The sequence below is a fragment of the Emys orbicularis genome, chromosome 17 (assembly GCF_028017835.1).
Source record: "Emys orbicularis isolate rEmyOrb1 chromosome 17, rEmyOrb1.hap1, whole genome shotgun sequence".
Classification (NCBI taxonomy): Eukaryota; Metazoa; Chordata; order Testudines; family Emydidae; genus Emys; species Emys orbicularis.
In genome coordinates, this window is record NC_088699.1 from 10,418,800 (window position 1) to 10,475,867 (window position 57,068).

Here is a 57,068-nt window from a genome sequence, read left to right on the forward strand (position 1 = left end):
AATGGCACTTATTCTCCTGAGTCCCTTAGATTCCTTTGGGAATCCATAATAGTGTGCATGTGCGCACAGAGGATTTCTGACCTTCTACCGGCTTCAAAGGCAACCTGCTAAATCCTGTGCTGCGTTGCTGGCTTAATTTGTTGAGCTGAGTACTAAAGATCGAGCCAATACTTTTTTTTTTTCCTAACCAAGCTATGAAAATGTTTTGAAGTCTTTAAAATAGAGTGTAGTGCAAATATAGTACGTTCTCCTCCTCTTCAGTTGTATGGAATCTTCCTTAAGGGAAGGCACTGCACATGGGTTGACTTCAGCAAAACGAGTAGCCCTTTAAATTGTGAGTTGTCCCAGCAGGAAACCCAGCCTACTGAGAGTGCAGCCAATGGGAGCAAGAGAAAGATGGCATGTTGCTGTCTGTTGCTTACAAGCTGATTTCCTGCTGCCTCTGCACTGCACCAGGGAAGGTATGGCTGCTGTTACAGGCTTACTGGAGTGGGTTTTTGCCCTGTACTTCCTCACTCATATTCCCATCACTTTAATCATAGACCTGCAACCGCTTGTGCATGGAGCTGGCATCTACCCTCAGAGTGTAAGTAGCTGCCAGGAGTCTCTCGGTGACATTGTGATTTGTGTGTGTTTGCAGCTCTGTGCAAAATCTGTAGGGACTGTCCGATAGAAGGGTTTGAATAGCAATGACTTTGTGCCCAGCCTTTAGCTTGAAAAACTTGATCTTGCTGCATCTTTGAGAAAAGTCTCAGCTCTCGTTCTGCAGTGTTAATAATGAGTCATTGTTCACTAGATGGCTATTAATTTACAGTCCTAAAATGAGTCCGTTTTTTACAATACCACTTAGCTTTTATGTAGGCTCTCTGAGCTCTGGTTAAGTATAAATATAGATAGTATATCTTGGGCCAAGCTCATTAGTTTGGGGTCACTAGGATAAATTTCACTTTGATTAGTTCACGAGGGCACAAATCAACTGGCTTCCAAAATGGTTCAAAGAATCAAATGAAATCTGTGCAAGCTTCCTCTGCCAATTAAAACTAAACAAGTCAGAGCAAGAAACCTCCTTGCTAAAATCTCTCCTACTTTTATCTTCCTAGCATGCTAAGCTATTGCAGAAGTCTAACCTAACCAGCCTAGAAATACCCTAATATCTGGTTGACAGTAGATTTCTTCTGCATATGGAAAGCACTAGGTGTTACTTCTTGTCTTTAAAAAGTTAATCCAGTCTGAGAGAGAGACTGGAAGAGTTCAGAGCAAGTACTGTTGTTCATTGAGTGACTTCTGTAACACTGGCCTCATGATTCAGTACATTTGTTTTCTGTGCAAAACCTCACCATGAATGTGAAAGAGGCAGAGATAACTGGTTCCCAAAATATGACCAATCAAGGTACAATAAGAGTTAATTATAAGAATTCATTCTTTTGTCACCAGGGTTTGATCAGTATGATAGAAAACTATAAATATAATCTATATCCAACAACTTTAGACCGGGACATGAGGTCATTAAGCTCAAGCGGTTTAACTTTTGATTGTTACCTGAATGAGATCAGGAGTGGCTATACAGCAGCTTACTTTTAGTGAATTTGATTTCTGCCTTCTCTTGGTCAATCAGGAGGCTTCTATTTTAGAAGCCATATTTAAATTAAAAATTAACTTGCAAATCTCAATGGACTTTCAACCAAAGGCCTCCTAACAAAACCACATTTAAATTGATTTTTCTGTCATTCAGACTCGTTTAACATTTAGCTCATTGCACTGTGAGCTGGGACAAAAACCTCTTTATAGGACTGTTTAAACCCCATGGGCCAGCTGTATAAAGGTATTTAGATGTCTAAAGATGCAGATAGGGGCCTAGGGGGAATTCAAAAAGCACCTACGTGAATTAGGCGTTGAACTCCTGTTTATGTATTATCACAGTGCCTAGGAACCCAGCGGTGGACTAGGACACTGAGCTAGGCGCTGTACAAACATATTCACTTTTGTGAATTCCACGAGGCACCTGTCTGCCTCTTGGAGTGCCTAAATACCTTTGTAAATCTGGCCCCACCTGTCCTTCCAGTGGCAGGGCCAAGAAGAGTGGAATTCAAGGATATTTCCTCTCTCCACGAAACCTGGCTTGCGCCCTACGTGGAAAAAGGGATCAGGGTGGTCTGTGGCCATTCACGTCTGAAGCAGCAGGTTCTATGTAAGGTTGTGATAACCCTGAGAACGTGGGGAACAAAACACTGCAGAATGGAATGTATGCTTACGGAGCGCTTTCACCACTTTGAGAGGCTTTCGCAGCGTAATTCCCATTAACTCTAATAGTTGCATAGCTGAAGTCTTGCGTACCAAGATGAGACTGTGTCTTTTAAAAGGTTTCTCTCGCTGTAATGATGGCTCCATCTAATGGGTCATGTAAACTGCCTTGTTGTTTCTCATTGCAGCTAATGTTAAGTGTGTTAATCTGTTGTGTTTTTTTTCTTAAGCTGGCGGAGTTGTTAAAATGGTATGCGGTGACCTTCAAAGATCCCATGATGCTGGAGCCCCCTCCATGGTTTAAGTCGTTTATATGTTGTGAAGCCGCCTTACAACTGCCTTTCTTTCCCTTTGCAGCCTATGCATTCTTAAAAGGTTGGTACAGAAGGAATGAAAGAACAATATTGTGCATGCGGTCTTCTTGCAGATATTCATTTTAGGTGGTACAGAAAGCTTGTTCTGTACACTTAAGCCATTACAAATACATCAAGTGGGGGGGGGTCCTGTTTTTTCACTAGGAATTTTGCCCCAGTAAGGAGTGTAGAATAGAGCCTATAGGAAAATAATTAAAATAAAAACAGGAAAAATTATTCTTTCGCTGATGCTTGTCAAGCCTGGCACAATACACTTCATTCCCACAACAGAGACCTTTATCTTAAACCAAAAATCCTAGGTTTCTAGGTAATAGGGCCCAGTGGGGAGAGAACAGCCCTGTTAGGACATGGGGCGTTTATTCCAGGTTCTGCCACAGACTTCTTATATGACCTTGGACGAATCACTTAACCCCTGTAAAATGGGTATAATGATACTCGGCATCTACACGATACCTGGTGGTCGACCTAAGAATATAATTCTTGAATTAAGTCTGTGTGTCTATTTTTTTTGAGGATGAAAATATTTGATCAGCTTGCTTTGAAGAGAGGTCCCAGGAATCCTATCTGCATCCTGTCTTTCTAAGCTTCCAGTTGGCACGCCTTGTGTTGCCACTCTTCCACCTAATAAAAACAGATTCGTTTTCCTGCTCCCATATACTCCTTGCAATTGAAGCTGGTGCAGTCTGGGTTAATTTTCTGCTAATACCTAACTCTCTTATAGCAGTTTAGATCTAAATATGCGTTCACCCTCTTTAATGTATTTATCCTAAGGCTATTGAATGCTGCCCTCTTATTTCAAACAAATGTTATACTTTTCTGCCTCGAATACAGGTGGCTGCAAATGGATACGGACTCCAGCAATTATCTACTCCAGTCACGTAGCTACAACTGTATTTCCTATCCTTGCACACATCCTGTTTCACGATTTCTCAGCGTCCAAGCATCAGGGTCCCGAGACGCAGCAGGAACGCCTTACTCTGTTATTCTTCTATGCGCCATATTTGCTGATTCCCATTCTGCTCCTGTTTACCATGTTGTACAGCCCCCAATACAACCAGGTGGAGAAAAGGAAAAAGAAATAATGGTGAATGGAAACAGCCTAAATATCTAGCCCCATCTGTTCTCTGAATCTACTCCGTCCAGGTCCTGGGGGATAAGTGCCCGTCTAGCGCAGTCTGCTGCCCCAATTCACACTAGTATGAGTCCCAAATGGAAGACTTGAATTGGCTGGAAGTCACTGCTCTTCTCAAAACAAGTAGCAATTCCCCCTGCTGTACCTGCTGCTGTGGCTAGAGGGACCTAACTTCTCTGGTGCTGGCAAACTGGTGTTTTTCATCAGTGTGAACAAAACAAACATGTAAAGCCTTTGATGTACAAAACTGAAAATAGAGCATTGCACTTACGTTCTGCCTCCCTTTCAGCTGCTCTCCTTCCAAAAAGACCATGGTAAATATACCTGTGTGAGAAACCATGGATCCCCCGTCTGTTTAAAAATAAGACATGCTGGAGGCTGCATAATTGCACAGTGTTATGACTTAATTAACTACAAGCAGCTGGGGAGTAGAGAGGCTGTGAGGGAGGAAGTGTTATTCTGTATCATTTTTATTAGAAGTAAAAACAGGGTCTGGTTCTGGCCCCAGATACATATGCACAATCCTTTGGCTTAGGTATTGCTGGGGGCAGAACCTGGCCTATTAAAGTTAAGAGTCTTACTGAATATTTGCTAATACAGCCAAGTCACGTAGTTGTGTAAGTCTTAAGATTTCATAACTCTGAACTTGTGGGCCAAAACTCTAGCCATTTAATTATATATTTTTGATCTTGTGCCTGGACACGCCTGCCAGGCTGCATCCAAGCCCCTGCATCCACCCCCTTATATACCATTGCCTAACCATCTGGAAGTACAGTATGATTCTTTTTTAAAGATTCTGCTTGTCCCAGCTCCATTTTTGATTATGAAGTGGAATTACGGGCTAGAGTATATTTCAAGACCTGCCTCTGAAGTGGATTTCTGAATGCTAAAATGTAACCTACTTTGATATGTCTGCTTTTTGTATAGCACCTTTCTTCCCAACGGGTCCTAAAGTCTTTTCCTAATTGTGTATGAGCAGGGATCTTTTCACCCATTTCTGACCTGCAGCATCCCTCCCAGCAGTCCTGGGTTTCATGGGGCTATCCTACTTTGACCCTAAGCCCGTCTCAGTTGAAGTGAACATTTCCCACATTCAGGACTGCCTCGGGAGAGTGAGTTTGCCCTGGGTCCCCTGTTTGAGAGGGCCCCCAAACCTAGTGGTGGTGTGACCTGGTGCATGGCATTGCAGCACAACTTAGGTTTGCCTGCCCACCCCTTCATTTCCAGCTACAGAGGGGCAGATGGGCCAAACCTGAGTGGCGCTACGTCCTCCTTCTAGCCACTTGAAATGTTGAGAGAAGCTGCAGCCGCACCTGGGATGAAATGTACAAATGCATTCCAGTTAGACCCAGAATGGCAAGCGGTCTGGTCTTCTGTTCCAAATCTCTTCTAAAAGGTTGAGCATTAACCTCTAAATTGCAGTAACATCCGTTGTTTATGATGTCAAGGACTATTCTGTCATTGAAAGTATGTTGGCATCCTTATCCGCGTGCCGTGGTCTAAATTACAAAGGCCAACAGTTTCATGTTGCCTACAGTTAGGTGTACAACTCCACATATAAGCACTTTATAAGCAGCCTGACTTCTATTTCAGGTGCTGATCACCTGCAATTTCTGTTAAACTTAATGGGATTTGTGGGTGCTCAGCTCTTCTGGAAATCAGGCCATTCATACTCAAATATCTAAATGTGGATTTTGGAACCTAACTTTAAACATTCATTGTTTAAATCCGTTTACAGTTAACATCTGCTTATGCCACAAAGACTTCAGGATGGTCTGTCTTATTAATTGGCAGCTTGGGTCACTGTTAAAAATTCCCAAGAAACTGCTGAGAGTCTGAGAGCCTCAGGCATAATCTGTCTTGAATTCTGCTGTATGTTTTCCAATTTTGGATTGTCATTTGTGGGTTCTGTTAGTCACAAACTTGTGTATTTTTTAACTGCGTGGCAATTCTCTTCTGATCAGTCCAAATAAAAACAGGCTGCTGGTGCTTCTTAATAATGTTGTGTTTTGTGTCTGTGTAGACATGAAAAGCTGTATTCGGTAAACTATTAAAGTGACAATCCAGTGAACTAGTTAAATCTAAGGAAAATAGTCTCTTAATTATATAAATAACATGAGCAGCTGATTCTGGCAGGTCAAAAAACTGAAAATAAAGCAACTTCTAAAAACAATAATTTATTTCCTGATTTCCCAAAGTATTGTAAACTTAAAGAAAAAAAAAAGGGTGGGGAGGATCCATGTAATATAACAGTAGTGTCCATTCAAAGATTAAATGAAATCAAACTACGGGGACCATACAGATTTTTTAAAAACAAGAGACAGGTTGGAACTCTTCCTATTTACACATCCCTGGAAAACCCCTCCTTTTTGCCATTTTAATGCAAGTTCACATAGTGTTAAACTGTTTGGGTTTTTTTTGCCTTTACACATACTGCTTTGTTCACTGGTACACAATAGAAAACTGCATATTTTAGAATCATCAGGATACTGGAAAGGTACAAGTTTGCCCAGTCAGCGGATGTTGGTGTTAAATCCTTTATTTCTGAAAAATGAATTGGTCAATGAATTCGTTCTGGTCAGCTTCTATTTTACACAGGGTCTCGTACTCCACTCGGTATCTGGAAGAGAGAGAGAGTGGTTACAACCTGTACTTAGAGTTTAAATACTGGAACTGAATTTCTAGTCCACAAAACCAGTGATATTAATAAAGTTAGTCACGTTTGTTCTGTTACTATCTATTCTTTCAAAATACTAAACCAAACTCCTGGAAAACTATCGTTCTTGGCTTCATGTAACAGCTTAGCTTACCTTTCCAACTGCATTTTCTTCTCAGTTATTAAAGCCTGAAGCTGCTGCTGCTGCGCTTCTCTTTGCTTCGCTATAGACTTTAGCAAGTTTCGGGCACCAATTGCCTATGGAAACAAGACTGGGTTTTAGGAATAGAGCTGTATCATTGTTTACTACTGTCATTTCTAACCAGTCAACTTTCCAAGTAGTTTTAATAATTAGACTTCAAGGAAGATAACATCTTCGGAGAGTTTCCCTTCAAATATTCACTACTCTGACTGACCCAGGTTAGTAACCTGCGCAAGACCAAAGGCAAAGCCAGGTCTAGAAATATTACTTCACCACTGGATGATTGGGGCAAGGAAGGGACAGGTAAGCTCAGAATTGACCATTAGTTCTGAACTTTTTCCAATATAAATAAATTTGTGGGAGTTTTTTTTTAAAACACACTAAATGTCCAAGCTTGTTTCTAGACTGACCTATAAAACACAGATCTTAGTGGCATGTATTTCTACATGTGCATCAACAAGAACATTCACAAAAGTAGCTAGCAAGAGGTGTATAAATAAAAGCTCTTTGTTTTCTAATCAGCCGCTTCCTTCTGCCAGATATATTTGGTGATGGCACTGCCCACTGCGACACATCAAGAGTTGACGCTTAATGTCCCACGCACTCAATTTTGGCCCTATTGAATGAACTGGTGGAAGGAAAATACTGATTAGAAAGAAGGAATCTGCTATTTACATGCAAACATAATTGATAAGCTGTAGGGCTGGGAAAAAACAAGCACCTGGAATGACATGACACTTTAATGAGCTTGCTTGTTTGTGTGCTACTGGCTAGCATTAGTCCTTTAAACCCTTGGTAACGAACAACTATGATGTTAATCCAAAGACGGGTGTTACCGCTCTACCACCTAAAAGATCCCTAAAACAATCTGTATCATACCGATTGAATAAATAGCTAGATTGCTTATACCGTACAGTAGGTAGGGCAGGGGCTGTCTGTGTATTGGACAGGACAGAGTACTTCATGGGCCAATAATTAAATGTATGGTACCTTCATCTTCTCATTTTCAGCTGCTTTTGCTAGTTGATCAACAAGTTCTATTAAGCTACCCACTATTTTCTGAAACTCTGCAATTTCTGCAAAGGAAAAAATGGTGGCGTTTAAGCTAAAAGTATTCATCAAAATGACACACACCTTTTTCTATAGCATTTGAGTGCTTTTTAACCTGGATTTCTTAATGTTTTATATTCTTAACCATTTTGAAATTGATTGTATCAGGCATACGTTTAGTTTAAGATCTTCATTGCTACTAAACTTAAGATGGAGAAGAGGAAAATATAATGAAAGACCATTAAGCACTGATGAGGTTGAGTTCTTGTATCCTAGTAGGACATCTAATCTTAGTTTGACTTCCCTATATTCTTCTTGATTCAGATCTAAATTTAAAAAGAGATGTCCATACAAGGATAGGTGCCCTAACATACCATAAAATCCCAGCAGCAAAAATAATCATTGCAAATAGAAACTCAACCAGCCACCTACCAAGAAACCCTCTTTTCCTGTATCGGAAAAATTATTATAGGTGATGGAGACAGGAATGTGTTACAATAATAGCACATTTCATTATCAAATTCTCTGCCTTCATTAGCCTATTACCAATAAGCACAGGTCAGACACTAAAATTCACAAAAAAGGTTGCTCTAAAACTGTAATAGGTTTTTTCACCCTGTTAATGAGATTGTGTTGGCTGATAGAATACTGTGCAGACACTGTTGCATTGTCGACTCACTGCCTGTACTGACTTGTCGGCTTCAGAAAACGTTTGTAAATTGTGTAAAGGTTGCGTATGGGGGAAAATATCAATATTATTAGGTGTTTCATATATAGGGTTTATTGTGGGAAGCAGCTTGGCAGGCAGAAACTCAGCTCCAGGTCTGGTTTCCTCTACAGGGAACTACTGTTAAAGGGCATTGATAGAATCATAGGTTTGGAAGGGACCTCGAGAGGTCATCTAGTCCAGGCGTCTGATGTTACGGCTGTGACTGATGTGAAAAGCCAGAAGGAACAAGTTAACCTAAGCTACAGCTTAACGCTATCAATTAACAAAAAGACTTCTAAAAACAAAAGCAGACCCTAGGCTTAGACTCCGTGAATGCATCCTTTCTTCTTTCCACTGCTCTTACTCTTTATTGGGTGCTCTTTTCAAGCAATCTGATGACAAAACTAATTGAGGCGAGGTAGGGACGGACGTATGGTTTTGTTTCAAAATTCTATCTGTGAATGGTAACTAGTTCCAGTTTTGTCATTAGAGGGACTCCTTTTAAAGATGGTAAAAGGCCACCCAGCAGCAAAAGCAGTATTTAGACCTGATGTTTAGTAAGTATTGCAGAGAGCTTGACCTAGGCAGAACCAATAAAAAGGAAAGAACTTACTGTCCACAAAAGCTCTGCATTCTTCTTTGAGTTCAATTGTTTGCTGTGCAACCTCAGGGTCCAAAATTCGTAGTTTATTCAGCTCATCAAAGTGAAGACTTGCATCTCCTAGAATGCCTTTGGCCATCTCTGTTTCGCTTCAGGATACAACGTAGAATAAGCTGGTTGCACTAAATGTATAAAGGGGGAAAAACGTGAACAGCATGCAAAGAAGAGCATTAAATTCACAGCAGCTACCCATGGAAACGATTCATGGGATTGGGGCAAGAGAGGTAAGTGAGGACAAACATCTATTATATGATTCAAGATATCCCTTAGAACTACCCAAACAAGTGCAGCAGGTACTAGTCCCGGCCCGGCCCCGCCTTGGACTGGCTGAACCACAACTTATTATTTGTAACACTTAACAAGGGTCTTTTTTTTTTTTTAAGTTACTTTCAGTCCTAAGATTCTCAGCCACTTTCAACTGATACTCAGAAACCCCAGCGTGAGACCGAACCTTAAAAACACAAAATTGTATAGGTCCATCCCAATGCCCAGGAAGAATGACAGTAAGATACTCTTCACTTGAGCCCTAGGAGCTGGTTGTTTACACGGGAACATGGGGAAACTGGACCATGATGTAATGAGAAACATCTGCCTCAGCCCTGGCTCTATAAATTATGCATGCCCAAAGCTGCTGCTCTCCCCAGAGTGGGAGTTTGAGCCAGGCCCACAATCAGCACTTCATCTGTCCTTGTGCCACCTTGTGAAAAGAAGCTGATAGACCAAGGACTGACAGTCTCTAGGATATGTGTGAGATGAATTGATCCCTACATGGCAGAGGTGGTGATGCTGAGCAGAACCTGGTACCTTTAGGAGTAGAGGAGATGTCACAAGTTTACAGAGCAAGACCAAGAAATGTTCCTGAGTGCAAAGCTGTAACTGAGAGCCTGCAAGGGGAGTGTGCCCCAAGGCAGAACTTCACCTCACTTTCTAACTGCCTCCACCTGTCAACTCACCTCTAGGCTTCCTTCTCAGGGGGCAGATCTCCTGCCCCAACATTAGACTTTCCATGGAGGGCTGGGAATCTTGAAGAAAACATCAGAGGCAGCTCTCTGCCCTTCCCTCCACCAATGATTTTCTGCAATTCTCCCACCCTTGTTGGGAGCTCCAGCCGCGGTAGCAATAATGATCAGGCTCGTGTCAATCCTGTGATGGTGTGTTCACCGCATTGCATAGGGTTGAGATGGCTGGGTGGGGGCTGACCGTCCCAGCCCAAGTTTAAGAGCAGCAGTGGGAGAATTGCAGAAAAGCCTTGGGGTAGATGCAGCCTAGGTGGGCCGCCTCCCACCCTGCTCCCCCAACCCCAGCTCCTCAGTGAGCAGAACCAGGGGTCAGGGGGGAAGTGGCCTGGCAAGTAGAGCAGGGCATCAGGACTCCTGGCTTCTATCCCCGGCTCCGCCAATGACTGGCTGCTTGACAGCTGCCACGTCCCTGGAGCTGTGCCTCAGTTTCCCCTCTGTATCTGGGGAGGAAGCTGCTTCCCCACCGACCCGGGGCTGGCTGGGGAGGCCGGGTCAGTGCTGGGGGGGGGGGCAAGACCAGCCTGCCCCCCAACCTAGCTCTGTGTGTTTATGGGGGGGGGGAGGCTGTGGAGCGTCCTAACCCGGTGGAAGTAGAACCCAGGCGTCCGGGAACCAACCCCCCTGTGCCCCGGAGCTGGTATTTACCTGCCAGATTCCTGCGCTCGCGCCGCGCGCCCCCCTCCCGCCACTGCGGGCTCTGGCTGCCACGGCGACGGCCCGGGTATCACCCCCCCGCCCCCATGGAACGTACCATTCGCGGGGGGGGGGGGGCTCGGTGCATTCTGGGAGCTGTAGTCCCAACAGGGGGACAGCACATGGCACGGGGGGGGGGGCCGCGCTGCAGCCGGGAGGTTTGTGGTGCCCAGCCCGGGGGCTCATCCTGCACCAGGCACTGCCCGTCTCGCCCCTGCCCCACCCAGCCCAGCCGCCCGCCGGCCAGCGCTCCGGAGCGAGCCCCGTGCGTCGGGACGTTGTTCCGGGAGCGGTTACACCCCCCGCCCAAAGGGACGGCTCCAGGCAGCCCAGGGATGGGCAAGGAAGAAATGGGAGGCGCCCCTCGGCATGCTGGGAGCTGGGGTCAGTACAGGGGGCTGCCGCTGCTGCTGTATCCTGGGCTGTTAGCAGCCCCCCGAGCCCCTCACCCGGACACGTCCCATCTTCAACGCACTTTGCAACCATTGGCCAAGCCTGGGGAGCGGTGTCCGGGTGGGGCGGGACCACAGGCGCCACCGGACTGGGGGGGGCGTTGCATGCTGGGGTCTGTAAATCATTAAGACATAGTGGCCCAGTTGCATGCTGGGGGCTGTGGTCCTTAGGGGATGGTGGCCCGTTGCATGCTGGGGGCTGTAGTCTTTAAGGGCAGGCGGTCCCGGTGCATGCTGGCGCCCGTAGTCCCAGCTGCAGGGAGCGGTCCCGGGCCGCGGGGACGGGAGGAGCTCGGCCCAGCCCAGGCCGGGGAAGCTGCGGTTGGAGGCTGTCCCCTGAGCAGGGCTGAGATTTGGGCCTGGGGCCTCCTGGAGCGGGGTCTGTGAGGCAGCGTCGCTGGCAGCCCCCGGAGCGCGACGGTCCCACGGCCGGGTAAGTATCCCCCGGGGGGAACCGGGTAAATATCCTGGGGCTGGAGGGGGGGAGCGAGGAGCCGGGTAAATGCCCTGGGGCTGGGGGGGGGGAGCGAGGAGCCGGGTAAATGCCCTGGGGCGGGGGGGGGGGGGGGGAAGCGAGGAGCCGGGTAAATGCCCTGGGGCTGGGGGGGGGGGGGAGGGAGCGAGGAGCCGGGTAAATGCCCTGGGGCTGGGGGGGGGGGGAGGGAGCGAGGAGCCGGGTAAATGCCCTGGGGCTGGGGGGGGGGGGGGGGGGAGGGAGCGAGGAGCCGGGTAAATGCCCTGGGGCTGGGGGGGGGGGGAGCGAGGAGCCGGGTAAATGCCCTGGGGCTGGGGGGGGGGGAGCGAGGAGCCGGGTAAATGCCCTGGGGCGGGGGGGGGGGGGGGAGCGAGGAGCCGGGTAAATGCCCTGGGGCTGGGGGGGGGGGGGGGGAGCGAGGAGCCGGGTAAATGCCCTGGGGCTGGGGGGGGGGGGGGGAGCGAGGAGCCGGGTAAATGCCCTGGGGCTGGGGGGGGGGGGAGAGCGAGGAGCCGGGTAAATGCCCTGGGGCTGGGGGGGGAGAGCGAGGAGCCGGGTAAATGCCCTGGGGCTGGGGGGGGAGAGCGAGGAGCCGGGTAAATGCCCTGGGGCTGAGGGGGCGAGGAGGCGAGGAGCTGGGTAAATGCCCTGGGGCTGGGGGGGGGGCCGAGGAGCCGGGTAAATGCCCTGGGGCTGGGGGGGGAGGAGCGAGGAGCCGGGTAAATGCCCTGGGGCTGGGGGGGGGCGAGGAGCCGGGTAAATACCCTGGGGCTGGGGGAGGGGGGGCATGCACTAACCCCTATCCCCTATGTATGTACCCTCAAGGAATATATGTAACTAACTGAAGCATCCGTCCGCATGATGGTTTTGTAGCCGATATTGCCAGCCCCAAGCACGCCGATATAATTAGTCTGGCCAAAAGGATTAATGAGATTGGCCAAAAATTAATGGGACTTAATATTAAATGTTGGGTTCTTTTTATTTGCTTTCCTATGTTGGAGCCTTTCAGGTTCCCGTTTCCAGCCTTCCCGTTGTAATGGGGGGGGGGAAGGGAGGGGGGGGAAGGGGAGTTGGATGGGCCGAGATTCTTGTGTTGTTTCATTCCCGGAGCCAGGGCTTTAATAAGTACAACGCCGATCTTTTATCCAGCACTTTTCATCAGTAGCACTTTTGGTCTCCAAGTGCTTCACAAAGTGTGTTAAGGAACACGTTTCAGAGTAGCAGCCGTGTTAGTCTGTATCCGCAAAAAGAACAGGAGTACTTGTGGCACCTTAGAGACTAACAAATTTATTAGAGCATAAGCTTTCGCGGGCTACAGCCCACTTCTTCGGATGCATATATGTTCCACTCTATATGCATCCGAAGAAGTGGGCTGTAGCCCACGAAAGCTTATGCTCTAATAAATTTGTTAGTCTCTAAGGTGCCACAAGTACTCCTGTTCTTTTTAAGGAACACGCTAAGTACGGTGAGACTTACGGTAACTTCATGAGAGTTGGCAACTGTTCTCCCCGCTTCCCCTCATTGTTTGTCGTTGTTGTTCATTAGCTGTATTGCAGTAGTGGCTAGGGGTCCCACTCCTGGACCATGGCCCCGTGGTGCTAAGCTGTAAACACCTGGAACAAAAAAGATGGTCCCTTCCCCAAAGAGTTTTACAGTGTTTTCAGGGGATGTGTCCTACCCAACAGTTAGCTCGTTGGGTCTGGGCCATGGTTCTCTCCACCTGTGAAGTGGGGCTAAGAATTTTTCGCGTTCCCTACCCCCAAGGGGTATAGTGAGGGTGACCTAATGTTTGTAAATGTAAAAGCACAGAGGCACCCATAAGCAGAAATATTTTATTCCTCTATAAAGCAGGCCCCCTGCAGTGGGTACTTCTCATGGGGGTTCTGAGGATGCCCTGAAGATGGAAAGTGCTCTCTCTCTTTTTTTATTTAGAGCAGGGAATTCTTAGATTCCTTTTTCACTCTCCCCCACACCTCTTACCTTGCAAATAAATTCCTGATTGTTCAGTCATGATTTTCTCTGCAATCTGTAGCCGAACCTGGGGAAAGGTCTCTCTTTTGCCACCCTACGAATATGCAATAAAGTAGTTCCTGAAACATACTGTTAAATATTGTCAGCAGTACCCAGCAGAACTCTCTCCAACAATGTACTGATTTCATTCTCTGGTCAAACTATTACCGGTAGTACTACCTAGCGCTTATACAGTGCATTTCATCCAGAGATCTCAACATGCTTTACAAAGGAGGTCAGCAGCATTATCCACACTTTACAGATGGGGAAACTGAGGCATGGAGGTGAAAATGACTTGCATAAGGTCAGCCAGTAGGTCTATGGTAGAGCCAGGAATTGAAGGCCAGTCTCCTGAGTTCCAGTCCAGTGCTCTATTGACTGGGCCGCGCTGCCTGCCAATAAGTATTCTTTCCTACAAATAAATTCTTAATACGAATAGGAGATCTGGTTTCAGTTCCTGGCTCTGCCACTGACTTTGGACAAGTTACTTCTCTTTCCTGTGGGTAGTTTTCCCGCTGTGTAAAATGGAGATAACGATACTGATCTCCATCATTGCTTGAAAGCTTGTCTCTTTCACCAGCAGAAATTGGTCCAATTAAAGATATTATCTCCCCCTCTTTTGTAAAGCGCTTTGAGATCTGATGAAAGGCGCTATGTAAGAGCGTAGTGGTGGTTTTTGTTGTCTATTTAGATTGTAAACTCTTTGGTGAAGGTGCTGTCTCTTGTTACGTGTTTGTACAGGGCCTATCACAATGAAGCCCTGATGTCTGCTAGAGCCTCTCTAGGTGCTATTGTAATACAAGTGAAAACTAATACACCGGTTTGTCTCTATCTTCCAGCTCCGTACTGGGCTGGACCAAGAGACGGGGAGTGTCCTTTATAATGCTTAGTTTGCAAATGATGCTGTTTGAATGCTTCTCTTGAGCAGTTTATGATGTGGACTGGGATTTCTTAACTGGGACAATTTCCTGATGTGAGCTATGAAATGTTGTATTATTGTGTGTACAATCTTGCCTCTCTCCTCCCTCACAAGGCAGGAAAGAAGGACAGAATAACAAACTTTTCCTCTTACAGTAAAGACAGTAATTGAGGGTTTCCTTGCTAAGTATGGGTGAAGTCTCCTAGCCTACGTCTCTATTAACATGTTAAATCAATGGTATTTGCTCTTATGTGGCTTGACTGGTTGGCAAAAAGGATTTCCCCATTTTACTCTACTCTCTGCTTCGTTGGGAAAAATAATAGCACTAACTGAGACCCTGATTCTGCAATGAGATGCAGTCAGGAAGACCCAGGTAGGGTTCATGAGACTCTGGGTGTGGAGATCTGCCACTCATTGCAGGATCAGACACTTGAATTCTGGCCTTTTCAAAACCTTTATCATCACTCTGTCTGAAGGTCTTTAAAGGTGTTTTTATTTAAAGGGACACTCCCTTCATTAACTGGGCTTGAAAATTAAATTTTGTAAAAACAAACTTTATGTAAAAACCTAGGAGTACTTTAATTGTTTTAAAAAAAATCCAAATGAAGCCAGTTGATTTTAAATCAGTAGATTTCCCTTCAGCGACTTAAACCTACAAGTGAGAATGCCGGTAAACAAAAATAAACCTGACTTAACTGATTTTTTCCCCCCAAGATAAGAAATACAAAACACTGAAATAATGGAGGATGGATTATATAGCAGCGAAAGCACAGGTCAGGGTATCTGAAATAAGATAGGAGACCTGGGCTTTATTCCCATCCCATTCCTATGACAGACTTCTTAAGTGACCTTGATAAAAGGTCCTAGAGAAATGAAGGGTATTATTTTGTTCAGTGGTCTTGCCGTGTGACAGTACTCGCACAACCAGGTCTTGGTGATCACAGCCTAGAGTGATTAATCGCCTGTAGATCAACAATTGAGATGTGTGATTGCCTGTGATTCATAGTGATCTCTGGGATGCTTGGTTAACGTGATCAGCTAGGAAGCAACTTTGTTGTGTTCAGAGGGAGAAAAGAACTTCTGCTTTGTTTTCTAGGACTGTTCAGCTCAAGGTTAAGAATGTTGACAGCGGATAGGAGTGCCAGTTAGAGCCAGTTATAACCTGACTGACCTGCTTTGGCCTAAAAAATGCTTTGTGGAATTTGCTGTGTCCTTGCAAGCTACAGAGTTTGCTTCCTACTCCCTGTGGATTAATAGAGCCCGCCTGTAGTGATTACTCAGATACAGCAATCAAAATGGGAAATGACGCTATCAGAGCATTCTTCTATGCCTGTAAAGTCAGGAGTTCTTCAAGTCTCTTACCATTAAGATGCCGTCTGTAGCTATCAAGAGGTTTTTCTATACCAGATTGATGCTTAGCTCTTTCATGCTGTCTGTATGGTGGTAAAGAACGGCTCTATTGGATAGCAGGTTATTTGTACAAGGCCACTGATGCTACAGAGAAGGGAGATGACAAGGAGGAGCTTGCAATCCAGAATGGACAGATAAGTAGACTATGGCATAGTGGGAGGGAAGGAAAAAAGATTTCAGCACTGGGAGCAAAGTGAAATTGCTCCTGGGTTCAGCTGAACGCAGTGCAGTCCCCATGAAATCTAGATTCACATTTTTCCAGTTAGAGGATTTTGGATCTGACATGTTAGAATTGGCCCATCTTTGCTTTTATTCTTTTGGTTCTATTTCTTGTTTACCTTGTGTTGGGATGAGAGAGGAGAGAGAGGCAAGGGTGGGGCTCAGACTGGATTAGTGACAGGTTAGCTTAGTTTCTCATCTGCACTCATCAGTAAGGGATGTTCCAGCAAACAGATCCCAAACAGTTTTCTCCATCTTAGAACTCTAATACAGCATCAGCTACCCTACCTGCTAGGATGCCGCAGGAACAACTATGTCTGGGTAAGGATGTACCAAGAAATGGAGTATGGATGGAGAAATGGAATGGCCCAAACTGTGATTACTGGGTTTAATTGTAATCGTTGAAAACGGAGACTGCCACAGCTGCTGTACAGCTTTCCAATTAAAAGAAAAGATCTACAAGCTGTTATTTCAGCTAGCGGAAGTGCAGGAAACTCTCCTATTGTGTAGGATAGGGTCTGAGCAAGACGTGTAATATCCTTCTGGGAAGCTGAGGGAGAGCAGAGTTCCTGCCACTGCACAGATACGTTCAGACTGCAGTATTTCCCAGTGAGTTCAGGTCTGGTTGATGGCTAAGCTTTGCAAAGTCCAGAAAAGCTTTATTTGGCTAAATGGGGTGGAAGCGCCATTATTTTCAATTGATCATTTGAAATAAGCTGCAGAGTTTTGTCTCATATTGAAAAGAGAATCAAAACCAAATTTTTTTGCGCAGGCTCCTTTGTTAAACACTTACCAAACGCCAGGCCTGATTATTTTCTCATGACTTTGTTGTGAGGAAAGAGCTCATTTCCCGACACATTTGTAATTAGGCATGCACTCAAACCTTGACGTTGAAACTCAGAGAATTGTTCTATAGTTTCCCTATTTCAGTCCTTCATTCAGCCTTTCAGTTATGTCTGCTAATAATACCTTGTCTTTCTTATCAAAGTGGTTTATAAACATACATTAAGACCAGCAATGTTCCTGGCTGGCTACTAAAATAAAGTCCAAATTCTGTCTGTTTATCCCCGTCCTCCTTTTTCCCCTTTCTTTTAATCATCTTAGGTGGGATTTTTAAAAGTGCCCTAGCTCTGCTCCCATTGAAGTCAATGGAAGTTATTGTCTTCAGTGAGAACAGTAACAGTGCCAGACCAACACTGAGTGCGGTCAAAAACTGTAGAGCTTGGCTAATAAAAACCGATGCAGATTCCCTCAGAACTCCGTTGCGGAAGCTACCCAGCTTGCTAGGTGTTGGTAACAATCCACCTAGGCTAGCTTTGACGTGGGAACCTCAGGGTGAGAGACTGTATCCTCTTAAGTCCCCTCCCTTCTTTGATGCAAGCTGCATGTTTCATTGCGGACAGTAATTCTAGGCTTCCTCCTTGATCTCATCCTCTTCTTGTTTCTAACTCCACCCAGGACTTGAGCGACTTATGACCATTCCTACCCTGCCCTCCCCATCCGGCAATTCGTGACCCCTCCCCAACCACGGCGGAATCCATCAAGCCAACCCTCTGCAGAGTCGTCATCTACTTGCAGAAGGAGATGTCTGGGGACACGTGCCTGACCACCATCTGCCGATCTTCAGGAGCCAAGCCCAAAACCTGCAGCTTCAAAGAGGGTAGCCTGGGCAACAAGTATGTGCGGCTCAACGTTGGGGGCTCCTTGTACTACACCACAGTGCAGGTGCTGACCAGGCATGACACCATGCTGAAGGCCATGTTCAGTGGCAGGATGGAAGTACTGACTGACAAGGAAGGTAAGGGAGCACCGACTGGAGCCGCATGCGTGTCTGAGACTAGGCCCAGGTCTACACTAGCGGGGGGGTTGACCTAAGATATGCAACTTCAGCTACGCGAATAGCATAGCTGAAGTCAGCGTATCTTAGGTCGACTTACCTGGCCGTGAGGATGGCGGCGAATCGACCGCTGCCACTCCCCTGTCGACTCTGCTTCCGTCTCTCGCGAGCTGGAGTTCCGGAGTCGACGGGGAGCGCGATCGGGGATCAATTTTACACTAGACGCGATAAATCGATCCGGCGGGTAGTGAAGACCTGCCCTAGGACTCAGTCAATGCATGGGATATAGGCGGAGATTTCTTTTCAAAGGCACCAAGGAGAGTAAACTTCCCCCTTCATTACCAACATTAGTTGGAGCAAGGAATCATTCGCTCTACTTCTGTCGCAGCTGGTATGTGGATGGCTTACGCTGCTGTCAGGACTGAACATATGCGTGTGGGTTGGCACTCATATGATCTTGTGTCGAGGCATCAATTGAAATGTGGGAAGGGGGCAGACAAGTGGCAGCACTTTTTATTGTTTTAAGCTCAGACCCGTGTTGCCAAACCGAGGTGCTGTTTTTTGGTCTCCGTGGCATGTGCTACTTGTTGATTCTGATATTCATATAATTGAATTGAGGTAGCATTTAAAGGCCACAGTCAGGGATCAGGGCCACATTGTACTGTGCACATGGATAATAAAAAAGATAGTCGATGCCCCAATGAGTTTACAGTCTAAACGAGTTTAACTCGGCAGCTTTATTTAAATAGGAGAACAAGGAAGAGCATCCGTATGAGCAGTGGCCATGAATGCTTTCACATGCCGCCTAGCAATGGGCTAGGCCAAACTACATGTTTAGGAGCAGAAAAAATGTGGGCTCAGTAGAGTTGTGGAATTATGTTGAGAGACAGAGAGAGAGAGAATGTCCCTGATTGGGGCCCTCTAGATACACTCGCTCAATACAAATATAAGCAAAAGCAGGAAAAAAATCTATTTGCGCATCCCAGGGAAGAATGATCTTGCGTGTTGAGAGTGTGGGCTTGGGAACGTGGGGATTTGGATTCTAGCCCCTGCTGTGCCATGTATTTATTGTGACTTTGGGAAAATCGCTTAATCTCTTGGTATTTCATATTGCTCATTTACACATAGAGGTTGCACTGGTTAAACTAAAGGGGCGATATTGCACCAGGTTTAAACTAACTCAGTTCAACTTTGTGTATGGATATTGTACTTTGGTATGAAGCTGGCATATATCAGTGTAGTGTGCCTGTCAAATACTCAGTTTAACTAAATCGCTGTGATAGCATATCTTTAGTGTGTTAGACCAGATCTGAAAAGGGGAGAGTGATACCACCCTAAGTGTGCAGGGACGCCAATCTGCTAATATTTGTAAAGCTCTGTGAGATCCAGGTATGTAAGACACTGTAGAAATCCAAAGTGGTGGTGGTGGTGTTCATCCCCTGTTAATGTAAGATATTGACTCATTGCAAATTCTTGCCCTCCTTGCATGTTAACTCCACATTAGAACGCCTGTTATGCAAGACAGTTCAGGCGGATGCTTCCTGCTGCTGTTTGCAGCCTACGCGAGCGTTGTTTGATGGCAAGTTCTACATCCTTCTCCACAACGAATGAGGCACCTGTGCTGAGTTTTTTCCTGTTCAGTGGCTTTCCTGCATTTCTCCCTGCATATACAGAATGGCCTTTCCCTCACTGGTTTCACTGGCCTGTTCTATATCTTGGCATCTGTGGAATGCTGCTTTGATTTCTCTCTCAAGAACTGGGAAAGAGGACTGGTGAAACCTCTGCCAAATGCCAGCAGGTGGTGTGCAGAACTTAGACTCAGATCCATTTAGAATTTGCAAACGCTTTTGGCAAGTCGCCTCTAGTTTTTCTGACACTTTCTTAGTACTAAGCGGCCTGGCAATACTGCATCTGCTTCTCTGCATGGCAACGTACATTGGCAGGAGTCTTCCCATCCCTTGTAGAGGGTTAAGGGAAGAGTCATGTATTTTCACTTAGCTTTTATTATTGAATTATGCATATTTGTTGTAAACACTTGAAGAATATTTAATTGCTTTAAAATATTTGTTATTACACCAGTCCAATAGATCTCTCTTATTGCTGAACACCTAGATCTTGATATATATTCATGTTTGAGCGTATCATGTTCTCTAGGCGCAAAGGTTAAAAATCACAAAATCCATTCCAACAACTTAAAAAAAAAAAATCAAATAGGACTCCTGAAAAGGCTTCCCACCCCAAACTCACTCTCATGACTATTATTTTGGAGTTTGGGTTCCAGGGTTCACTGCATTTCACGTGGCTGTACTGTTCTGGCACCATGCAATGTTTCTGTTTGCCCACACAACCTCTAGGCCACAGAAATCACTCAGACATGAAGGCAGTAAGAACCAACTTCTCTGGTATAGTGCTGAGCTTCTTAAAAAAAATTGCCCCACATTTAACAATAAGCATTTTTCTAAGATCTAACTGCCTAAACAGTCAGTTAAACAGAACTACTGTAATAGTGCCAACTGGTAACTTCCTATAATATTTAAATGGATCCATGTCCCCAGTTGATTGGAATCTAATATGGAGAAGACGAGGCACAGAAAACAGTTCTGGGATGAAAGTGTGTGGATTGATCAGTGCACTAGAAAACAATGCACTAGGATTCTTACGGGGTCTTTTTTGTCCCTCTTAGTGAAAGCCTGAGTATTTTCAGATTCTTTCATCTAGGTCTTATTAGGCTTTGGAATCTGCGTGGAATCTTTTTCCTTTTGGGAGGTTGGTGGTTGGACCATTGAGAAGAGCAATTCCTCTGTCAGTTTCTCTTCTGTGGGCCAGATCTAGCTCCCCTGAAGTCAAAAAGACTCCCACTGACTACCTTGGGAATTTGGTCAAGCTCCATTGCAAGAGACACTCGGAAAATGGATTATCCACAGATGAGGCCTGAGAGCTGTTGCTGAGATTCTCTGTTTTGCCTCCTTGCTGAGCTGCTGCTGGCCTCCCTTGGTACGACGCGGCACTCAAATGTTGTGGTGTTTGTCTTTCAGGGTGGATCCTTATAGACCGTTGTGGGAAACACTTTGGTGTGATTTTAAATTACCTCCGAGACGACACTATCGCGCTTCCAAAAAACAGGCAGGAGATCAAAGAGCTGATGGCAGAAGCGAAATATTACCTAATTCAGGGCTTAGTAGACATGTGCCAGGCAGCTCTCCAGGTAAGATGTGGCAGCAGCCTGAGGTTTTTTCACTTCTAAAAATTATTGGGGACCTACCTTCTGTTGTACGTACTTTAAAAATGCTTGTGTTTAAATGAGGTACTGGTGCAACTCCAGGGGATGGCTGATATCAGGTCTGAAATGTCTAAAATCAGTTTTGATCCCCATCTGGGTCTCTTTCCAAGGCAGATAAACTGAGAGACATACCTCTTGCTCTTTTGGATACGAGCTTAAAACCATGTTGTGTCCAGGCAGAGCAGAGAACTAAGTGTTCTGTGATGCTTCTTGTTAGAGAAGGGATTTGGAATGATCACTAGGGCAAAATATCCCCAGCTAATCCCACTATTTGCTCCTGGCTTCCACCCTAGAGGGGGCGGAAGTGTGTACGTGGCTTGTGAAGCACTTTGGGAATAAGGTGCTATTGCAGCCTAAAGAGAGGCAGGATGGTCCAGTGGTTAGAGCCTACGACTTGGGAGACCTGAGTTCAAGTCCTTGCCGCGCCACAAACTCCCTTGTGTGACCTTGGGCAAGTCACAGCTTCTCTGGGCCTCCTTTCTGTAAACTGGAGATAGTGGCATTTCCCTGCCCCCTAGGGGTGTTGAGAGAATTAAAGATTGTGAGATGCTCCAATACTACAGTAAAGGGGCCATGTAAGTAGATAGACAACGGATTTTGATTTTTTTTTAATATATTTTCTACTCAAGAAACCAGTAGTTGGTGCTATAGCTCGTTACATAAGGAAGCTGGAGTTAGCGTCTGCTACAAGCAATAGCTTGTTGCTTGTACAACAAAGGGTTTGGGTCCATTTCAGCGAGGTGCATTTCTCTCCAGCAAATGTGTGATTCATGATGACTGATCTACCGTGGGCAGTTGATAAAACCGGCCCAAGCATTTTCCCCTGCCCCCTTTGTCAAAGGGGCTAGAACATCACAGCCCCTGAACACAAACCCACAGCAGGCTCGGAGTCGTTGCTGTAGGTAGGAATGACATCCATTTGCATCCGAATGTTTCAATTATCATGGCCTTTCGGGGCTAAGGAACATCTCTGCTGTATTTCTGGGTTGCAGATCACGGTAATATGGTGGGGTTACTATAGCAACGTCATGCTCTTTCTCTGCATTGGAGGGCTGGGGAACAGGGCCCACGTTAATTATACCTCTTATTTTATTTGAACCAGGACAAGAAAGACTCGTACGAGCCCGTCTGTAACATCCCCATCATCACGTCTCCAAAGGAAGAAGAGAGGCTCATCGAATCCTCCATGAAAGTAACTGCTTTTCCATCACCACTCGCTGCATTTCTGCCAACCTCTTTACAGTACACCACTCACCTGCCCTGCCTTTGTTCTTTTCTCTCCTCACAGCCTGTTGTCAAGCTGCTTTATAACAGGAGCAACAACAAATATTCCTACACCAGGTATGTCTTGAGTGTTCCACGTGGACGGTAAAAGTTCCTCGTAAGCTACTGGGGCTGGGTGTGCAAGGGCCTGATTCTCCTCTTCCAGGAGTGTTTCTCCATGCACCTGAGTGCAGTTTCTCTTGATTGACAGAGGATGATCAGGCTCCTTGGGGTGCAGGGGGAATGCAGCCTGTTAGAGCTCCGCGTGTGGGTAGTGGAGGTGGAGGTGGCTGTCTCTCAAAGTGCTCAGAGAAGCATGACTACTATTAACACTGGCTGAAGCCAGGTAGAGTAAGGCAATGCAGGGTAAACTTCCACCCCCATGCTGCAATGCTAATGCAGTTGTGACCTGTACCTTCCTCTGCCGTTCAATTCCTGAGCTCCTGTGCAGCCCTGCTAACCCACCTCGGTCCTGACCTACAGCACCCCTAGTTATTCCAGCCCCACCCCTTTTGAAATCAATTAATTACATAGTCGTAAAGGAGATGTAAAAGGCAGAGATGTAAAACATATCAGAGCAGGAACTGCCCCTGTACGGCTCTAGCATTAAGGATAGTTGCTCTTTTTGTGTGTCACTGAGGGAAGAAACAGAGTGTGGTTTGGGTTCTGTGGTGTAACTCTTGTGACACCCCCCGCCCTCAGTGCCACACCGCTGCCAAAGTGGCTCCTGATTTTCCCAGATCAGGAGCTTGAAGCAACACAGCCAGCCCTGGGGGGGGAGAGGGGGGGGGGCACAGAATTTTAGCCATTTGCCTGTTCGTTCTGAGACACCGTCATGGAGGTTTTGTCAACCTCCTTGAGTCTCTAGACATGTGTGCTGTTTGTCTGCCAGAGAGATGGATTCTAAAAACGTGTAACTGCAGGTGGCCACTAGGGAATGCTAGAGAGTGGCACATTCATCATCCAGCTGGGGTCTGTTTTTTCCGTGGTGCTCCTGGCCATGTTTCCCTTTATTACCCAGCGACGATGCTGCGCTAAGGACAAAATAGCATATTAGTGAGAAGGGGTCTGAAGTCGGAGAGGCACTGATGAGAGCGACAGAAGCCTGGAGCTGTACGCAAGGACGGCTCAGTTAACTTGAGCTTCTAATTACTCCTTTTGCTTGGCTTTTTATGCCTTGATGGCAGCTGTATGAGGCATCTCTTTATAGACACTATATCTTACCAGGATAAAAAATATTCTCCCCCGCCCTGCCAATTCTTCCCAATCCTCATCAGTGAAGACCGCTTGCTCGCTTACTGTATCAGTAAGGAGACAATGTGACAGAATGTTTTAGGAGTCAGGACTCCTGGGTTCTTTTCCCAGCTCTGCCACTTGCTCTGTTACCTTGGCAAAACACTTAAAGCCTCTATTTCCCCACCTATAAAATGGTGACAATTACCCATCATCATGAAAAATACCTACAGAAGAATCTCCAAGGTGCTGCATAAGCACAAAGTATGATTTTTCTAGGGTTTTAAGGGTTGTCCATTTTACTATGTTGCTTCTACAGCTCTTTTTCTCGCCTGGCGACCTCTCCCTCCCCCTCCAGGTTTGGAGGCCTCTGAAGTTTGCCCAAGTTAGTTTGGCCCGGGATGATGCAGTGGCTTGGTTTTGCCACAGTACGTCTGAAGACCATTAGCTGAATGCCAGACCAAATCATTCAGCCAATACTAAACGCTGAACTTCGACACTTCTAGGATTCGGGACCAATCGGTCTCACGCCCCAGAGAGCGGAAGCCTTTGGCCTGCGCTATTCCACCCGTCCTCAGTTTTGATCGCAAATGGTTCTCAGGCCTCTAAAGCGAATACTCACTGCCTTAGAGCCTGCGTCTGCCACCCTTCTCATGGGGAGTGCCTCGCTTCACAGCTAGTCCCACTGTCCTCAGCAGGGCTACTAGGGTTTATCTTCACGTACAGTACTGCACCAGTGCTGTAGTGCTCTAGTGAAGACGTTACTTTGCCGACGGGACAGCTTCTCCCTTAGGCGTAGTTAATCCACCTCCCTTAGAGGCGGTAGCTAGGTGATCGGAGAAGCTCTCCGGTCAACATAGCGCTGTTTACACAGAGGGTTACGTCTGTATAACTGTTGCTCAGGGGTGTGGACTTTTCACACTTCTGAGCGACGTAGTTATACCAATATAGGTTTGTAGTGTGGATGTGGCCCTTGTGGAGTACCATGGGGTGAGGCACCAGCATGTGGATTGAATCTGGGGCTCTGGACCCAAAAGCATGAGCCTTGACTGCCTGAGCTAAAATACCAGGTCTGTTAGCCAAGGCCTCCGCAGGCTCATCAACCTCAGTGTGGCCAAGCCATACATGAGGGGGACAGAGCACCGCTCCGAGTGGGTTACATACGTTTGGCTGAACTGGGCTGAAATTAATGCCAGAGTAGTAGGGGCCTGTCTTTTAGAGTTTGACCGTGTTGTTTACACGCCTTACAATGTGCATTACATGACATCATTACCAAGATAGGCTCAGGATCACGTGATATCTTTATTAAACTCAAATATATTTAAGCGATACAGAGGGTAAAAGTTTTCAAGAGCAGTTACGTCACTCTAGATGCTTTTGAAAAATGTGCCCTGTATCATTCTAGGTACAAGGAGGACAGTTCTACTCACACTTGGACACGTTCTGCTGACCCTTGCGTTGGCTCTCTGGGGTCATTTCCTGTTGCCATGCTAAATAGAACCATAGTACGCATATGATTTAATCAGCTCCGGCGTTGGTCAGGATGTAGGTTTAGATTGGTGCTATAATGACATAGGAAACTGCTACCATTATATTAATTACACCATTTGACCTCTAAAGGAGCATTTGCTAATAGGAGCCGTGCATCCTATTTGTGTTCCAAGTTGGCTGTTCTCCAGTGCATAGCAATGAGTCACTAGCTGTATCCTGCTAAACCACAAAGACCTTTTCACTGCCTTTGCTGCTGTGTTTCAGTAACTCGGACGATAACTTACTGAAGAACATCGAACTGTTCGATAAACTTTCTCTCCGCTTCAACGGCCGAGTCCTCTTCATTAAGGATGTTATAGGGGATGAAATCTGCTGCTGGTCTTTCTACGGACAGGGGCGGAAGCTCGCTGAGGTCTGTTGCACCTCGATAGTGTACGCCACGGAAAAGAAACAAACCAAGGTACTGGGAATTGTCCTCCTTGGATCTTGTGGTTAAGTAACAAAGTTGGTAGCGCTTTGCACAGCCATGTGAGATCTCTGAGACTCGGACCAGGTCAGTAGGAGAAGGTATGGTCATGGGTGGCCTCAACTCGCTGACTGAGTGCTGTTGATGGTCAATGAAATCCAAATGACTGGGGCCACTCATTGGCTAGCACAGTGGTTCCCCAACTTTTTACTGGTGACCCACCCAATTGCCTTTTGTCTGCATTATCCTTGCTCTCTTTCTCTCTCCAACGGTCTCAACCTTCCAGCCCCCTGAGTCTCACTCTTCCAGCCCTGCCTCATCCGATGTCTACCAGGCTGCCATCTGTCTGCTCACTGACTCAAGCTACTTCTTCCGTGCTACTGCTGTCCAGATCCTGCTCCCTATGCCACTGCTCGGGGGAAGCGAGAGCATGGGAGGGAGGGACTGTCTCTGGGGCATGTGTGACCCACTTAGACCTTTCCTGTGACTCACTGGTGGGTTGGGACCCACTGCTTGGAAAACACTTGGCTAGCAAGCTGCATTCTGTCCTGGGCATATCAGTATCCAAAAGATGCTGGCAGATTGAACAGAATCCAGAGAAGAGCAAAATATGGTTAGGTCAGTGGAAGGAATAAATAAGGAGGAAAGACTGAGAGAGGGGATTTCAATTTGGGCTGAATATTAACTGTTTTAAGAAGAAAAATGTGTTGCTTTGTTGTTAATTACAACGTGATCAATCTAGAGTAATTCCTCTGGCCTCAACAGAGGTACTTCTGATTTGCACGTGTGCCGGTGAGACTAGAATGAGATCAGACTGTGCAGTTCAGTATCAGAAATGACATCCTGACAATGAGATGTGGTAGATTCTGCAGGAGTCTCCCAAGAGAAGTGGCAGATGGCCCGAGAGTTGGGACATCAAAACCTAGGCTAGTGAAAGCACTAGAGAATGTAAAGTAAAATCGTACCCTGGGGGATGCGATGAGATTATCTCTCAGGTCTCTTCTGCCTTTTTACATCCATCCTCATGTGCATTCGCATTTGAAATTCCTTCACCAATAAGCAGTAGAGCGGCTCCTGTCTTGTTACCCAGTCTGCATCAGGAAAACATGCTATCTCTTCCCTAGGTTGAGTTCCCCGAAGCGCGTATCTACGAGGAGACACTAAACGTTTTACTTTATGAAACTCCACGTGTACCTGACAACTCCCTGCTGGAGGCGACGAGCCGGAACCGAAGCCAGGCATCTCACAGCGAGGACGATGAGGGCTTTGAACTGCGCGACCGAGTGCGCCGCATCCACGTGAAGAGATACAGCACTTACGACGACCGGCAGCTTGGCCACTAGCCTGCTGGCAGAGGAGAAACGGTTTGCTTTGTTCATAGAGCTTAACGAATATGTGGAGTTAGTCCGGGAAGCAGGGGATTGATCCTCAGATGGTTTCAGTGCTTCCTAGAGAAGCAGCTCGGCATCTGGGCATGCAAACCAAAGGCAACACTTAAGGCCAGAGGCTTTTAGAGTCATTGTGACATTTACTTGTGTACCATGCGGTGTAAATAGAGCAGTTCTTCATGTGCCGCGGATGGGCGGGGATCCCAAGGACCTGTCTGTGGAGCTCATTTGTTCTGATATAGGTTGCAGCCACCAGGCATTGTCTGTCTTGTGAGAAGCGATGTATTTTTCCATTTGAGGATGTTTCTGTTTGAAAACCCATTGCCAGAGACACCGTAAGAGCTGTGTGCCCTGGAATTGCTTAGTTTTTAAATTCTGTTACAAAGGATGCCCTGTGGGATTCGAACACTAGCACGTTTAGCAAACGCTACCTCTCGCTGGCCAAGCTACTCTTTCCTTCTGGAGCAAGTAGTTAGATTCCCATGACATGAGAGAGGGTGTGTTTCCCCTTTTGTGCAAGGATCACCCTTGGTGCTGAAACTGCTTAGCCTGTCTCACTTTAAACCAAGTTTTTAGGACTCAAGCTAACAAATGGTCCAAATGGGGGAAATTTAGAGAGTAAATATTAAATGATGTGATTATTAAGAAAAAAAAATCCTAAAGGTGAGGGTGTGGGTATGGTGAAGCTTACAAGAAAACAGAGCCCTGGCGAAATCATGGGCATAGTGGGACCCCTACCCTCTGGGGCTTTGGGTGGGGCAGGAACCCTGTGTTAATAGATCCTGAGGAATTGAGGGAATCTCTCTAGAATTAGTCACTAGATCAAGAGGGCCCCTAAGCACTGCTTGGTGTCATCTTTCCTCAAGCTAGGAAAAAAACAGGGTGATTGAGGGAAAATAACTAAAGTGTAGACCAAAGAAAGCTTCTTAGCGCATTCACTCTCGCACAGTTGGAGTTGTCCATGTGTTTCTGTTCTAAGTCCCCTCTGAGGCCAGGAGGTGGGAGTGGAGCTCTATCTCTGCACAGCCCCGGGACTTTTTATATTGAATTTTAAACCGTTTCTTCAGCTGACATTTTTTTATAATTATGTTTTTAAAAAAATCTTTTGTGATTCAAATGGTTTTTTAAACATATATTTAAAAAAAGAGCTGACGTGTCAAGTGTGTACCCCTCCCTTCTTGGTACTATAGTGTCAACTCTCTTTGGACTTAGGGTTTTTTGGACTTGAGCTTTGATCTTAAACGTGACTATCCAGTGAGAGAACATGATGGTCCCAACTTATTTGGTAGCCCAGATGAAAACTTAAGGGCTTGATTTTTCTGAAGTTCTGAGCCCCCACAACTCCAGCTGAAACCAGTGGGAGATGCAGGTGTTCAGCGCACCTGAAAATCAAGCCCAAAGTTTTCCTGTCTCTCTCCCCCTTGAGGACAACTGGTGACCCCAGCTGGCACTTCAAACATCTGGGTTTGCTGACTAACCAAGGCAGCCAACTTTAGGCTTCAGATAAGAACTGGCCTCCGATCTCAATGTTTGGTGGTTGTTTGGGGGAGGGAGGGGCAGCCCTACTGCACACGGGAGATGACTATATAATGCGCAATTAGCTGTGTGCCCCGGTTCATTATTGCATCTAGGATTGTTTTAATGCAGGGCAGCAGTTTGTCTAGCAGCCAGCAATTAATTGCCACCCGTCTAGACTGGCTTGTTGCTTGCCTGGCGGTGCTGGATGGTAGGATTTTTCCGAGCTTCACTTTCCATTGCTTTCATGAGAAATTATTTCTTTTTTCTATTCATAGGAGAATTTGGGCTCAGTGTGTGGGGATGGGGGTGAGAATCACTGCTCGGGAATATCCTGATGTAACTGAACTGGTGCTGAGTGCAAAGCGTAGACAAGGGCATGCCTGGGTTTGTACCAATTCATCTGACTGAGACTCACCTCTATTCGTAATAGGTGCAAACCACAGCCTGCCCCGGCTTACGCTTAGGCATCAGCAGTGGTGCAGCTACGCTGGTTGCTACTCACCAAAGGCCGAGTTGGGGCTTGTCCCACGTGTAGACAAGGTTTCAATTTAGAAATGATGTTTTGGGGCCAAATCCAAGCAAGTTCCAGTTCAAGCAAGTAAGCTCCAATTTCTCAGGGTTTGACCCTTTGTTAATGCTCAAACTGGCTGACTTACCGTCTCAAAGAAAAAATACGGATTGTTTCCGAGGCCTTTTAAAATATGTGAATAGGCTGCAGCAGGTTGTGGGGGTTTTATTGCCTTCAGAGTAGTCTACGGGGAGAGAAATGAGGTTTGGATGCTAGACTGGCCTAGCCTCCCAGCATAATAAACCATTTAAAACCCGAGCTACTCAGCGCATTTAGTGTTCTCCCTGTCTCAAGACAAAGATCCCAATCTACAGCAGTCTGGTTAGACAAAAGATTTTGAATACTTCAACTACATAGAGCTTTTTCTTTGAAAAGTCATTAAATGGCCCATGGAATGTGGTGTTTAACAAATAATGCTTTCAGGTTACAGTGTTAAGTATATTTTATTTCCCTAGATGTATTTAAGCTATAAACTGAGTAAGATAGCGAATTGTTTTATTTATTAATTGGCAGATAAAATGCATAAACTTGGGTAATGGGGAAAAATATAGTCACATTTGAAAAAATTGGCCTAATTATTTTGGGTGCCCAACTTGAGACCTCTTAAATGAGCTTGATTTTTACAGGCCAGTTGGTCGGCGCATTCTGCAGATCAGTTCCCTTTAAGGAGTCTCAGGCTGGGCATGCAAAGTCATTAATCGTGTTTGAAAATCTTGGTCATAAGATCTTTCATCTCTAGGTCACCAGCTCAAATCCAGATCACCTCTAATTAGAGCTGAGCAAATGATATTTTTTTTTCTTTGTTTGGTGACTGAAACAAAAAATCTGGAAAAAAAATTATTTCAAACCAAGATGGAATCTTTTTGTGTTTTCTCAACAAAATGAAAAAATGAAAAACTATTGTTTGGGTCAAACAAAACATTTGGAATGTTATTTCAAAGCAACGCTTCAAAACATTTTGATATTTCCAAATGTTGGGGTTTTTTTTGTTTTTTTTTTGTTTTTTTTTTGGCCAAAACTATTTGTGACCCAAATTCACTAATAGTTTCAGAGCCCTCCCCGTGTATTTTTTGACAAAATTTTTATTCACCCAAAAACTTTGCCCTGCTCTAGTTGTGACCACAAGCTGTTACCCTCTGATGGCTGTTTAGTGGCATGTATTTGATATTAATTGAGGGGTCTCAGTCTAGTTCTCGGTAGCCAGGGCTCCACATCATAACACCTCCACCACAATTGGCAACAAGTGACTTGTTGGCAGAGTGGCCAAGGATGGAAAGGACCATGGAGACTGAACTCCCCTTTGCCCCTTCCACACCAGGTGTAAGGTAGATGGGGAGAGCATTGTGGTAAGCATGCTCTGCCACTGCTCATTCTGTACCTGTTCTTTAGATAAATGGGAGACTTCAATCTTCAAAACCAACAGGCTGGCGCTCTTTTCACAGCACTCCACTCGTGTGCAAATTTAAAAGCAAAATCCCATGGGATTATTTTCCTGCAAAGTCTTTCAATTCACAGCGTGAAGCTGTAACATGCATGGGGCCGGTTGGGTATTTTGGAGGGAATAGATCTTTGGAAAGAATAGGGGTCGGCCTCGATTATGTTTTTGTCTTTTAAAAACAAGATTGTATGTGCCTCTTTACAGAGCATTAGTTGCCACAGATTCTCTATCCTTGTTGTCTGGCCATGCCTCCTGCATGTGGAAAGTGATCTCTTAATTCTCCTCACATCCAGCAGTGAGTGTTGCCACAGTAATGCAACCGCACCTGCCTTTTTCTGAAAGGCCTCTTTAAAACACTATAAAAATCAATAACCTGCTTTTTATTGCTTTCTGTGATGTTTTGTTTTTCAGATGGTTTTGACATCACGCCAGCAGAAATACAGCTGCTGAGATTTGTTTTGACTAAGGCTTTTGAGATCTCTGATTTCTGGTTATTTTAAAAAACATCAATTTCCCCATACTATAACTTCTGAAATACGAGTTCTGTGAATCCAGGGACTCTTGGGATGATTTACACCTTTTTTTCTGGGAAACTAATGGAAGCAATCAGAGCTGTTCAGGGCATGGTTAGGTGACAGGTTAAAATGCCTGTGGCTGGTCAAAACTAGCACTCCCATTGTTACAAGCAGTGGTGCACCCGCCCCAGGGATAGACCCAGTGTGGGAGAATGTCAGGAGATCCTCAGCATTTGTAGAGAAAGGTATGGACCCTGTGCTAATAAACAAATCTTCACAGTGTTAAATGATTGTAGTATTAGACTTGCTAAGTAAGACAATACTGTATCTATATAGAGCATAGAACATACTAGGTTTTTCTGGCCCGTGTGATTACCTCGTTGGACAGTTTTACATAGTCTCACAAATCCAAATGCAGGAATGGGCAGTTTCATTGTTACCATATTAAATCATTGGAAACATTTTTTTTTTTTTTTTTTTTTTGACCAAAAGGGTTGAATGTTCTAATGATTTTTTAAAAAAAGATTTCTGCATATTTCAATACAGAATGTTAATTGAATGTTCTCTTTTATTGCACCTAAACCATGACATGTTGATTGTACAGTATGACTACCTAGATTCTGCTTATATTTAATATTAGTAGTTTTGATGTAACTTGTGCTCTATATTATCATTTTAACCATTCTTTATTTACTTAAAGGATGTAAATTGCTTAGATGTTATTGAATCCTAGGTTACATTTTTGACATTTATATAATTGAGAACAAGTATCATTGTGAAGGATAATGCAGCTTTGAAATAGTCATTGTTCTAAGCACAATCTTTGCTTATTTATAGTAAAATCCCCTTTGCAGGGTTGACAAAGCAGCCATTCTTGCTGAGAATATTTTCTCTGCTGTTTTTAAATAGCACATATTATGATCCCCCTCATTACGACAGCATAGATTTTTAATTTATGGCATTCACAGCTGCACGTTAAGAGATCTGTAATAACTTCCTACAAAGACCATAATCACCTACGTTTGCATTCTATTGATGTGCCTGTGACTACCTAAAATAGCCTTTTGGAGGAAAAGAAAAGAGAACCTCTTTTCCTCATTTGCAGCGTGTGAATTTTAACTACACCAGCAAGCAATCATTAGCTGGTGCAGTCTTTTTGAAGCCCTGCTATCGTCTGCACACTTGTGTTTAAGTGAACTTTATGCATTCAGATTATGATGATAGACTTAAGGGGATGAATGGGAAATCTTAACTGACATCTGCACATGACCCTTTTGACAGGGGACTGTTTATATGGCGTCTGTGCTGGGAAAGCTGCATTCTCTGAAATGGGGTCCTAATGAATTGCAAATACCCGCCTCCTTTCTACAGGGAAGGGGGCTTGGAGCTTTCCAAACGAATGTCTTATATTAAGCAGCACTTTAATATCAGTTTTAATTCGGTGATAACATCAGTTGGGATAGCATTGCAGGGTAGCCGTCTCCTACTGCTTGATAAATGCTGAGACAAACTAAATGTTTAACCTTCGCCTTGACATTTAAGCTTCAGAATGGGAGGCATTTATCCCATGGTAACGTTCCATTTCGCTGACTTTTTCTCTTGTACTAAATGATGAAAAATAAATAAATAATCCGGACCGGTGAGGCACAGGAGTGACTGACACTGCGCTATTTCTGAGAGCTGCATTCTGGCTGGCATAGAAAATGCTTGTTCTGGTCTTCAAACACCCGGAAACCAGAGTAAGTTTGGTTCTTCTGAACGCTTCTGACCAAACAATCCAAAACTGAATCATGTTTTCTGACAATCCTTTGCGTTTAAAAAAAAAAAAAGTCTTCTGTATAACCAAATGGCATGCCAAACCCCTTCTATTGGGAAAACGGAGGTTTTACTGAGAGACTTGGAGACCTGGGCTCTAATCCCAGCATCTGCCACTGACTCGCTGTGTGACCTCAGACAAGTCACTTAACCTTGGTGAGCCTCATTTTCCTCATCAGTGAAAATCGGGGTGAGACACTCCCTACCTCAGAGGGGTCTTGAGGCTTAATTCATTAATGTTTATAAAGCACCTTGGACTACTGTAATTGTTTTTACCAGAGACATCAAATTATGGTGACTGTTCATAATTTAACTGACATTCTGTGAACAAGCTGCTTTCTGACCATAGGAGCTTTCATTTTGTTCTGGATTCTAAATCTCAAGTCTTGCAAGGGAAATAAGTTGATGGAGTAAACTTATTAATCAATAATACAGTATTTTCCTCTGACTTTCTGCAGTGCATTGAGTGGAAATGGATCACTAATTTTTAATAAACTGTTATATTTTAAGTGGCTCAGGTGAATTTTCATTGATGTTGGAGATTTTTTCGAACTGGCTTGTGTAATCCCAGAGTACACAATTCTAGCTCATACATTGCACCACAAACAATTCTTGATCCATAGGTTTTGTGGCTGTGCCCTGTTAAGACTGCTTACCTTTCACCCATTTGATTAAGTGCATCCCCTTTCAAATACAGGCTAGACTAGTGTGTCCAGCAGATGATATTCTCCCTATTTGTGTTTAGCCTGCCTTTTTATAAGGACACCTTAGATATTTCCCTACATCGCCATGTTATGATTTTTCTGGACTTTTATTTCTATCTATCCAGAGGCTGATATGGCTATGTTTTTATCTGTACTGGTTTCAGTACTTTTCATCTGCACTGTAACAATTTATAATCTCTAGCTGATCAGCGATTCGGTGGTTCTTTTCAACAAAGGGTGAAACAAGTGAGATTTTTCACAGCTACTACTGTAACTTGTACTGAGACTGTCTAGAATTGTGCATCCTTTTTGGCAGCTGTCTTAACCTTCTTGGGCATGTATTCATTTGCCTAGCAGCTTAATTTAGCTGCCTCCTTTCCTATTGGCACCTGTATTTTTTTTTTTTTTTTTTTGTAGCCACCTAGTTGAGATTTCTAGTCTATTTAGTGTGGTGGGTATAGGAAGGAGCCTTTCCTCACTTCAACTGTTTTGTTCTTCCTTTCCTTCTAATGCCAGCAGTCTGGGTTTGCTACAATTTCAGACTCTCCCTACCACTACTGTGCCATTGGTTCCAACCTCGGCCACAAACTACCATTGGTTCCCATAGTCCTCATGGAGAACTTACTCATCCATGTTTTGGCAGCTTCTACCCAGCTTTACGAGGCGGCCTTGGACATTATAAAACTCAAGAGCATGATGGCATGAAGCACTGTAAGAATTCATGCTCTCTGTCCACTACCTGCTCCTGTGGCCCACTTTTCCACTTGTTGGATGGGGCGGCTGTTCCTCGTGATTGGGGGATGTGTGTTACTCCTCTACATCTACTTTGTCATCACCAAGCTTCCATAGAGTTGTGTAATTTGCCACACAGATTGGGAAGCTGCTATTTGTTTCCTCTTCTGTCTATGCTAATAAGGTTTCCATCTGTCACATGCTCTGCTCCTCTATGCAGTCCAGATCAAGTTGCTCCCAACATTGTCCTTTCTACATGCTTCCCTTAAGACTCTTCCATTCTCCTGAATATTGTATAGTGTAGCCAGTTGTCTCCAATGAGGAGGTAAGTAGGCATGATATATTATGCACATTCTGGTAATAACTAGAGACCTTAACAGATTTGGCCCCATTGTGCTAGGCACTGTACATGTTCAGAGATGGTCCTGCTGCATAGATTCCTAATTTCAGCTTTAGAAAGGCAAGCTTTTCTAAAACCAAAGTTCAGTAGAAATATTTCCATTTTTTAAAAAAAAGAGGTCAATCACTTTAAAAACAAATATTCCCTGCAGTTTTGTGATCAAAATGTTGTTGTTCTACCAGGATTTGAAAGTGAAAATTGACCATGAATCAAAGTGAAATGGACTAGCCCTTTGTAGTGGCCAAGATGACATTAAAACACTATAAACTCTTTAGATTTAATTGAAATTTTACAAATCTAAATTTTTAAAGTGTTAGTAAGATAGGTAATTTTTTTTTTTTACCCTAATAAACTGCCCTTTAAAAAAAAAAAAAAATCTGCCCTTGTAGCCTATGGTGAATATTTAAGCTTCCTTGGATTTTTCTCAGTCATGGCCTGTCCTCAGGTCCAGGTTTGCTCACTGGCTTCCTTTGGAATTAGTGCAGCTCATTTCAGGCCATTAGTTAGCAATAGCTTTTTGGCAAAGGCTGGAAGTGTAAGAAACGTTATGGAAACCGAAGCTTCAATGTACGAGTTGTTTTGACTCTTTCAAGAAGCCTCAGCTGAGCTGCAAAGGCCCTGGTAGCACGATGTGTTGGAAGCTAGGCCGAGCGTTTATTGCAAACAGGTGGCGCCAGCTTCCTTGGCAATTTTACGAGGAGGCGATGGGGTGAAGCAACTGTTTCTGGCCACGGTAGGGGCGAGAGTAAAACGTAAGAGGACAACAGGCATAACTTCTGTTGAGAGCAGAAAGCCGTTTGTATGAATTGTGTAGCTGGTATAGTACATCCCGCTCTGCCTCCCGGCTGAGGGTTGAGTGGGAGTTGGTAAATCTGCTAATTTCACTCAAGGGCCTAGATTTTATTTTGCAGTGGGATTGAACAACGAGGGCTTCGTGGTCTGCGGTTACTGACAGATCCAGAAGCAGAGTAGGCAACTGTTAAGGGAGAACAAATCCGCTGTATCCCTTCTCCGAAACCTAACACGAACTACTAGCGTGAGGGGCAGAGGCAATACCCTCAGTACAGAATGTACAACCCTGGCCTGGACGTTTCACGCAGGGCTTCCAACCTGCAACATAATTAGTTGCTGTAGTTACCGTGGAACGCTCCCTAACTCAGAGTTCGACAGGAGAACGTTGTGTCGCCAGCTTCCGGTGGGAGGGCCAGATTGTAGGGGCAAGTGCCTCATGAATATGGAATTTCTTGGGGGAAGCTGCCTGTAGTTTTAATACCGCCTTCTAGAGAATAAACCGGCAGGAAATGTCAGTCATTGTAAATAGATTTCTCTACCCAGGGTCGAGTTTGCTCAGCTGCTCTTGGCTTAGCAAGTCCCTGACGTGTGTTGTTCCTGGGTTTTCAGATTGTAACGCTCTTAAGGAGTTTAAAAATAAAAGAATTTCCCTTTCCCCCCCACCCAGTGTGACTGTTAACCGTTGCTTGTGTCTTGCACGGGCAACCATTGTTTTAGAAACACCCCTCCACCCTCGGTACTGTTCCCAGCCTCCTCTTGCAGGCTTGTATTACATTCACGTAACCCCCCGGGGTTTATTCTGGTCTTGATACTCTCTCCCCCCCCCCCCCCCGCAACCAGCTTCAGCTCTGATGTTCTCCTGCTCCCAGCCCCGCTGCTCTGTTTTCCTTTCCCAGCGGGCAGGGGAGAGCAGCGCTGGTTCTCGAGGCGGGTGAGGCGCTTCCCTCCCGCTCGCGGCTCTTCTGCTGCTGCTGCTCCTTCCCAGCTGGGTGGGGGGCTAATCCCCAGGATCGGTGCACGGGGGGGGGGGGGGGGATCAGGCCTGCTGGTTGCTAGGGTGTTGCCGGCTCCGGGCGTTTGCACGCAGGCAGGCTCGCCCCCTTTGCAGGCAGGTGTACCAACCCCCCGCCCCTCCCTCACACTGTATTGTTGCCAAATAATCTCTCCCGGGGGAGGGGGCCGGGCCAGGAGTCTGACGTCAGGCAGGAGGCTCGGAAGATGGCTGCTGAGAGGCGCCCAGTGCAGCGGCGGCAGCAGCAGCAGCGTTGCTTTGCTGGGCTGCAGGGTGCGTGGCTGTGTCCCCGGGGGCAGGCCCCCGCCCCGGCCGGAGCGCGCTGAGCCCCCGGGGCCGCCTCGGCCCCCGGCTGCAGCCCCAGCCATGAGCGGCGCGGGGGACGCGGCGAAGGAGAAATTGCTCTGGAACGTCAAGAAGGAGGTGAGAGCCCGGGGGGGTCCTCGCCCGGGGGGGGGCTGCGGGGTTCGCCTGGGGGGGTCCTCGCCCGGGGGGGGGGCTGCGGGGTTCGTCCGGGCAGCGCCAGGTTCCCTGCGCTGGAGCCTTGCGAAGGAGGGGGCATAACGGGGAGCAGTGAAAGCTGCCCCCCAGTTGGAGATCAGGGGGCTGCCCCTATTCCCCCCCCCCCAGTGCCAGCCCCTATGGGCAGCAAGGAGGGAAGAGATCCGTGCTGGCCGGGGGGGGGGGGAAATCAGTGCACAAGGGGGCTGTGGCCAAGTCTAATCACCCCCGCCCCTTCCAGCGTCTTTAGGGGATCAATGACCCCCCCCCCACCAGGCTGCTCCCCCAGTGGCTGGGGGATGAAGTGGTGCAGCACCCCCTTCCCAGTGCCTGTCTGCCCTGGGGAGTGTCAGTGGAATGAAGCAAGGGGCTCCCCCCCCCCCCCATGGCTCCTTTAACTAGGGGTGGGAGGTGAGCCTGGGCACTGAGAGGGGAAAGAGCTGGTTTGGGGGAGACATGCCTGGTTAGCTCAGGGGGCAGTCCAGGCTCAGCAGGAAGGGGAAATTCCCCCCCCCCCATCCACCTTGCCTCCAGTGACACTCACACGGTAGTGGGGGATCAGAGACAGGCTCATTCATAAAAGAAGATGGAGACGTGCCCAGAGTGGTGCTGCATCCACATCCTTCCAGCAGCGTTTCGACCTGGCCCCGTGTAGGCGCTTCAGGGCAGGGACTGGCTCTTGCTGGGGCTGGATTAATCGGTGCTGGATGCATCTCGTGCCCCATGGTATTTAAATTACAAAGGAGGAAATGGAGTTAGGGAGCATCTAACGTGCAGCCGGGCCCAGGAATCGTGTGCGGGGCGCTTTTGTCGTTCGTGGCTTTAGTTGTTCCTCCACTTGTGCCGCCTGCTGTGGGTCAGATCTAAAGAGTAGCACCTGTAATGTCAATTCACTTCCATAGGGTGTTCAGCTGAGAGAAGCCCCCAGTCAGGCTCTCGCTGGAATCAGTCGCGGAGCAAGGTCAGGCCTGAGAACCACGTGCTGAGGCTCCAATCCTGCAAATAATGACACACGAGCCAATTGGGGGGTAGGGGGCGTTCGCCCCTCCAGTGTCTCCCAAGGTTTTTGCACTTGCTTAAGGTTCCGTAGGCCTCAGAGCTGGGGCAGGCCATGACTACTATAGCAGATGCTGGGCTGCTTTAGAGCTGGGGCAGGCCATGACTACTATAGCAGATGCTGGGCTGCTTTAGGCAGCGGTCCCATATGAAATCGCTCCTGCTGCACGGCCGAGGCGCCTGGCTGACCCTCTCTACAGACGGAACGGTGGCCGGCGCAAATGGTGTTGTGACCTGGCACATGAGGGGAGTCTGTTCCCGTACAGGAGCTCATGGGAGTCTGCCGACACACTGCGGGTAAAGGAGCGGAGACTCTCTAGCCAGGGAGCCCCAGGGTCCCTGGAGCGGGGGACTGAGCGGGGATGAGAACAGGGTCCCTGCTGGGAGTGCGGAGCTGGTAGCAAGGACTGGAGTTTGCTCTTGCCCCTAACCCCCACGAAATGTCTGAATTGCCGCTACTGACACATGCCTAGCATTGATCACGGGAGTTGTCCCATTGACTTGAAGGGCGCACACCCATGAATTAAGTTTCCTATGGATTCAAGAGTTTGCAGGATCGGACCTTAGGGCGCGTCTACACTTAAAACGCTGTAGCGCTTCAGTGTAGACGCTAACTACGCCAGCGGGAGCGTAGGTACTCCACCTCCCCGAGAGGCAGTAGCTACGTCAATGGCAGAATTCTTCCGTCAGCCTAACACTGTCTCCATGGGGACTTAGGTTGGCTTCACTACCCTGCTCGGAGGTGTGGATTTTTCACACCCCTGAGTGACGTAATTATGCCAACCTAATTTCCTAGTGTAGACCAGGCCTTAGAGAGCATACGATGTCACTGTCTGAGGTCAAGAATATAATCCAGGATCCTGTTTGTGAGAAATAGCCCCCTGCGAGTTATATTTATTCTTTATAGACCCAGCGCCCTGTTGATCTAGGCACTGTGCAAACACAGAACAAAGATCATCCTGGGGTAAAAACACAGAACAAAGAGACGGTCCCTGTCCCAAAGGCTTTACAATCTAAGTAAACACTTAGGCCAAGCACTCAGTCTTCCGTTGCAAGTGAAAAATCAGGATGTCGCTGCTGGATTTTTGGTCTCTTAAGTGACAGGTTTAACATTGCAACAAAAAATGACGCTTCTGATGTGATGAATTTGTTTAATCTGTTTGCCAATAAGGCTGATAGAGTTAAGAGTTTGCCTAGAGTAAATAAAATAAGCTTTGGCCAGATTGAATTAAAATCTAATTTCCCTCCAAGAGGCAATGACTGGGAAATGGAGGCTTTGTTCAGCTGCAATTGTTTAACCCTTTCTGTGCCTCCGTAATTTAGCAAAATAAGCAATCGAAGAATCTATCCGATCTGCCCAGCCAAATGACTGAAGTTAATTTCATAATTGTGTTCCGAAAGGTGGCACTGGTGGTGCCAAAGCGCAGCTGCACTTCTTAGCAAAAACTTTACTGTGCTGCCCCTCCACTTCAAGAAAGGAAATTTTGGAGAGTTGCATCTAATCTAATCTATTGGTTTTATACTGCTGCAGTGCCTGAGACCCTTCTATGTAAAATCAGTAGCAATAAGAAAGTTTCTGGTGAATTTCATAGGGGGTCATTTTGGGGTGCAGTGGCTGGAAGATGAAGCTTAGACAAATTCAACCTTGAAATAAGACCATTTCCGAGCAGTGAGGGTAGCTAAACATTGGAACAGTTTACCAGGGGAGGTGGTGAACTCACCATCACTTAGAGTCTTTACAATGAGATGAGATATCTTCCTAGAATGTGTTTTTTAATCCAGCTTCTGGGGGAGATTCTGCAGCCTGTGTGTGCAGAAACTCTGACTGGATGGTTGTATGGTCTGTTCTGGTCTTGGAGTCTGAGAGTCCCCCTGTTCGTTCCCTTCCTTTATGGGCCAGGGTGAAAACAGGAAGCTCTGTGTTGCCCTCAGTGTGCTCATAACTCTGCTTTAAAATAGTGACTATAATCAAATTAAATCTCATGCTTCAGGTAGATGCCTGTCAGGGTCAGGAAGGAATTTTTTTCCCCCCAATGCACAATTGGCCTGATCTGTTCTGGGCTTTTTCACCTTCCTCTTTCTCAAATGCTTGTCTGCTGTGTCTTGTTCATGTGGCCAGGGTCCAACTGATCACCAGATATGAGATTAGGAAGGGATTTTCCCTACTGGTCAGATTGGCTGTGTCCGTGTGCGTCTATGTGTGTGGTGCCGGGGGGAATAAGGAGAGGGTTGCCTTCCTCTGCAGCATGGGGTATGGATCACTTGCTGAGATCATATGGGCATATCTCATCTAATGAATTCCCTGCTGTTGTAATGGCCTTGGGCATTGGTGGCACCTCAGTCTCTGCTGTTCTGTCCCTGTGGCACAGTTTAGTCTTAACTCAAGTTACTGGGTCTCATATAGGGGTATCTGGGTGCAATTTAATGGTGTGTGATATACAGGAGGTCAGACTACTGATCTAATGGTCCCGTTTGCCCTTAAGCTCTATGAAACTATGAATCTGGCCTTAACTCACTCCTTTATATAGATAAAGCTTTTATAAATCTCTTGACTCCTTTGTGGTATTACAAAAATATCATGTGGGTTTTTTTCTGTGTTTAGGAACAGTGTTTTTGGACATTCACTTCTCGTAATGATGCTTCTTATTGTTATGTGGTAGTTTGCCTAAATGTATGTACGGCCGTGATCCAATCTTGCTGCTTAAATTAAGAAGGCTTGATCCTGCATTCCTCGGGCACCCACAGTTCCCTGCTCTTTCAGCGGCTGTGCAAGGATTGGATCCAAAGCCTGACCACTAGGGGAGGGGTTTGTTTGGGGAGAGGTTAAAAAAAGCCAGTTTAGGAATCTGGGGAACCAGAAGTTAATTACGCCTGTATTCTGTGGTGGGTCGTCCTTAGATCAAATCTGTTTGTGTTCATCATTCGGATAGTGAAATGCAAAAACATTAGGGCTGTCGATTAATCGCAGTGAACTCACGTGATTAACTCAAAAATTAATCGCGATTAAAAAAAATTAATGGCGATTAATCGCAGTTTTAATCGCCCTGTCAAACAACAGAATACCAATTGAAATTCATTAAATATTTTGGATGTTTTTCTACATTTTTGTATATATTGTATTCTGTGTTGTAATTGAAATCAAAGTGCATATTATTTTTTATTACAAATATTTGCACTGTAAAAGTGATAAACAAAAGAAATAGTATTTTTCAATTCACCACATACAAGTACTGTAGTGCAACCTTTGTCCTGAAAGTGCAATTTACAAATTTAGTTTTTTTGTTTGTTACATAACTGCACTCAAAACCAAAACAATGTAAAACTTCACAGCCTACAAGTCCACTCAGTCCTACTTCACGTTCAGCCAGTTGCTAAGACAAACAAGTTTATTTACGCTTACAGGAGATAATGCTGCCCTCTTCTTATTTACAATGTCACCAGAAAGTGAGGACAGGCATTTGCGGTGCACTTTTGTAGCCAGCGTTGCAAGGTATTTACGTGCCAGATATGCTAAACATTCATATGCCCCTTCATGCTTCAGCCACCATTCCAGAGGACATGATTCCATGCTGATGACGCTCGTTAAAAAAATTATGCGTTAATTAAATTTGTGACTGAACTCCTTGGGGGAGAATTGTATGTCCCCTGCTCTGTTTTACCCACATTCTGCCATATATTTCATGTTATATCAGTCTCGGATGATGACCCAGCACGGTGTTCATTTTAAGAACACTTTCACTGGTACCTTCTTTGTGTTTTGTCAAATCTGCAATGTGAGATTTCTAAAGATAGCTACAGCACTCGACCCAAGGTTTAAGAATCTGAAGTGCCTTCCGAAATCTGAGAGGGCTGAGGTGTGGAGCATGCTTTCAGAAGTCTTAAAAAAGCAACACTCGGATGTGGAAACTACAGAACCCGAACCACCAAAAAAGAAAACCAACTTTCTGCTAGTGGCATCTGACTCGGATAATGAAAATGAACATACGTTGGTCCGCACTGCTTTGGATTGTTATCGAGCAGAACCAGTCATCCGCATGGACACATGGCCTCTGGAATGGTGCTTGAAGCATGAAAGGACATATGACTCTTTAGCACATCTGGCACGTTAATATCTTGCGACGCTGGCTACAACTGTACAATGAGAATGCCTGTTCTCACTTTCAGGTGACATAAACAAGACGCGGGCAGCATTATCTCCTGAAAATGTAAACAAACTTGTTTGTCTGAGCAATTGGCTGAACAAGAAGTAGGACTGAGTGGACTTGCAGGCTCTAAAATTTTACATTTTATTTTGAATGCAGTTTTTTTGTACATAATTCTACATTTGTGAGTTCAACTTTCATGATAAAGAGATTGCAGTACAGTACTTGCATTAGGTGAATTGAAAAATACTATTTCTTGATTTTTTTACAGTGCAAATACTTGTAATCAAAAATAAATATGAAGTGAGCACTGTACATTTTGTATTCTGTGTTGTAATTGAAATCAATATATTTGAAAATGTAGAAAACATCCAAAAATATTTAAATAAATGGTATTCTATTCTTGTTTAACAGTGCGATTAATTGCAATTAATTTTTTTAATCGCTTGACAGCCCTAAAAAAAAATACAATTAAACCAGCATGAATCAGAATTGCATCAACATGAAATAGTGGGGAATAGACAATATTCCATTATCAAAGGCAACAATCTGTCACAGGATTGGTCATCCTTTGCATTTATCAATACTGTCACTAACTAAATTAAAATATCTGTAAGAATTTAGGAACTAGCAGACTGGATCAGACCCAAGGTCCTGTTAATCCAGTATCCAGTCTCTAACTTCAGAGGAAGTTGCAAGACACCCTGCAGGAGGCAATTATGGGATAACCTGCCCACAGGGAAGGTTTCCTCCTGACCCACATTAGTAAGAGGTTGAATGAAGCCCTGAAGCATGAGGTTTTCTATCCCTTTCAGAACGCTTATGGTCTCTTCAGCCGATTAAAGTCAAGATCAAAACCACAGTAAGATGACAACAGCAGAGATCAGAGAGGTTTCAGCAATGTCTTGACTCGACAGGCCAGACAAATGGCTCTATCGCTACGGAGACGGAACTGGGCGTTGAACAAGGCTCCCTGATGAAGCCATGTCTCAGCTGAAGTCAGTTTGCTTCTTGTAACTAATTAAGAATCTTAGTGGGGCTGGATTTGCAAGGTTCCTGCTTCGTGCTTTTTTCTTTTCACTTCCAAACCAGTCCTCCCGTGGTGCTAGTTTTGCCAGTTGTACAACAGTCAGTTACTCTTCTTCTAAATTGTATTAATAAAACCGGTGTCTTAAGACACAGCCTGTTTGTGGCATGCCTAACGTGTGTTGGGTCCAGGAAACCCTGTCCTGCTGAGCTGGACAGATGCCCAAACTCCTCTATGCATAATTAATAAGGACATTTGGGACCTAACGTTTTCTGCCAGCTGTACATTAGAGATGGAAAGGACCTATCAGGTCATCCAGTCCAGCTCAGCTGATCTGTGAGCAGCAGCTCCCGCTGGGTGGAGCACAGCAGCATATTTGTGGTTTGGGAAGAAGGCAGTAAGAAAACTATGAGCATAACTGGTCTTGGCCAACCTGTTGCGCGTTGTTGGGCCACACCCATATCTTGCCCTGTACCTGACTTCTCTGCCTGTTTCCCTCAGCCTGGTTTTTGTGCTGATTTTCCATTTGCCTCTCCTGTGCATGACACATGTAAAATGCCGTCTAAATACCCTGCTTTTACCTCCTTTGTACTAAGCCTATCTTAGAACGTGGATGTAGGGTTCTGGGGGGGAGAGTGCAGAACTGGGAGCCAGGAATGTCTGAGTTCTGCTGTCAGCTCAGACCCATCCTCCCTCCATGTCCTTGGGCAAGTCACTTAACCCCCTTGGCTAAAGAGGGATGATAGCATTGGCCTTCCAGGCGCACTTAGCATCAGGTTATGTAAAGTGCTTTGAAGGTGCCAGGGATTACTGGTCTAAGTGCCACCTATTATTGCGCCTGGACGTTCCTCTGGGGGTTCATGTGCAGTATAATGTGTCCCCCTCCCCCCCCCCCCGATAATGCCTGCAGCCTGGCCCGCTCTTGCGTAGAGCCCCATGAAATGCCTTTTATTTTGTATAACTTTTCATTTTATTTTTTGGGAATTTCGTGTTATTTCTTTTTATCCCGGGAGGGGGGAGTCGGGGATCAGTTCCTGCCCTGGAGGGGGTGGGAGGTGCTAGGGGAGTGGGTGGCTGAGCAAGCCTGCCCTGCATTCATCCTGCCCCGCCGGGGTGGGCTCTGTTCCGCCCTTTGCAACCTGGTGCAAGGGTGACAGCACCGACCAGGTTTGGCCTGGCCTGGCCTCCCCTTTGTCATGATGATGGGGTGGGGGGAGCGAGGGGGAGGCCAAATCTGAGCAAGTGGTGCTGCAACCCTTGGTCACGATGCCCAAAGCGGGGAGTCAGGCCCAGCCCCATGGGACAGGAGCTCCAGTAGCCAGTGCTGCAGGGGGAGTTTTTAGTTGTATACATTGTCGTTTGTGTTGTTTTGCATTTGCAAAAGACCCAGAGCTGGGTTCCTGAGCGCAGACTTGATACCCCGCCTGGGAATTTGCTTTGGTGCCAGCGGCATGGCAAATATCCCGGCAGTCTGTAGCTTCACAAACGGCAGCACACCCCAGGCTGTTCGGCTGTTACATGGACGTGGGGGAAAGGCCGGTGGAAGGAGTGAAAAGCGGTGGAGGTCAGGTGGCACAGCGGGGCAGAAGGGCAGGGATTCGTGGATGGAATCCAAACCCCCCGGGCTGGTTTGTAACGTGCAGGTGGGCCCCTGCCATTAGACGAGGCCAGACAAATCCCCACTTCTGAACACCTACAAAAATTGGGTTGTTTGAAACCCAGATCTGAATCTCTTGACTGGAGCCCATCTTTAATGCACAGGTGTTCACTGCATACTCAGGAGTGGGGAAAAGCCCAACGTCATTCTAACAATAATGCTTAGCTCTGATTACATAGCTAGAGATCTCCAAGTGCCTTATAAAGAAGGGTAAGTATTTATTATCCCCATTTTACAGATGGGGAAACTGAGGCACAAAACTGGATGCAACTTGAACAAGGAGCCACAACACTGCCAGAGCTCAGATATCGTGATTCCCAGCCCAGTGCTCTATCCGCTAGACCAAATGTCACTTAGCCTCAATCCTCCTCTGAAATTAGATGACGCTGTCTTGTTCAAAACATGCTGCCATCTTCATTGGATCAAACTTTGGAGGCTGATTAGGCTGTAGGAGAGGGAAGAGGAATAGCCATGTAGCCACATAGGAGGCCTTCTGGTCTAGTAGATAAGGCAATTTTAGGCATTCAGGACTCTTGGGATACAGGAGACCTGGGTCCTATTCCCACCTTTGCAACTGGCCTCCTGGGTGACCTTAGGTGAGTCATTCAACCTTGGTGCCTCAGTTTGTCCATCTGTAAAACGGGGCTAACTATACTGACCTTCTCTGTAAAGGGCTTGGAGATCTACTGATGAAAAGCCCTATACAACAGTATTATTCATATTGAGGTTCAATCTGCTGCAATATTTTTTGTAAGTGCTGTAGACATTAAAACTTTTTTTTTTAAACCTGTTTGTTTGATGACGTTCCAGCCTGCACGTATCTATGTTGTAAATGTCTTATTTCCCCCCACATGTCTGATGCTGTTGATAGAGTTTCTCTTTGACCACACTGAAGGTCGTGTCGTCTGTGCCTAGGGATAAACGCATTTATCCACCATACCCGTGAGGTTAGGGCTGCTTTCCTGCTTGGATTCGCTTCCGTTGCTGATACGCTGGCCCCAGCATTGGTTTGTATTTAGTCTTGTAACGTTGCTTTTGGAAACAGCTGCAGTGTCTGGCGTCTTGTTTTGTTTTCTGGAGAATGTTGAAATCCTTTGTTGCTTTCTTGGCTTTAGCGCTCAGAGATATGGCATCGTAGTCAAGTTCTCACTGTCAGTTTATGATGGACTATATTAAAATGATATGGAAAACCTAAATGTGTTGCTTCCTGCAACATGTTGTATCAGTACTAGAGATACTGGGAGCAAACAAGAATGGAAGGCAGTGTGGGCTAGAGATTAGAGCAGGGATCTGCGAGACGAGATCTGGGTTCTCTTCCAGGGTGTCCTTGGGCATGTCACTTACAATCTCTATCTGCCCCTCACTTTCTTTATTTGTGATCAGCAAGGCACTTGGTGTGCTACTGTACTGTACTACGTATTTAATTGGGATACCACTGTGACAGCAAGGAATGAACTTAGATCCTTCAAACAAACAAACAAACAAACAAAAACCCCTACCGCTTGAGTTGAAGAAAAATCTCCATTGCGCTGTTAGCAGTATCCTCCTGCTCCCGAACCATAGACTTCTACCACTTGAGCTAAAAGAGAATCCCCATTCACTGGTAGCAGTATAAGGCCTATTGCACAGTTGAGCAATTCTGATTCCATCCACTAGAGGCCAGTGGTGGTACATATTAACCCATTCATTCCAATACTTGCCCACCTTCTTAAAGGCCTTTTTGAATGCCTCTGATGTAATGCCCAGGTCTGCACAAAACACAATTGTGGGCACGTGTCTGCAAGGCGCGTTGAAGTCAAGGGAGAAAGACGTCCAAAGCTCTGACCTAGAGTCTGATTCCAGGTGGAATGAAGCACAGGTATATAGAGCTCTTTGTGAATCACTGAAAGTTACTTAGGTACTTTTGAAAGCCGCACCCTACCTGTTTTAAAATCCTACATGCTATCTACCTTCCTCACTTCAATTTGGCTTGGACCATAAAAATGAACTAGTCAGTTTCACTTTCAGATTCCCACACACTAGGTCGATAGGACAATGTTTGGGTTAAGAAAAGCATGTCACTGATTTCTTTGTTTAGTATACAAAGGTGATTGTATTTATATAAACTCATACACACACGTACACTTATGAACAAAACCCACTATTTTGCCTTAAACTTCCTGGCTCTGTCTCTTTAAACCCCAAATCTGGACTATGTGGCAGCTTTACACTTGCCCTGAATGGTAGTCCTCACTTTCACTACAACGTCAATGGCCACCCTACAACGCTCATCGTACGGCAGTGTCATCTGGAAATACACTGGGTCGTTTTGTGACGTGAAAGTTAAAGCCATGGGCTCCATGCTGGTTTTCAAACACTGGCCATCCTTTGAGCTTCTTTCCCCACCTAGTCACTCCCAATCCAACCACACCCCGTAAGCAAGCTTGCTGTGCTTGAGATGCGGTATTGATATATCACGAGGCACTGGTCTCAGACCCAGGAGCCTGCTCTACCATTAACTTGCTGTCTGACCTTGGCCAAATCACAATCTCTCTGTCCCTCACTTTCCCCATCTGTGACGAGGGGTGGGAGGATAATGGTAATTAGCTGCTTTGTACAATACTTGGAGAGTTACGGTGAAGTGTGTTGTTCTACCACCTTGCTCACATTTAACAGGAGGAGGCAAAGCACGCTGGCTATTATATAAAAATAGGAATAATGATACTGATCCCCTTTGTAAACCACCTTGAGATCTCCTGATGTGATGCACTGTACAGGAGCCAGGTGTCATTAGTACGTGAATCCCAGACAAAGGGTGTGTCGGTGTATTGGGGGGGAGAGCACAACATCAGTGATTTCGAGGCTGGCTCGTTCAGTCTGCTGCGTGCAACTTTACTCTCCTGTAACGTTCCTCAGCTGTTCAAGTGCTTAAGACACATGAACAAAGCTCAGAGAAAAGCAACAGGCCCCACGTCTCCGGACATCCGGGCGGTGGGCAAAGGAGGATGGTGTGGGCCCAGAACACCTGCGCCCAGCAAAGTCTCTGAATTAAAATAAAAAGATCCTGGTTCAAACGTAGCCAGCAATTCAGTCCCAGCATGAAGTCGTAGAATCATAGAAATGTAGGGCTGGAAGGGGTCACCCAATCCAGCCCCCCAGCACTGAGGCAGGACCGGGTAAATCCAGACTGTCCCTGAGACGTCATGGTCTACTCTAACCTGTTCTTAAAAACCTTCAGTAACAGGGACTGCACAATCTCCTTGGAAGCCCATTCCAGTGCTTACCTATTTTTAGCCCATTCGTACATGAGGCCGGACAAAAATCTGCTCCTAAATCATCTAGGTGCCTTTGAAAATACTGGTTTGTTTGTTTTGTTTTTAAAAGCCTTGTTTTTAAACCACTTAAGTTTATATTATTATAGGGGAAGCTGGTAGTGACCCCAGTAGATGGGTTGCCGAACACTTACCATTATAAAAGAATCTTGCAATATGTTTTTTTAAAAAGCTCTAGCATCTCCATTGTTTGCAGCCTATGAAATTCAGCGAGGGGGAAGCCTTTGGCTAGAGAAGTGCCTTTTCTTTGTCCCAAAAAATTCCATTTAGGTTTTGCTGAGAGAGAAACTCAGACAAATCACCATGTCTATTCTCTGACTGCATTCCTTGAGAGAATTTTGGCAAAAGCCAGAAAACAGGATGAATCTTTCATGAAATTTGGGCAGGGGGAGACCACCTTAAATATAGCTTTAATTCTGCCCCCTTGTGTATATGCATTATGGTCCAGTCGTTAATTACATTATCATATACTATTTTTTTTCCCAAAGGAACCCTGCTTCATTCAGTCACAGAATGGGTGCACAAGGGGGCAGAATTAAGGTGGCAAAGACAGCCTTAAATCTGGTGTTTTCTAGCTTTGGAATGCTCGACTTTGCAACCTAAATAATGTTCTTTGTGGGTATAATCGTTAATTACACTCTGTGTAGAGGCCCCAACCAGAGTACTGGCACTGAACGTACACCGAGTAAGAGACAGCCTCTCCCCTGGAGATTTCATAGTCTACAGAGACAGACAGAGGGTGAGAGGGGGAACAGACACACAGGGGCGTAAAGTGAGGCCGTGTCTACATGGTGCTTTAATCCACCTCAGAGGGGTATAAATTTTAGTTCACTAAATGTTCCCTAGTGTATGTCAATGTCGTTCCATAGGTGCACTGGGGAACTTTTAGTGCATGACAGCAGGGTCCGCACGGGCCAATTAGCGTGCAACATGCTAGTGTAGATTAAAACTTATACCTCACTGAAGCATGTATAGACAAGCGCTGACTTGCCCAAAGTCAAACCAGCCGATCAGTGGCAGGGCCAGGAAGTGACCCCCGATCTCCTGGCTCCCAGTCCAGTGCTCTTTCCACTAGATCGTGCTGCCTCTCCACAACGGTACAGACGTAGGATTTCCAGCCTCTCAGCCTCTCTTCATGCCGCTTGCAGCATAACTGCTAATGCCTGACTGTTACATCACACCTGTTGCTCTTGTATTCTCCTCTCCAGGCTTAAATAATGTGGTTACCCATCTCCATGGGGGCGTTCTCAATGGCTGCTTCCCTTCACTCCTTAAAGCAGCAGTCCGTTTCCCATGGCGCATTATTTCCAAATCGCCTCGATCTTTAATGATCTTCTAATTTTTTTTTTTTCCCCACTGCTTATACTGAATCTATTGAAATTCAGTTCTCTTTCCAGGAATAAGTTGGTTAGAATTTCCACCAAGTGGCTTGAAATATATATATATATATATTTTTATTTCCCATAAAACCTTTCAGTTGAAGCCTTTGGAAATGCTTAATAACGTATTTGCTTTTTTTCGCGGGTGTTTCCACTGGTAAAGAATTTATTTTGTTGACTCTAATAGAGAGAGAGAGACAAGTAATATGTTTTGAAGATTTGACTCAACTGGGCTTCATGCCGAGGCTGGCTATATGTCTGTGTTTCAAACCTCTCTCTCTCTCTCTCTCTCTCTCTCTCTCTGCAGGAAAATCTATTGTGACAAGTAGGCTCATAAAGCAGGCTTTTTCCAGCTCTTTATTTGCTGCCTACTGAAATGGTGCTTTTGCCATTACTGTACTCAAACAAAGCTCTTGTTCTAGCTGGGAAACGAATATAAGAAGGATAACCTTAGCGGCTTTCATCCTGAAAGATCCCAGGTTTGAGCATTGGCCTGCTAAACCCCGGGTTGTGAGTTCAATCCTTGAGGGGGGCCATTTAGGGAACTGGGGTAAAAATCTGTCTGGGGATTGGTCCTGCTTTGAGCAGGGGATTGGACTAGATGATCTCCTGAGGTCCTTTCCAACCCTGGTATTCTGTGATTCTAAAACACTTTAGAAACTGGAATTGTTTTTCCTGCCACTGAAATGCAGCTGCTTCTAGGATGAACCGTGGCTTCTGTTTAATATCCCGCAGCAGTGCCACGCAGCTCTTGAGCAGAGAAAATGAAGAATTGGTCCAACTGAAACCGATGGAGTATTCAGTAATTACCCCAGCTGAAACTGGCCAGGATGCTGGGGTAAATAAATGCCTCTTCTTGAAAGAAAAATGCTGTGGATTTTAGACAACAGCAAGTGACCAGAACCCCAGGTCTAGGTATTGTCTCAAGCACCCCCAACGCTGCTGCGTACTGTGATAGCCCTCCACCCTGGCATGATGTATGGGGGGGGGCTGTCCCCTACTGAATCACCAAGCCCATTTCTTGCAGCACCTCAGCGATCTTCGGAGGCCTCCGATCCGAGCACTAACCTGCTTGTAACTTGCCTATTGTGAGTGGAGTTTCTACGGCATGGCTCTTAAAAGCAACTTGTCACAGCTGCGGGAAACAAGACGAGTAACTTTGTTGTACGCTGTGTTAAGAGTCAGTCTTAGTGATACAAACATATGTGCGGGGTGCCTGGCACCCTACTGGCACCAGGCCTGTTTATAGGGCTACCGACAGTGCTAAGTAATTATCTAAGTAAGGCCCTGATCCAGACCCTTGCAACCCGACCTGAAGCCAGTGGGACCTGACGACAAACGTTGGGTGGAGTCGGTATAAAAACAACCCAACCTGCTCTGTCTCGGGCCAGGTCGTCTCAGATCCCCTCCTCCGGCCCATGGGATCGGCGCGGTGTCAGCTGTGTGCCCTGTTCCTGCCGGTGCCTTGCTGTGCTGTGCCCGCTGCGGAGGGAGGGTGCCGACAAGCTGCAGGGCCTTTCGCTCCGCAGCGCGGGCGGGACACAGCAAGGTGGTGGCGGCTGGCAGGAACGGGGCACGCGGTCGCCACCGCACCGAGCCAACTGGCAGGAGGTGGCCGAAGGAGGATTGTGGGCACGGGGCAGCAGGAGGCCCCCATGGGGCCGAGCCCCAAATCTGAGGCAACGGCACTGACTCAGGTTTGGGGGGAGTGCCTGCCCTTTGGTGCATGGTGCTGGGCCAGTGTGGGGAGCGGCCGGCAGGGTGGGGTGGGGGAACAGGCTGTGGGAAGATGAAAGGGGCAGCGGGGGAATTACCCTGGCGGCTCCATGGAGGAAACAAAGAAAATGGAGTCCAGGTCGGTGGTTAGACCTTGCAGCTGGCCCTGGATCTGAACCCGACAGGACCTGACTACAAGTGTCGGGTTTGGGTCAGGTATGAAAACTACATGACACACATGGGGTCGGGTCTGGTTCGGACTGGCTGTGGTCTGGACAGGTTTGGGTCCGGCTTTAAAAATAGGTCCTAGCAAACTTCTAATGCTGTGATGGCTTCCAGTGATTTCAGTGGCGCTCCTCACGTGGGTGAAGTGAAGCATGTGAGTGTTTGCAGGAGCAGGGCCTTCGTCACATCCGTTCCCCAGCTCCAGGGAAAAGAGATGTTAGATTGTCCAGAAATGTTCATTTCTAGCAAATACGGTTTCATACCTTCCCTTTAAAGGGTGCAAACCGTGGGCCAGATGCCCTCTCTGGGGCCATGAAACCCCCCTGCAGAAGTAGGCCGGCAGCACTCCGACGCCAATCAGTAGATTTCTTGGTGTGGAAATCCTGAAGCCCGCTGTCGTCAAGGGATCAGGGTGGGGTTAGCTGCTTGCCGGGGACGCGTTGTGCGAGGCCTCAGGAGCTATGAGGAATCTTGAATGATGGAGGTACTCCGGAGGCCTTCAATAGAAAACAAAGTGCCTGATGGCACAGAGGGGAGGGTGACCAGGAGAAATGTTCAGATTGAGGGATGTGTGTAAAGCACTCACAGGGCTAGACTGTGACGTCAGACTCCGAGGGGAGTAATTGCCAGTTCGAGGTATTGCAGGTCACCACCTTTACTTCCGTCAGCTCTTCTGTCTTGTGGCCGGGTCGCAGAAGGGACCGGGTGAGCTCTTTTCAGCTTTCACTCAGCGAGATACTGAAGCACATGCCTGACTTAGAGCATGTGGGTGGTCTGGTTGTCCTCAGTGGGCATCGTACTGGGTCACAGACTTGGCCCAAAGCAACACCTGCTGCCGTGGCGTCAGTCGGAATAGGCAATAATGCTGAGCGGGAGAGATCCGAATGCAGGAAGAAAAGAGGAAGGGATTAAAAGGGGGCAAGAAAACAGCATATACAATGGTGCAGAGGGCTAAAAATCCAGACTTCTGTTTCCGGGAGACGAAGCGGCAGATTAGCTATATCTGACTTCCCCTAATGTCGGCCCTGATCCTGCAAACAGTTAGTCGTGCCAGCGAGACCGCTCGTGCACTCACATGTGAACGTGAATGCAGAGTCCAGCCCTTAGAAGTCAAGGAACGTCTAAGCTTAGCAGTTTTAAAGGTCCGTCAAATAGCGCCTCCTTGGTCAGTTTCACTCTTAGTAGTCTGGATCTTGTGCACTAGCACGGGCTGGAATGGTTACCTTGTTTGCAATTTTTTTCAGAGTTGTTTTGTTGTTGGATTTAAAAGCAAAATCCAGGGCTGGTTTAGTAAACGCTTCTTTAAAACCATACTTTAGACCTATGTTTAGTGTTCACTTACCTCTGAAGAACCTGGCCACTGCGGGAAGTAGGCTATAGAGCTAGACAGAGGGTTAGATAGTGGGGTGGATTAGAGCGATGATGTATAATAATAATACAGGGCATTCACACACACATTTCATCCAGGGGTCTAAACTCCCTGTTCAGAGGTGAGGGCTAATATTCCTGTTACGGAGCATCTGTGTAATATTTTTCACCCCTGGATTACAAAGTGCTGTACTCAAGCAGGAAAGTTATGAGCATCCTCATTATCTACTATCTGGTGAAACTGATGCATAAAGAATTTAGGTGACTTGCCCAAGGGCGAACCGCAAAGTCAGTGGCAGAGGTGGAAGGGGAACCCAGGTCTCCTGACTTCTAGTCCTGGGCTCTATTTACTGAACCATGCTGCCCCCTTGTAACAGGAAGTAACATTCCCATTTTGTGAGTGGGGAAACCAAGGCACAAGGACTGAGCGCCTCAGCTCCCCTTGATTTAGCCGTCGTTGTGGGTGCTCAGCCTTGGAATGATCTGCCTGCAGTGACCCTCTGAGTCAGTAGCAGTCACAGGAAGCCAAAGCTCTCATTGCCGGTGCCTGGTCCCTTTCTGCTGTCATCACCGCAGTCCATCAGCACTAACAAACGTTGCCGGGTTGAGGTTAAAGCATTGTCCCTGTTTTACAAAGGAGGCACCAAGAGATGAAGTGACTTGCTCAGGGTCACACAGGATATATCTGCAATGCACACGCTGACTCACTTTGAGCCCAAGCCCCCCCTTCCGTCCGCACGTACATCAATCTGACTCGACTCGGCCAGCACTCAGGACCAGGGTTCTAGGACCCTGCTGCGGAGGTGGGTCAGAGCCCAAGTCCTGCTGTGACTGGTCCAAGCCCTGTCATTTTGCAGGGTGGACCCAGCTGAAGCCCCAGACCCGAGTCAGGAAGTCTGCCTAGTATGGGCTTGGAAACACCCAGTCCACCATCCTGGGTCCCACAGACCTGGGTTTATAATGCAATGTAGACATACCCCCAGGGCACCTGTCGTCGTGCCAGGAATCAAACCCAAATCTCCTGCTGCTCAGTCGGATGCTGTAAACCAGGGGTTCAAAAACTTTTTTTTGCTGGGCTCCCCCTTTGAAAATATTTCAGGCTGCGATGACCCCTGTGATAGCAAATGACTGTACATATTCATAGGGGCATACTCCTGGTATTTCCACCCTTACTTCTGCACTGCTGCTGGCGGCGGCGCTGCCTTCAGAGCTGGGCAGCTGGAGAGCGGCGGCGGCTGCTGGCCGGGAGCCCAGCTCTGAAGGCAGCGCCACTGCCAGCCCCATTAAGAACTCCAGCTTTGCCTCCCCATAGTGATTGTGATACCTACACTTCTCCCTCTCTTCACGGCAGTATTTTTTGTGATCTCGCACCACCCCCACACAATAGCCTTGCAACCCCCTTTTGGGTCAGGACCCCCAGTTTGAGAAATGCTGGTCTAACTGCAAGATCATCCCTCCCTGCTAGCCACCCTTGTCTCCTGCTAGAGCCTACAGCCTGTATCTGCTATGCCAATACGTCAGCTGGATTCAGAGTAGTTCGCTAGGTTAAACAGGTCCCTGTCGGGGGGAAAGGGGCTAATGTTTCTGGTAACAAGCCTAACTTAGTTTGCTCAGATCTTCTGTGCATGGGTGTCGGTGCGGGGTTTAGGTGTGAAAAGCCTGATTTCAAGCTGCCTCTCCTGAGCAGACAGCATGACAGAGGCCCGAATAATTCCCCTATCTAGAAATGTTCTCCAATTTCTAGCATTTTAAAAAAAACCAACCACACTATTTCATCGGATTACAGAGAAGAGATTTTCTTGGTTCCCTGCCCCTGGAGCTTCGGGGAATTATGTGGCGACGACGAATGATGTATTCCAGCTTCTGACATTTAGCGTCTGCTTTTCCTGCCCTGAAAGCACTTCCTATTAAGGTTCACAATCTCCCCAGAACATTTGTGAGGCTTTCTCTGCGTTTAAATCGCTGTTGTGAGTAGAAGCTGGTCTGTGCTGCAGGTGGCCGCCTGCAGCGATATGTAATTATTTTCTCAGACCTCTGACCTGAGGAGAGATTGCTGTGTGCTTTTAATACAGGTAATCAAAGGGGAATCAAAATGTTTCGCTGCATCTTATTGGTGGGTCAGTTCAGAGGGAAGTCAGACAGTTCTCTGGAACTACCCGATTATTAGAAGCGGACTGGGAGTCAGGAGATCTGGGCTGAGTTCTGAACTCTGTCACAGACTCTCTGTGGTATCATGGGCAAGTCACTTAGTTGCTCTGTGCCTCCGTTTCCACATTTGCAAAATGGGAATAACCACCCTTCCTTTCTCCCACCTCTGTCTATTTAGCTTGTACATTCTTTGGGGTCTTTTACAACGTGCGTGTGTGTGTACAGCGTCTAGGCCGATGGTGCCCCCGTCTTGGCTGGCACTTTTTGGTAGTGCTGCAATACGAGTAATTGAGAGAAAGAACTGAAGAAAGTCAAAGGCAAATAAAGGCTTCTGCAAGTAATGACCTGCTTTGCTGGACGTTTAGATCAGTGAAGTGCACTTGGTACTAAATCTGCCCCCTTTTAAATGCTCAGAGCCTAATTTCAGACACTACAACGTCAGCCCTGCATGATGTGGCTCGAATTTCCCATAAATGTGGCCACTGGTCTAACACGTGCTATAAGTCACACTGGGGTCTCAAGGGGGCATAATGGCGAGATGTTGGTTAATGACGTTATTGGTAACGCTTGGATTTATTACCAGCATTGGGGTTTATAAAAACATTGGCGGAGAAGATTGTACACTAGGAGTTGGCCTCCAGGGCTCTGTTTCCAGCTCTGTTATGCTTCATGTGTGTGCTTGAGGTAGCCACTGAGCCTCTCTGTGCCTCACTTTCCTTTTCTATAAAATGGGGATAACAACACTGCCAGACAGAGACAACCCACGCCTGCCAATAGTGGGGGGGCCAGAGTGAGGGCAGCCGGCTTCAGCAGTGTTACTGAGCATGCTTGTTTTCCACCCTCCCCCTATGTTTGCCGACACAGGCTTTGGCCCAGTATAATCTACTGCTGAAAAGCGCTGTCGGAGAGCTAGGTATTTTTAATTGTTATTTGCAGTGTTCCCTCTAATTTTTCCCACCCATGTGTGGAATGAATTTTGTCATGTGCACCCCTCCATATTGGTGCACATAACAAAATTCATGTGGTGGGGGAGAGTCTCTCCTCTCTTTTTTTAAACTCCCTGATTCATTCTGTTCTTCCCCCTTTTTTCTTGTCCACGTTGAGGTGTGTTGACACTTGCTCTGAGTCTTCTCTTCCTCTAATGCCCGGTCTCTTCCCTACAGTATTTAACATAATAGAAGGTGACTTGATTTCTCCATCTTCCCTGGCTCTTGCTCATCTCCTCCTAAAACCATGACCCAGCTTCTGTGGCTATCACTTTCAGAGCGGGGAGACTGAAGAATGCAGCTCAATACGTTTTATGATCCGATCTATCATTGTAAAGCTAACCAGGGGTTGAAATGAAAACCTTCGCTATCCTGTTTCCTAAGCGAGGGGTTGCTGGGAAACCAAAATGTAGCAATCTCCTTTATATTCAGTATCTAATACTAATTGTTTTTGGCTGTTACATCTCCTGGGGGAATCTTCAGAGCAGCAGGGCCTGCCTCTGGGGACCTTTTGTAAGGTAGTTTGTATTGTTTTGAGCGGTCATGCAAAAATATACCCCTATCATCATCCTGAAAGTCGGTTGCACTTACAGGACCCTTTTCATCTTCACAGCCACATCTGATCAAATACAATCAGCTGTGTTCTTTGGTTTTCCATTGCCATTGAAACTCTCTCTCCTTTTGAAGGAAATGCAATGGCAGAAAATTGGGGATATAAAAGATTCACTTAAAGATCCAGAGAGTTACTCATCTTTCTGCTGACAGTGGAATCCGCACTGGCACAACCTGGGTCCTGGTTGCCCCGGAGGGGCTTGCCCACAAAAGAAGATACAAGCCTACTATAGCTGACAGTCTAACAATGCCTGTGGATAGGTGGT

The 57,068-nt window shown here is 46.3% G+C and overlaps 3 protein-coding genes across 4 annotated transcripts; 2 read left to right on the forward strand and 1 right to left on the reverse strand.

The window, feature by feature from the left end:
* Positions 1-379: 379 nt before the first annotated feature.
* TMEM97 (transmembrane protein 97) lies at positions 380-4,002 on the forward strand. The gene is made up of 3 exons (XM_065418482.1): positions 380-586; positions 2,472-2,616; positions 3,447-4,002. The coding sequence occupies exons 1-3, from the start codon at positions 380-382 to the stop codon at positions 3,695-3,697; spliced, it is 603 nt and encodes a 200-aa protein (XP_065274554.1). The 3' UTR covers positions 3,698-4,002.
* Positions 4,003-6,270: 2,268 nt separating this feature from the next.
* Positions 6,271-10,759, reverse strand: IFT20 (intraflagellar transport 20). Its single transcript, XM_065418358.1, has 5 exons — positions 10,690-10,759; positions 8,978-9,147; positions 7,596-7,681; positions 6,558-6,661; positions 6,271-6,367 (listed from the first exon to the last, which is right to left on the reverse strand). Exons 2-5 carry the CDS (start codon positions 9,102-9,104, stop codon positions 6,286-6,288), a joined length of 399 nt encoding a protein of 132 aa, XP_065274430.1. The 5' UTR covers positions 9,105-9,147; positions 10,690-10,759; the 3' UTR covers positions 6,271-6,285.
* A 7,047-nt stretch (positions 10,760-17,806) lies between these two features.
* On the forward strand, positions 17,807-27,135 carry TNFAIP1 (TNF alpha induced protein 1). Of its 2 annotated transcripts, none has more exons than XM_065418409.1 (6): positions 17,807-18,020; positions 21,095-21,264; positions 22,442-22,531; positions 22,628-22,691; positions 25,662-25,786; positions 26,917-27,135. In XM_065418409.1, the coding sequence occupies exons 1-6, from the start codon at positions 17,807-17,809 to the stop codon at positions 27,133-27,135; spliced, it is 882 nt and encodes a 293-aa protein (XP_065274481.1). The 2 variants fall into 2 exon arrangements, with proteins under 2 accessions (XP_065274481.1, XP_065274480.1); XM_065418408.1 differs by having other exon boundaries at positions 22,628-22,680; positions 25,591-25,786.
* Positions 27,136-57,068: the final 29,933 nt, after the last annotated feature.

Bases quoted from the DNA above. Each gene is read 5' to 3' on its own strand.
- IFT20 (XM_065418358.1), bottom strand. From the start codon at position 9,104: ATGGCCAAAGGCATTCTAGGAGATGCAAGTCTTCACTTTGATGAGCTG. The intron at 7,682-8,977 runs GTAAGTTCTTTC...TTTCCTTTGCAG, and splicing joins ATGCAGAGCTTTTGTGGACA to AAATTGCAGAGTTTCAGAAA. The intron at 6,368-6,557 runs GTAAGCTAAGCT...TCTCTCTTCCAG, and splicing joins AAGAAAATGCAGTTGGAAAG to ATACCGAGTGGAGTACGAGA.
- TNFAIP1 (XM_065418408.1), top strand. From the start codon at position 17,807: ATGTCTGGGGACACGTGCCTGACCACCATCTGCCGATCTTCAGGAGCC. The intron at 18,021-21,094 runs GTAAGGGAGCAC...TTTGTCTTTCAG, and splicing joins AGTACTGACTGACAAGGAAG to GGTGGATCCTTATAGACCGT. The intron at 25,787-26,916 runs GTACTGGGAATT...TCTCTTCCCTAG, and splicing joins CGGAAAAGAAACAAACCAAG to GTTGAGTTCCCCGAAGCGCG.
- TMEM97 (XM_065418482.1), top strand. From the start codon at position 380: ATGGGAGCAAGAGAAAGATGGCATGTTGCTGTCTGTTGCTTACAAGCT. The intron at 587-2,471 runs GTAAGTAGCTGC...TTTTTTCTTAAG, and splicing joins CTGGCATCTACCCTCAGAGT to CTGGCGGAGTTGTTAAAATG. The intron at 2,617-3,446 runs GTTGGTACAGAA...CCTCGAATACAG, and splicing joins AGCCTATGCATTCTTAAAAG to GTGGCTGCAAATGGATACGG.